Source organism: Camponotus floridanus, unplaced genomic scaffold (genome assembly GCF_003227725.1).
Source record: "Camponotus floridanus strain SB8 unplaced genomic scaffold, Cflo_v7.5 scaffold225, whole genome shotgun sequence".
Classification (NCBI taxonomy): Eukaryota; Metazoa; Arthropoda; class Insecta; order Hymenoptera; family Formicidae; genus Camponotus; species Camponotus floridanus.
The window spans coordinates 122,244-194,332 of NW_020229354.1; the positions used below are offsets into that span (position 1 = coordinate 122,244).

General features: G+C 38.1%; 1 protein-coding gene across 1 annotated transcript; it reads left to right on the top strand.

The window, feature by feature from the left end:
• The first annotated feature begins 28,600 nt into the window (after positions 1–28,600).
• LOC105252752 (dynein heavy chain 12, axonemal-like) lies at positions 28,601–31,287 on the top strand. Its single transcript, XM_011260303.1, has 3 exons — positions 28,601–28,927; positions 30,199–30,639; positions 31,213–31,287. The coding sequence occupies exons 1-3, from the start codon at positions 28,601–28,603 to the stop codon at positions 31,285–31,287; spliced, it is 843 nt and encodes a 280-aa protein (XP_011258605.1).
• Positions 31,288–72,089: the final 40,802 nt, after the last annotated feature.

A 72,089-nucleotide genomic window follows, 5' to 3' on the forward strand; every position in this document is an offset into this window, starting at 1 on the left:
GAAGGCACTTAATATTAACATAGCTCGAACAAAGTATGTCGGCCGACCGTCGCACTCTACTACGCAATTATTAAAAGTACGAATTAATCTCCAACAAAGAATTTTATAACGGCAGCAATTCGGCACGGACTCTGTTCGGGCTAATTCTACCTGATAACGTAAACGATGAAGCGGCCTGATAAGGTCGATGCTCGTCTCACCGATTTCGTGAGGTCCTTAGCGCTCTCGGCATCCGCACGATAAATCGATGCTTCTGGGCCGTCATATTCCTTGCCGGTCCGCCGAACAGTGACGAGCGGAAGGCCCGTCGGAATCATGCCGGCAAATTAACATAACTAGGCCACTTGTGGCGCTTCCGCAAGCCTCAGGATCGTCGCGGATCTTAATTATTCCTGCGGCCTTCAGGGCCGTATCTGCGCCTGCCGCAACCCTGTTTCTTCTCAAGATTTTCTCGGCTCTTCGATCAGCCGAGGTGTCTTTCCGGTAGCCACTCGCCGTGACTTTTATAGATTTTCTATAGCGTTTAATCTGGCCGAACTAGCTCCGTTTCGGGATCCCTGCGATTGTTCTTCGTACCTGTTCAGCATATTGAGGTTCACAGGAACGGCAGCGATACTCTTAAATTGATATTATAAATTGCAATTTATAAAAACAGAGAGGGATACTTAGCTCGGCATTCTCCTTCTAATCGGCGCCTCCGCTCGTCCCGTATCTTTTCCAGCCTGCGCCGAGTCGAGTCCGGATGAGATTCCGCTAGCGTCTTCCATCACGTTCACGCCTAACTCTAAGCTTATAATCGCAAATAAATAATTCTACGCAAGGGAGGCGAGTCTATCCTCGTCTCCAATATCCGCTCTCTCTCCCTAAATCAGAGAAGAACGAGGGCCCAAAAATACTATCGGTCAGATCTCGCGATCCTTGTGACAGATCGCCAAGCGTCACGTCACAAAATATAAAAAAGTTAATAATAAAATATAAAATTTAATAATATATATGGGCGGGAGGTGATGCGCCGGCTAAGGAGAAGGCCGCTTCTGGAACAGAAGAATACACATATTTCATTAGTTTTTAAAATTATTTAATAAATTTTATTTTATATAAAAATGATACTTACATAAGTCCTACCATTCTTCTTCTTCTTCGAAGATCTTATCCGTACAGCTGTCGCAAATAAAAGATGTCGGTGTATTTCCAACTATTCACCTCATCGTCTAATCGGTCCTCCGGGATGTCGCCCTACATTTCTGCAATGTCCTGCCGTGCCTCTCGCCTTTCCATGCGCACCGATTGTCTATGTCTAATGTTTATAAATTCTTTTATCCTCACTTCATCCCGGTACTACAAGGCAAAAAAAATTATTATGAACACACATTTTTTTCATAATTTTTTCATAAAAGCACCTACCTTCCACACAAACAATACTTTTAGCTGTGTCCAATATAATTTGTCGATAAAACTTTGTTTCCATAGGTAATTCTCAATAATATTAGGTTGATGCAAAAATGGTTCGTCCCGTTTTTGGCTCTAGATGGCATTGCGTCGCAAAACCGAAGTGTTATCAACTTCACACGTTTAAAATTTTGATGCAGTTTGACAGAAGGAATATCAGCGAGTACTTGAGAAAAAAAATTGTGATATTTGGTTGTGTTTTTTATATTTTATTACGCATTAAAAATGGCAGAAAATAAGGAGCATTTTCGACATATTATGCTTTTTTATTTCCGAAAAGGCAAGAATGCTTCGCAGACTCAAAAAAAGATATGTGCTGTGTACGGGGAGGGTGCCGTTGACGATTCCACTTGTCGTAAGTGGTTCAGAAAATTTCGTGAAAACAATTTTAATCTTAGCGATGCACCACGTTCTGGACGACCGGTTGAGGCTGACGGCAAGGAAATATTAGCGCTAATTGAAAGTGATCGACATAGAACAACTCGAGAGATCGGAGAAATTCTTGGAATTAACCAGTCAACAGTTTCAAGACGATTACGTCAACTTGGAATGGTTAGCAAAGCCGATGTATGGGTGCCGCATGAGTTAACGCAGAAAAATTTGATAGACAGAATTTCTGCTTGCGATTCTCTATTGAAACGCAACGAAATCGATCCATTTTTAAAGCAAATGGTTACAGGTGATGAAAAATGGGTTGTGTATAATAATGTTAAGCGTAAAAGATCATGGTCTAAGCGCGGAGATCTCCCTTCAACCAGCGCAAAAGCCAGTTTACATCCGAAAAAAGTTATGCTATGCATTTGGTGGGACTGGAAGGGAATCATTTACTATGAGCTGTTACCTGCAAATCAGACCATTACTTCGGAAAAATACTGTTTACAATTAAGTGAATTAAAGCAAGCAATCGACCAAAAGCGGCCTGAATTAGCCAATAGAAAGGGAGTTGCGTTCCACCAGGACAATGCTAGACCACACGTGTCTTTAGCCACCCGACAAAAACTTTTAGAACTTGACTGGGATGTTTTGGTCCATCCACCATACTCTCCCGACCTTGCACCCTCTGACTACCATTTATTTAGATCGCTTCAAAATAGCTTAGATGATAAAAACTTTACTTCCTTGGAAGACGTCAAAAATCACCTGGATCAGTTCTTTAGCGAGAAACCTCAGAACTTTTATGAGCAGGGGATTATGCAACTACCGAAAAGATGGAGAAAGGTCATCGAACAGAACGGCACATACTATATTGATTAAATGTAATTTGTAATAAATAAAATTTTCTTTTAATTTTTATTACAAAAACGGGACGAACTTTTGCATCAACCCAACTATCCATTTTTTTCTTGATTGTCAATAATACTCTCTTCACTTTCGACTCGCGCACTGTCCGCAACTTTGTGACGAGGCAACAAGGTCTCTGCACGAAATTTCATAGTAGAGATGTGGCATTATCACCATATCAAAAACGCATTCTAAGACAAAAGTATGCATGTTCCCATGCAACTTAGCATGATATAATATAACGTTATATTGTAATATAATGTGTCAACCCTGATCGAACATCCATCAAACGGCCATCGAACGATCGTCGAACAGAAATGAATGATCGTCGAACGGCTATCGAACGATCATCGAACGGAAACGAACGACCATCGAAAGGTTATTGAACAACCGTCGAATGGAAACGAACGATCGTCGGACGGCTATCGAACGGTCATCGAACGGAAATGAATGACCGTCGAACGGCTATCGAATGGCTGTCGAACGGAAATGAACGGAAATGAACGACTGTTGAACGGAAATCAACGGCTATTAAACGCAAAACTATATTCAATTATCCAATATTTAAATGTATTACAATATAACACCATGTATCGAAATACAATATCTGTGGCAGCTGTGTCACGTACGGAAATACGATATTGCACAAAATTGCAAATATATTGCATCAATTTAGTATAAATGGATTCGAAGAATCATTATCATGATGTTTTAACCACCAATTATAAATCTTAAATACATTTTGTAAATCGCAATTTTTTACATGATTTTCACAACGCACAGTATTCTTAACATCTTACTTATTTAAAGAAGCTACATCCTCATAGTCTGCATCCAGACTATGAGGATATAGCTTCTTTAAATAGGTTAGATGTTAAGAATACTGTGCGTTGTGTTTCGATAATAACATCGTTTCTCGCATCATCACCTAGTATATCGGCCAGCCATTGTCGTTTTTCATATCCTTTAATATATACGAGAGGTGATGCATCGTCCTCCGTTGCACTCATCACTGCCGTCGTAATTAAACGTTTCGATTTCCAATATGAAACGTATCCATCATCCCACGATAATCAATGGTGATTTTTAATCAACCATAAAACCTGGCATCTCTCAGATTTTGTGAGCATGTGCCATGGTACCGGATATGTAAAAATGTAATGAGAAAGTACGGATCCTTTTCTCAGAACTGCATTTTTCCTTCATGACAAAATTTTTTCCGATAATAAATCCTTGTAGATCTATAAACGTTGGTGCAGCCATGATGACAAGATCCGATCGCAGACTGATGTCGATTTTCATATCTCAATCTTTTATATTTTTCTTCGTGCGCATTGGAGGGAATATTTGCTGACTTATGTAATTTTGCGGACTACATTGGTCAATGGATTATATTCGGCAACTCGATTGTGCAAGATGAGACAATAGGTTGTACTATTCGCCGGTATATTTTTCCTGCATTCAAACTCTATTCTCATGTCCACGATAGCAGTTTTGATAGACTCGTTTTGTCGCGAGCAATCAATGACCGCGAGAGGACCACAATGTAGAAACTTTGAAATTGTTAATAGCGTGGTGCTATTATCGCATCCGTAATAAGATTTGCGAAAAACAGAGTACATGTCGAATAGGATGACGAATCTATTTTTTTCAAAATCTAAATTCAAATCATCGTAGGGATAAAATTCCGAGTTTAAATAGAGTTTAACGTTGGTCAATTTGCAGTCATCAAATAATGTAACATCTTGTGACACTGAATTTTTTTATCAGTTTGCAGTGCAAAGATCACGTATCATTCTCTAGCTAAGAGGCGGCTTTTACAGTCCACGTCCTGCTCGTGCTATGTAGCAAAGAAAATTTTTATAGATCGGAAACTCATGTTCAAGTGTCGTCCGCTTTCCAACATTCGTAACATTGACAATTTATTAATCTCGTTCAATATTACATGAGGCATACGCCACTGTATCTTGAGTAATTTAATCTCAGCTTCCGACGATGGATGTCCGAATAGACAATTATTATCGTTGCGCGAACGTATCAAAATCAATTCGTGACGAGCGTTAATTACAACGCGTTTATAATCTTCGCAAAATCCCAGCAACAGTTGAGCGGTATGCAATAGTTGAAATAATTTTTGTCACCGTTGTACGTCAAATCCCACGCAGCGTTCTTCAAGTTTATACTTTTCTAGTGCGTTAGAAACCCTACATAATTTTTGATCGTCGAAGTTATTCCAACATTTCTGTTGCGATCAATCTCTATTCCGTCAAGTTCGTATCGAAGTTCATCAAACATGAATGCGACGCAATTGTTTCTCAATACAACCTTCATTTCGTCATTCGCTTTACGCACATTCAACTTTCCTTCGATGTAAAGAAAGCTTTCGCACGATAACGTGTACAATCCTGTTGTATAGGTATTCGTATCTCGACGCTGTATTCAAGCGTTTGGCGTCGGATTGTACATATGAGTCTCAATCTTGACGATGCGATCGTCAAAGACTGGCTCACTTCCGATATTCAAAATACCAATCATTCTTTTCGTACGATGAATCCCAATGATTTTAAAAATTCACGATTCAACGCGCTCAGCTTCTTCTTAACGGCTATCTTATTATTGTCATTCGATACCGCTCGCCTTACTACCTATAATAGTATTGTCCCTCGTAAAAGTATTGTCTCTTGCTCCGTTTCGTTCAGCACAAGCATACTATGTTTGTCGCCGCCGTATATGCAACCTTATGGTAATTTCCTCTCCCCGAAAATCGAGCAATCGACCTCTTTGATCCACAATACATATCGTTAAATCCGTAATGCTCCGTACAATGATCAGATAAATGATCTGTGCTGGCGTTTCCGATATCTTATATCCTGGCGATACGTTCGGTGAAAATTCATGTATCGTGTGTATGCGCATGCCATTGCTGTACGCACCTGTAGTCACGCAATTCTATATGAATAATATTTACGTTTATAATATTAACCGGTTCGTCCGATTCGTACCACTTGTGAAGTTGCAATATACGATTCGACGAGAATCCAAGCAAGAATCCTACATTGTCGGGTTTGGTAAAGTTTATTCTGTAGGCGTATTTGATTTCACTCTTTAGCGTGCTATGATTGGCGCGGAGCGCTATTGGATATTCTTCATCATAATCAGTTTCAACATATCTAGAAAGGTGTACATCTCGCAAAATTGTGCGTTTGAAATAATCATTTATAGCGTGCAATTCGTACGATCCTTCGGGAATCGTAATTTCCTTGTCGTCGTTGCGAAAGTAAAATTTATTATTCGAAAAATTTACGTTCAGAATCGTATGATAATTTTCAAAATCCGTTAATTCGAGCTCGTAATCAGCATCGGTCAAATCTATAACGGGAAAATAGCTTACAGCGAGAACGCTGCTTCTGCCAGTCAACGTAAGTGTCAGTGACATGTCGGACGAATACTGAGTCGTGACGATGGATTGTCAGGCTTTAATTTGATCGTTTGAAAAAATTTTAAACACAACTGTCCACAGATACTCTGATTATAACTTTGATAAGATGTGTAATTGTGTTCAATTTTTACTCGTCCGAAATATCGCACAAATTCCTTGGGTAGTCGAAGATTTTTAAAATTGTCGAAATATACGACATGATCTCCCCTCTTTGCGTACGCTACCCAATGAATACCGGGACCATCAATGTCATCCAAATTGATGATACCGCTCTCGTTTCGTCGTACACCGCTTATCGGTAAATTATTCCGCATGAAAATACCTTTAAAGAAAGATATGCGCATACGTTTCGCAAAATTGTTCCAATTGCACATTAGTTGTCGCATCCGCAGACGTTTTTTCGACGTTTTTTTTTCTCTTAGACTTTGAGAATCCTTGTCCACGCTTGTACGGAGCGAGATAAAGTCCGCGACCTTCCATAGCGCGATTGTGACGCTGCATCTCTTCCAGCTGATGTTGCGCCACCTTGCTATCGTTTACCGTCTTTGCGATTCCCGCCGCACCGCCGTACAGTGGGAGAAATGGGGAAATTGCGGCCAAATATAGGTTTTTAACAACATTTTTATTTTACATAATAATTAACAAAATTTGTTATATAACATTTCAAAGTATTTGATAACTATTAAACATACAGGGTTTGTCCCAAAAGTAATGAGCCTCATTTTTTTGCCACGCGACTGTACAGCGCACACCTGCGCGACCGGTTGGAAGTGGTGGGGGGGATTCTAAGCTTGCCAGCAACGCCTGGTTCAGTTGCGTACGAGCTCTCGGAGCGGTGGGACGTCATTTTTAGTGAACCTCCGCGCAGAGCCTTGTCGTGGTTAGGATGGAGAGAACTTTGGAGCAACGCTATGCAATAAAATTTTGCGTCAAACTCCAAAAGACGGCGAAGGAAACGTTTGATTTGCTCACTCAGGTCTTCAAGAATGATTGCTTGTCGTACTCGCAGGTCAAAAAGTGGCACAAGTCGTTCAAGGAAGGCCGGGAAGGCCACTTTTTGACCTGCGAGTACGACAAGCAATCATTCTTGAAGGCCTGAGTGAGCAAATCAAACGTTTCCTTCGCCGTCTTTTGGAGTTTGACGCAAAATTTTATTGCATAGCGTTGCTCCAAAGTTCTCTCCATCCTAACCACGACAAGGCTCTGAGCGGAGGTTCACTAAAAATGACGTCCCACCGCTCCGAGAGCTCGTACGCAACTGAATCAGGCGTTGCTGGCAAGCTTAGAATCCCCCCCACCACTTCCAACCGGTCGCGCAGGTGTGCGCTGTACAGTCGCGTGGCAAAAAAATGAGGCTCATTACTTTTGGGACAAACCCTGTATTAAGTATTTGAAAATTTCAATGAAATTCTGTGTATACAAAAGTAGTACAATTTTTATTATTTTTTTACGTACATTTTTTATAAAGCTTGAAGTGCTCTTAAAAATTATCTAATTGGGATTTATTTTATGAGTAAATTGAATTCATTGCATATTTATGTGCATAGAATCTACAAAAAAAAATAGCGAATCAATAACTTCATGTTTGTTTTTTATACGGTCCCTGAATGCGAAACTGATTTGAAGGTTCATATATGAAAAAGGTCTTACTTTCAACACATTTTTTATACTGATAGACAAGAATAGACAAGTTCTGTTTTAGATAAAACTTTTCCTTAAGATCTCCCCTAAAAGTTAATAAAAATCCCGTTTGCAGATATTTGCAGATGTGAAAATTACTCATGATATAAGAAGTCATCTTTTCGTAACTTATGACGGCAATGACTCGACGAGCGCATCCGGACTAGCTGCCGTGCACAATCGTGGCCGACGCGCGCAGTTAAAGATAATCATCTTTTAAATTTTTTAAATGTATTTCAATAATTAACTTTGTCCGCTAGGTGGCGGAATTCTCGTAGGAAAAAACAAAACAGCGTTGAACGAGGTAACGAGATAGCGAGGCATTACTGCAGTTATATAGGTTAGTTCAGTGCTGGGATTTACTTGCAACTTACGGCCGAATTTCTTAGCTTATGCCTACTGTTTCCCTCTTACCGCTCGCGCCGCTCGTAACTAAGAAGCACTCAGGAACGTGTGCGTCACAAATGTAATGTGGCAATCTATCTATCTAAATTCTCTTATTGTAATTACGTTTCAACACACAAATATTTTAATTGTTACAGAACATATACGTAATTAATAATAGAATACTTATTTTTATTATTAATAAACAATAAAGAGAACATAGATAGATTGCCACATAACATTTGTGACGCGCACGTTCCTGAGCGCTTCTTAGTTACGAGCGTTCGGTGGCGCGGTCGCTAAGGAGCGAGCAAGAGGGGAACAGTAAACGTAAGCTAAGAAATCTGACCGAAAGTTGCAAGTAAATTCCAGCACTGGATTAGTTCATAAAGTTTGTGATATATATATATATATATATATATATATATATACAGGGTCTACCAAAAGTGTGGAAACCCCTAAATATCTCGGAAAATATACGTTTTACAGAAAAGTGTTTCCAACAAAAGTTGTAGGGTTTAAGAAGATCTATATACTGATTCTATCAGTTTGACCTTGGATGGCGTCGTCAAGGTCAGGTCAAGGTCACATTGACTTTTTTAAATGACACCCCCTACATTTGATTGCATATTCTTATAGCTTAATTCAAGAGCTTTCCAAAACACTATAATAATGTTCATTTTTATTAAGTACTTTGCGAGTTATGAGGGTTGAATGATAGAGTAGCGCCGGTATTAACATTATCCAAGGTGTACTACATGGAGGTTACTCGCTCGGATTTGCATCTGTTGTGTGTGTGATCCAGCTAACTAAGGCAAGATCGGTCGTGGATCCAGTCAGCAAAAGCAAAGACCCAACCAAATTACAATCGAGCATTTAAAGACCTGGAAAGCAATCGACATAGTAAACAGTAAATAAATTTGTGGATGCTCATTTATCATAATAATTGTTCGAAATGTGTGCGTGTGCGTGCGTGCGGTGCGTGTATACAGAGATCAGGTTAGGTTGCACCAAACGATTGCAAATGTGTTTCAATGTGTTAAAGTAAATGCTGAAAGTGGCTGCCATTTACTTCCTGACAATATGCTAATCTTTGGTAGAATGTAGAAATGACTTTACGATTCGTTTCAAAAGGTATCAAAGCCATTTCATCCCTTATTCGCTGTATCAATTCGTGAATGGTTTTAGGTTTTGTTCTGTAAACCTTACTCTTCAGATATCCCCATAGATAATAATCAAGAGGAGTTAGATCTGGTGACCGAGGTGGCCAATCCTCTCCTCCCTCATTTCCGTTCCTTCTTCCTATCCACCGTAGCGGAAAAGTCTCATTTAAAATACGACGTGGTCCTGCACCAAAATGAGCAGGAGCTCCATCATGCTGAAACCATATTTCTTGGAAATTATTTGGAAAAGTATTCTGTATGGCTGGAATTATTTGATCAACAAGTAATCTCTCATACCTTTGAGCGTTCAAATATTCTTCAAAAAAAAACGGCCCTATTAAATAGCCATCTATTATTCCGCACCATACATTTATTTTTTGTGGATGTTGTGTGTGAGTTTCCCGCACCCAATTCGGATTCTCATCTGACCAGAAACGAAAATTTTGATTATTAACTTCTCCCGTTAAGGTAAAAGTTGCCTCGTCTGTGAAAACAATTTGATAAGGGAAGATGGGCCGGACATCTATTAGTGCCATCATTCTTTCACAGAAATGTATACGACGCTCCTCATCTCCGTTTTGCAATTCTTGAACGTATTGCAATTTATATGGATGGAACTTGTTCTTCTTTAAAATTCTCCAAACCGACATGGGAGCAATATCGTGAGTTTGAGCGACTCTCTGAACACTAGAATTGGGATCTTCAATAAATGTCTGCAGAACATCAAGTTGTTTTTCTTCGTTGGTTGCAGACAATGGTCTTCCTGACTTAGAGCGATTTCTTACGCTACCAGTTTGTCTAAAACGTTCTATTGTTTTTAACACAGTGGACTTATTAATTCGACGGTTCGGATACGTGTCATTAAATAATCGAACGACATCAGAGAACGATCTTTCGTTATCACCCCATCCACGCATCATGAGGATAGTGATTCTTTCACGTTCCGACAAGTCGCCAGCCATTTTTAAAACGTTTAATTTTAATTAATCGTACGTTGTATTTGGACGATAACAATTAATTTCTGCTTGCTCAAAGCTGAAGTTAGAAGGTGCTCGTTCTTTGATAGCTTTATACATTCTTAGTTGAATTTTAAATGCGAGTTAGACTGCATGTAGTGCGTCACATAGCGGTAAATGAAGGAACTAACGAGACGTTTCATACACGTTTTATGGAGCAATTTTTTGGCAATTTGACTTCAGCGAAATATGAGGATATGTTGAGGAATCGATCTTGCCTTAGTTAGCTGGATCACACACACAACAGATGCAAATCCGAGCGAGTAACCTCCATGTAGTACACCTTGGATAATGTTAATACCGGCGCTACTCTATCATTCAACCCTCATAACTCGCAAAGTACTTAATAAAAATGAACATTATTATAGTGTTTTGGAAAGCTCTTGAATTAAGCTATAAGAATATGCAATCAAATGTAGGGGGTGTCATTTAAAAAAGTCAATGTGACCTTGACCTGACCTTGACGACGCCATCCAAGGTCAAACTGATAGAATCAGTATATAGATCTTCTTAAACCCTACAACTTTTGTTGGAAACACTTTTCTGTAAAACGTATATTTTCCGAGATATTTAGGGGTTTCCACACTTTTGGTAGACCCTGTATATATATATATATATATATATATATAGAAAGTGTGTATATAATTTGTAATAACCCTGTATATATGTATTGTGACCGTCAATTTTATTAATTAAGGCTAATAATGAGATCTGGCCAGTGTTATTAGCCTACGGCACACCTTCGGCGCGATTTCTACTCAAATTTATCTCTAAAAGTTTCTGGGCGCCAGGTGCGGCAATCCGCACCACTTCAAAAAAGTAATTCGATATCTCAATATAAGCACGGAAAACGCTACTTAATTAATCGCGACGGATGCTCGGCTAGCCCCGTTTCGAAAATGGCAGAGGGGGCGGTCCGTTTTTAATAATTAACAAGGAAGGATCGAGAATACAAGGTGATTGCAAATAAGACAAAATATTAGAATAACAAGAATGAATATATTTAACAAATAGATAAAGTTTAACACGAGACAGATTCACGTAGATATTGCAAGATGTTTTACAATCGATTATAGCGAATTTTTCCGGCAGCGACGGGCCGGCATTCGAGCGCGATCACCGCGGTATCACGTGTCGCGCGATAGAAAAAAAAACAGCGTAAGAAAGTCTTAGAATGTTGCGCTAAACGAGACGTACAGGGTCTCGGCAGCTACAAATTCCGCTTGAATTATTAATAATAAATACTGCGATGATGCTTCTAATAATGACATCCGTCTGTTGTAAGCCAAAAAAAATATTAAATAATGACGGTAGTTAAATTCGCAAAATGCGATATTAATAAAATCGATTATTAACGTCAGTTGATCAGACAAATACAGAATTACGATAATAACGGAAGAATTGAGCGAATAAGCTATTACACAAGATAAACGATCGAACATGAACATGAACAATTAACGGTAGTAAAATATCAAAAAACGCGAACAATAAACTATAATAACGAACCGAACAATTCACGTTGCAGAGATACGCGAGTCGCTGTCGCAACGCATCTGCCGGCTATCAGATATCGCGATCGTCTTTGTGTGTGAGTTCGTTGTATTACCATCTACTTTACAAATAATTTTACAGGCAACAAGAATCGCAATAAGAAAAGACAATAAATTTGACTGTCGGCGCTTAACCGGGAGAGAGGGCACTTAATATTATTGTAGCTCGAACAAAGTATGTCGGCCGGCCGTCGCATTCTACTACGCACTTGTCGTAACTCGAATTAATCTCGCGTTAAGAATTTTTCAACGGCAGCAATTCGGCACGAACTCTGTTTGGGCTAATTCTACCTGATACTCTAACGATAAAATGGCTTGAGAAGGTCGACGCTTGTCTCACCGATGACTCCTTGAGGTCCTTGGTTCTCTCGGCATCCACACGGAAAATCGATAATTCTGGGCCGTCGTACTCTTACACTGGTCCGCCGAACAGTGACGAGCGGAAGGCCCGTCGGAATCGTGCCGGCAATTAATACGTAAGTAGGCCACTTGTGATGCTTCCGCAACTCCCAGGATCGTCGCTGACTTTAACGACTCTTGCGGCCTTCAGGGCCGGATTACGCCTGTCGCCATCCTGTTGCTTCGTCCCATTTTCCTCGGCTCTTTAGTTTCAGCCTGGTGTGAGGATTTTTCCGGCAGCCACTCGCCATTACTTTATAGATGTCCTGTAGCGCTTAATTCGGCCGAGCTGGCTCCGTTTCGGGGTTCCGATGTTCGTTTCTAATTGTCTGCCGGCTTTCCCCGTAGTTATTCCTCGTACCTGCTGAGCATAAGGGAACGTACAGGAGCGGCAGCGATGTTTCAAATAGGTTTTTCCGATTTATAGAAGTAGAGAGGGGTACTTAGCTCGGCATTCTCCTCATAATCGGCGCCTCCGCTCGTCCCGCACGTCTTCTAATCTGGTCTTTTGCGCCGGGTCGAGTCACCGGATGAGATCTCGTCAACGTCCCTCTCTCCTCCCTCACGTCCGCTTAACTCTACTCTTAATTAACGCTACATAAGGGGAGGCGAGTCTACCTTCGCCTCCAATATTCGCTCTCTCTCTCCAAATCAGGGGAGAACGAGGGCCCAAAAATAATACCGGTCAGATCTCGCGATCCTTGTGACGGACCGCCAAGTGTCACGTCACAGTATATGTATATACATATTTAACGCGGCACGTTTTTCATTTATTATAATGTTCTACTAAGTCTTCCGAGTCTTAATCTCCACTGTTCTCTATCGTTCCATTGATTTTCTTTTAGTCTTCTCTCTTATTTATATTTAGAAGGAATTAATATTTTCTACTATGATATTTTGTACTCCCATAATTTCTCGAATTTTCCCATTGCTTACTTTCTCTATTCTAGATATTCCTGCTACTCCTCCTCTCTAAAGTCTATTTCCGCTATCTTGAGGATTTTTCAATTTTTGCTTTAATAGCCAAACTTCACTGCTTCAGTGTGTAATTATATTGAACAATAATTATAGTTCGTGTTTTTATTGAAAAGACATTAAAATATGGATGTCTTTGAAATAAGTCAAGAACAGTTATGTGTTTGGCTATGGAGCGATTCGCATAAACATAAATGCAAGATAAATATTCTTATGAATAAAATCGAACACAAATTTAATTTCACTAAAATCCAGTTGGCACAAATAAAACAAAAATTAAATACTTCCTTTTTACCAGTATTTACTAGATACTGGAATAATTCTAATAGATTGCAGCGTGCGTTTAAAAAAAGATAAACTTATTTTACGGAACAAATGTTCAAAGTTCAATTCAAAACTGTGACTCCTACTCGTTCTTCTATTCAATTACATCCTACCCGAAGTTCAACTTATGAAAATTGTTCTGTTAGAACAAAAAGAAGACACGTAGAGGAGCTTAGATGCAATTATGATCAAGAAGCATTAGCCAAGACGGTTTTGTTCAAAATCGACGAATACCAGAGAGAAACATACAATTGATGAAGAACGTAACGTTTTAAATACAGTCTTAGCGATGTACATGGATTTGGGAATGTCGAAGGCAAAATATGAAAATCTCCGTTCATACAATTTCATCCTATTCAAAGACAAAAACTATCTTCCGTATGAAAAATTGAGATGTCTAAAAAAAGATTGTTATCCTGACAATGTTACAATAACGGAACATGGTGCAAGTGTGCATTTACAATCCCTACTTAACCATACCATTCATAGAATTATATCTTCATTAGAACCTTCCCGATTAAATAATATTAATGGAAAAAAAATTATTTTAAATGGCAAGTGGGACATGGATGGAGCCTCTGGGCAACAAACGATTAAGCAAAGATGGATGTAAATAATCAATCTCGTAATGAAAATAATACTATAAATTCATTAGAAGAATTATCCAAAACAGAAGTCGAGCTCATGGAAGATGATGAAAAAGAGTCGGATAGAACAGTCTTCATAATTTCATTTATGCCACTGAAAATTATTTCGAAAGATAATGATATTTTATGGAAGAAATGAACGGCCTTCATCCATACGATATTGCCAACCAATAAAATTCGAATTTACTAAAGAAACGCCTTCAAAAACCTTACAGGAATATAATTTTTATACAGAGGAAATTCGCAAATTGGTTCCAACTATAATAACAAAAAATGAGATATCGTTCACAGTTACGCATGATATTAAATGTACAATGATTGATGGAAAAGTTTGCAATGTACTTACAGATCAAAACTCATCTGCATCTTGTAATATTTGTGGTGCTAAACCAAATCAAAGGAATGATTTGAATCTTGTAATGTCTCTAAAGGAAAATAAAGAAAATTATAAATTCGGTTTATCCACATTGCATTGCTGGATAAGATTTATGGAGTGCATTTTACACATTGCATATAATATGGATTTTAAAAAGAGTTATGCTTCGGGACAGAACAAAGTACTGAAACAAAACAAAAAGAAAATTCAACTTGAATTAAAATTACACTTATCTATTAGTGTAGATTTCGTAAGACAAGGGTATGGAACCACTAACGATGGTAACACAGCTAAATGATTCTTCGAAAAACCAGAAAAAGTAGCCAAAATACTCCAAATTGATGCTAATTTAATTCGAAAATTCGGTACTATACTGCAAATCCTTTCATGTGGCTTGGAAATTGATCTAGATAAATTTGAAAAATATGCCATCGAAACTGCAAAATTATTTATACAGCATTATAGCTGATACAAAATGCCTCCTGCAATACACAAAGTATTGATACATGGCAGAAAAATAATGGAAGAACTTTTAATTTATGTTTTCTCAAGTAAACCTGACGAGTCAATTTGATTGCTGTTTAGATTTATTATGAGTACAATCCGCTTATTTATACAGCAGCGTTCGAAAATACAACAGCACGTGTTAACAAAGGCAAAAAGGGAGGCGGCGGGAAAAAGCTCACGCAACGAACAAAAGAGCGCCAGCTATAATACGCAAATAACTAGAGTAACAAAACAGTAGTGCGCATACGCAATGGTGTAGTCAATGAAAATGAACATAAAATCAACAGAAATAAGACGTCCACCATAAATATAAATCAAACTAAAAGATCTAATATAATTTTCTCTTACAACAAGAACTTTCTGTTCCCATTGGCCACTTGTCCGAGAAAGCTCAAGAAGCTAGCAAAATTTTTAAAAATGCACGAGCACATAATAGCCGATTTTGTTCTCGTGTAGCTAATAATGAAGATACACTGCATTTTCTGCTGATTTCTTCGGATCCACTTATTAGCGCAATAAGATTAAAGAAGGATAAAAAAGTGAAAGAATTAACGCAAGAAGCAAAACAATTATTAAAGAATAGTATTTATGGTAAGGAAATTTTATTTCATTCAAATTTTTAAATTCATGGACAAATTGTAGAACAAAAAAACACATGTTTAAAATGATAAAGTATATCAGGAAAATAAAAAAAATATTAAAACATTAAGAAAAAATATTTAAAAAATAATTCAAAAATAATATAATACTTACATTTTTTTGTAGAGTTGATTTGTAATGTTATATTAACATAAAATTCAATATTTTCTGTTCACATTTACACATCTTTAATTTTTTTGTTACCATACATTTGACCCCCCTCCCCCAAATTGAATGCTCCTGAAATGATACATTATTTATTAATCCACAATTCAAATATTTTATTTTTACTTAGTATAATCTTCAAATTTTAAAGAGATCCGTTCATTTTTAAAGATTTGGCAGATTTTTGACCGCAATTTTCCGATTTCTCCCACTGTGCGTCGGCCAAAGAATCGATAACTCCCAACAACGGTAAAAATAGTAAAATACCACCGCGTTTCGCTACTGGAAGTATTCGTTTTTTTCCTCCTCTTTGTCGTCAACGGCTTTTTCATCCTCATACCGAATTTTGTCTTTGCCTTCATTGCCGCCCAAACAGTCGTAGCGGCTGCTCTTTCGCCAAGAGTCGAATCCCTCGCGGTAATGCGTTTTCGCGTTCTTTCAGCTAATATGCGATCCGCGACGTATTGTTGGCCGAGGTCGTTGCTTCGCGAGTAAGCAATGTCGTTCTCGCGACAAGCGGCGTCCAATGGATTGATACCTCGATCGCCTCTAACCAATTGTTTCTCTAATCGAATTCCCGAGCCGCAAGATTGATAACCGGGAATATGTAATTCAATGGGAAGCGCGTTTATCGCACAATTTAAGAGACCACTACTTCTTACGATTCTCGCTGACATTCGTCGCAATCTTTTATCAACGGTAGCGGACTGTCGATGTGTGTTCGTTGCCACGGCTCATTGTAGTGTTCGTAACAGCGACGATACGTCTGAACCTCCGGATCAACCTTTACATATTCTGGAATTCTTGTCCCACACGTAGTGAACGCGATCACCAAAATTTTGCAGTAAAACAATCTTTGATATACTGCAGTTATTTGGCGGTAAGCCGGAGAATGTCTCTCTCATCCGACAGAAGGAGAAACATTTTTGATACTGAGAGGTTTCAAGTCAAGACACCTCTATAAATAGGTTTTCCCCCTCGTGATCATTCGCAAAATTGATTCAAAAGAGAAAACGTGCGGTTCGTGCGACAAGCGCGGATAATCAAAATATCAAATTTTTTGACGATAGAAATATCGGAGAAAAAAGTACGCAAGCATGGAAACATGCTACCGACTACTATACGCGGTATCGTTTGTGGTCCTTCAAACTGCGGTAAAACAAACATGTTGATTAGTTTGATAGAAAGTCCGTACGGTGTACGTTTCGAGAACGTGTACATATATTCGAAATCGCTTCAACAATCGAAATATAGATACTTGGAAAATTTACTAGCACCTATAAACGAAATTGGTTATTTCACATTTCTAATAACAGCGATGTCATTCCACCGAGCGAAGCGCTTCCAAATTCCATCTTTATCTTTGATGACGTCGCATGTGACAAGCAAGATACGATAAGAGAGTACTTTGCAATGGGTCGACACTCGAGCGTCGACTGTTTTTATCTTTGTCAAACGTACGCCAAGATACCTAAGCATCTTATACGCGACAACGCGAATCTTTTGATTTTATTTAAACAAGACGGCACAAACTTGAAACACGTGTATAACGATCACGTGAATACCGACATGTCTTATGACGATTTCCGCGCATTGTGTCAGAAATGTTGGCAATATAGCTTCGTAGTCATTGATAAAGACAGTATGTTGATTAATGGACGATATAGAAAAGGATTTAGTGATTTCGCGATACCGTAAAGCGATCAGTCGTCATCGATACATCGATTGAACATCATGAACGGCGATCGTGAAAAGACTGCGAGAGAGATTGCAAAAACGCGAATCAATTCTAAAAAAATATCGCACTTTGAAAACTGGTGAAATGGAGGAAGACGTTGCATTGGAAAGACAATTTAAGCCAATTACCGAACTTTTAAAACAGTTTGTCGAAAATACTGTGGAATCTGATGCGCTGAAAATCGGAACATTAAGTTTGACGTTCGGAGAGAAGCACGAGGAAAAAATAAAAGAGTCAAAGCAAGAAATAAAGCGAACACGGATAAATATGCCGATAAACGATTTACCGATATATTCGACACTGAATCGATCAAACCGAAGGAAGCAATTTTCTAATATGGCTCTTTCTACACCGATAAAAATACAACCGCGTCAAACAATATCATCCCCGAAGAAATTTACGAAACCATGCCCGATTCGTTTGTATATCGGTCTGATACGAATTAGAAACATCCGAAGGTCAGAAAACGTTCCGAGATCATTTTGATCCAGCGAAAATATGTAAGAGCAAAAATATGTTGGAGCTATCATGAGTGTTGATAAAAATAAGAGTATGGATTACGTCTACGGTGTTAAATTTACCAGCGAAGGAATGATACTCGTTTGATAAAGTTCGATGTAGACAAGGAAGATAATATAATTATCGATGGAATTAAATATACGGGAACCGAAGATATCTACGATTTGATTTTTAAAAAATTTCCCAATCATAAAAAATATACTCAAGACGATTTGTATAAATATCAAAGTATATTAAAAACAATAAATACGCATAAACGTGACAACAAAATTAATAATCCTATTAAAAGTAATAAAGTATACAAGTATAAATATATAATTGCGCCATTATTTCCCGATAGAAAGGTTGGAAAAGGTATAGACGCGTCGCGCACCATGACGCTAAGTAACAACATGATCGATTACGTGCATTGGAACGATCCCAACAAATTGGTAGACCGTTTGCGATTGCTGCTGAACACCCCGCGTCGAGCCGGCAACAATGCTCACGACAATGAAATCTTGTCAATTATTGAAGAACTTCGCGAGACCGGCATTATTATAAATTAAACTATACGTTGACGATACGTGTCATTCGATCAATGTTCTCGGTATTGAAATGTCGATTAATAAATTTGGATTGTCGCTTGGAACGTCGAATAATTTGTATTATGAATGGAATGGATTAATGAGAAATTACGTTTACGATAGCGTTCTCTGCCAGACTGCTACCAACTTTGATGCAAGGTCGCGCAAAATTCAACGCATAGCACAATCGGAAGCTGATACTGGCGCTGTCAACAAACGATACATGGATAAACTTTTAAGAGATCGACGAGGGAGAAATTGAGCAAAAAATTATCGCGCACGAAATAAACGTGCAGGCGCTACGAATAATGATGGACGAGATAAAGAATGTGTTGAGATATGCAACATCTGACTCGACACTAAGCGAGACATACTAATATCGCAATATTAATTATGCCTCGATCAAACGTGCGAGAGAAGAAAGACACCTCCGAAAAGCGACAACTAGTCGAGGAATTACATGCTCCGGCGAGAAGAAATTTTCCACCAAGACGCGTCATCGTACGCTGATCGACGATCTATGGCAGGCGGACATGATCGACATGCGTTCGTACTCTCGACTCAACAAGGGTCATAAATACATACAGTTATCGATGTGTTAAGCAAGTATGGGCCGTATGGCTCAAAAGTAAGAGCGGAAACGAAGTGTCCGAAACAATCGCAAAAATTATTGGAGACGATAAAAGGTGTCCAAAAAATTTTCAAACCGACAGAGGAAAAGAATTTTACAACGCGAGTGTGCAGAAACTCATGAAGAAATACAACATTAATCATTACTCAACATATTACGTTATGAAAGCCTCGGTCACGGAACGATTCAATCGTACTTTAAAAAACAATATGTGGAAAATGTTTATGTTTCATGAAAATTACAAATAGATCGACGAGCTACCTCGACTCGTTGCAGAGTACAATACGCAAAAACATCGGTATGAGACCTGTCGACGTCATTCCGGCGATCGAAAAACTTTTAAATACAGTGTATAGCAACGTAAAAATTGCGCCTCTGGCAAAATTTAAAGTAGGCAATTCGTTACGCGTGAGCAAGACCATCTTTGAAAAAGGTTTCACACCTAATTGGTCGACCGAAGTTTTGAAGATTATGGAGGTGCAGAAAACTAATTCCGCGACATTCATACTCGAAGATTCTCGTGAAAATCCCGTCGCTGGAGGATTCTACGAATATGAGTTGCAACACGTCGCAAATCCCGACTTATATCTCGTGGAAAAAATTTTGCAGAAAAAGGATGATGACGTATATGTGAAATGGTTGGGAATGGATAAGTCACACAACTCTTGGATACATAAAAATAATGTATTGTAAACATTTATTAAAATATATAAAATATATATAAAATATGTGTATGAAATATATAAAATGTATAAAATTTATTAAAATGTATAAAATATAAAAAACATGAAATGTATAAAATATAAAAAATATATACATGGTTATGTACAAAATATATACAATTAATAATAAACAAAATATACATTTATTTACAAAGGTATCCTATAATGTCCCCACGGTAGCGGTGATTTCGGATACGATATATCGCTTATCGTACGGACTCAGAGCAATTTTCGTCTCACAGATCGTGTATACTTGGTGCAGTTTAGATCGTATACACGACTGCTGACGCGTCATTTCAATTTCTTCTTTTAAACACCGCGTGTAATCGTCAAACGTTATCGTTCTCGCGACAATGTTGCTCTTGACGCCTTTAACTTTCTTTGTGTCTTTCTTTTCGTCCGTAACGCATACATCTTTGCTTTGAGCCCGATAAATTTAATCATTATAGAATCATTGTTTTCATCCTTCATCAGACCTGATACTTTTTTATTTACAAGCGGTATACCGTACACATTGACCACCGCATAATCGCTCGTGTCGAATCAGCTGACATCGCGCTTCATGTTCTCATATATGTCTTCATACTCAATGTGATATATGAGACTATCGGTGTCGGTGTACATGACTTTACTTTTGTCGCGATACATTGGCGCCATATATTCGTGATGAAACTCGTACAAACATATCTTGGATATATCGAATATGCACATACCCACGTAGATTGGTTTGTAGAATTTCACTTCGAGATTTCGCAATTCCAGCTATTAAATTTTCCGAAAAGACGCTCCTGCTGTGGAAATTTGGTTTTGCGATTATTGCCCATCCCAATGTGTTAGTAACATCTTAGTTACATCTACACGATTCCGCACATTTTCCATTGTTTTGCCAAATACCGCATTGTTCATCAATTTGTATAAATTTTTTTCGAAATCGTTTTTAGCCAATGTTCTGAAATGTGTATTTAGTTCTATATAATTTCGAAGCCAGGGAAATTGTGAAAATTGTAATATTCGGTGTATTTTTGTTATATGAAAACCGTGCCGCGTACTGCTGCAGGTTGCGGTAGTGTATCATGTAACGCTTCTTATCATGTAACGTGAGCAGCTTGAGCTCTCGCTTGCTAGGTGACACGATTTGTTGCGTGTCGGGCGAAACGGCAGGTGTGTTCCCAGCGTAGCGTGTGCAATTTAACCTTGATAATTTCGCGTTTTGTCATGTACATTTGAAAAATCTAACGTGATTGCATCAGCAGCAGCCGTACATCGGCGCTCGATTTTAGCGCATTCAGCTAAATCTTTGTTCTGGGGATGATGATGTCATCGGCGCGACGAAATTTTAGAAGAAATTAAAATGTTGTGCCAACAATAATCTCCTCTACACCGCAATTTGCGATACTATTTGAATTAATAATAATTCTAATACGATCAGTATTACATCAATCGCGCATGTGAGAGATTCACTGAAGAAATCAACATGAATTTTTACGTTCCGATTCGAAACGGCGAAATTCCATTGTGTAAGAAGCAAAAATGTGACACATAAGATTCGATTATTTAAAAAAATTTTGATATTTATTAATTTTTTAATATTTTGGTCTAATTTATATATACAGGATGTCCTAGACCATCCGTACACTCTTTTTCTTTCAAAAACTAAGCATTTTAGAGAAAAACGTTTTCAACAAAAATTGTATGATTTTGAGGGGAACATAAGATAGTGTCATTGATTTGACCTTGGATGGCATCGTTAAGGTCAGGTGAAGGACATCTTTAATTTCTTAAATGGAACCACCTATTTTTTATTGCACATTCTTATAGCTTATGTCGAGAGCTTTCCAAAACACTATAATAAAGTATTTTTTCATTGAGTACTTTTCGAGTTATAAGGCTTGAAAGTTACAGTATTGTGACATAATATTTTGTTAAATATTTATTTTTCAAATTCCTTACTTTTTATTTTTGCAAACAATACGAATCAATTAATGTAAAGAAAACACATAATTTTCTTAAAGAAACACTTGTTGTGTAACTGCTTATTGCATATTCATTATTTGCTTAGCTTCTCACTATTCGTGGTGCTTGATTTGCGTGATCTCCTTGCCTCTCACGATTGGAGGATGAATGCAGTATGTACATGCTATGTGTTTGTGTTTTGCTCAAGCGATGTGTTCAAATTGAACACCATTTTCTGCAATGCAAGCATCTACTCTATTTTGAAAGCTATTGGCTGCTCGAAGAATTTCATCAGCATCTAAAGATTGAATTGCTTCATTTAGTCTACAAATCATATTGTCCCTCGTAGTCGTGCGTTCATGATAAACCAAGTCTTTTATTCTTCCCCACAAATAATAATCAAGGACAGTTAGGTCTTATGATCGGGGTGGATAATTGATAGGACCGTATTTGCCTATCCACCTGTTAAGAAACATAACATTTAATGCTGCACGAGCAACTCTGGATGTATGTATGTGATGGACATGCATCTTGCTGGAACCACATGTCCAGGCCCAATTGCAGATGAAGATTTTCTAGTAAGATAGGAAGATCTGTCTCTAATAAAAATATCTATCACCGTTTAGATTTTCGTCGAAGAAAATAGGACCTACGATTTGACTTCCAATAATGCCGCATCAAACATTGACTTTCCAAACGTTAAAGATGATCCATTTCTCTCAATCAGTGAGGATTAACTTGTGCCCAATAACGGTAGTTCCAAATATTGACAGACCCATCACTTTTAAATGTACGTTCGTCAGAAAATAAAATTTTTAAATGAAAATCAGGTGGCTGCTGTCTTATCCAATTGCAAAATGCAAGTCTTTGTCGGAAAACGTTATAATTCAACGCTTGGTGAACAGGCGTCCTATAAGGGTGAAACTTGTTTTCCCTGAAAATGAGCGAAATAGTATTACAAGTAATATTAGAATCTCGTTCTCGGCGTCTTAAAGAATCATTCAGTTCTGCCGATGCAAGAACTTCTGTTGCTCTTTCATCCCTAACTGGACGGCGAATCTGTCTACCTTTGTTATGTCGAGGCTAAACGACACCTTTAGTTTTGATTCGATTAGCTAAACGTGAAAAAACGTTTCGCGAATGAGAAATCCGATTAGGATAACGCTCTCGCCACAATCTTTCAGCTGCAGCGAATGTACCTTGACACTCACCCAAAATTAGCAACATATTATATGCCTCTTCATTCGAACAGGACATGGCTAGATAAACCCAAAATAATGAATATGAATTAGACCGAATCGAATCTTTTACGACTTTTTTGGAAAAAATTTTTTTGGAATGTTCTGTTAGAAGTACATAAATAGGAGACTTTGCTTCTGTCAAAGCGTGCTACAAAAGTAAGGGAGGAAGTTCTAATAGCGTTCTAATGCCTGTCGCAAGTTACAGGATGATAATGAGATACACGAAGTGACACACGAATGGCGCCACGCAAATGACAACAATGTTTTTTCAATAACTATCAATCACGCAATAAAAAATCGGTACTTTTCTTTCATGGTATACGCTAAATTTAAGTCTTTGTCGAAAATAATTCAATATGTACTTAGTGAATAGACATTCTGTAAGAATGAAACTTAATGCATAAATGTGAATGCCTACGGAGATTACACACCGCGCATTAGTTTATTCCAAGTATTTTAGACATTGTTCTTAACAACACAAGAATTGCACTCATTGTAAATGGCATTAAAATTGTTCTTCAGTTTTGTAGATTAGTGCGCTATGTACTGTGCCACGCTACGCCCTTACATAAGTGTTTCTTTAAGAAAATTATGTGTTTTCTTTACGTTAATTGATTCGTATTGTTTGCAAAAATAAAAAGTAAGGAATTTGAAGAATAAATATTTAACAAAATATTATGTCACAATACTGTAACTTTCAAGCCTTATAACTCGAAAAGTACTCGATGAAAAAATACTTTATTATAGTGTTTTGGAAAGCTCTCGACATAAGCTATAAGAATATGTAATAAAAAATAGGTGGTTCTATTTAAGAAATTAAAGGTGTTCTTGACCTGACCTTAACGATGCCATCCAAGATCAAACCAATGACACCATCTTATATTACCTTCAAAACCATACAATTTTTGTTGAAAACGTTTTTCTCTAAAATGCTTAGTTTTTGAAAGAAAAAGAGTGTATGGGTGGTCTAGGACAACCTGTATATATTTTTATAGCATTCAGCTACGTCGTGCGACTCGCATACTTGGAAGAAGATACGCTCTAACCCCCGACGTTGTATAAATATTTAGATATTGGAATAAGTTGGAGCTGTATCATACGTGGAACTGATTCTCTGCGATAATCGAAGCAATCAAATAGTGTTGCCCTTTTTGCGTTAAATTTGTTGATGCAGAAGCAAGCAGACATTGATTGTTTTCTACAATCGATTGCTGCCCCATTAAGGATTGGAGATTTAACGATCGAAATGCATCAATCGAAAATTATAAAACTCACATTATGCGAAAATTCTTTGTATGTGAAATCACAAATATTATTACATTTATTTAATTTTGAAAATTGTATCGATTATCGCCAAAGATGAGTAGAGAAATGCTGAGATAGATGAGACGTGATGCTTTAGTTAGAATGAGACAAAAGATTAAAAGATATATAATGAAGAGGAGGCAGTCTGCGGCATCAGAATATCATTCTTGAGCAACAACTTGTGACCATAATTCTATAGGGAGTGTGGAAATCGCTCCTAATCAAATTGATATGTGATTCGTATGAACAAATTTGTTTTATATTTGACAGTGAGAAAAAAACTTGGACTTGTGTGTGATTATAATATATGAACAGTTAGAAGTATTGGACAAAGATAATATTTAAATTTAGATTAATTAATTAAAAGACAATTTTTATTAATATATATATGTGTGGACTATAACATAAATTATATTAAATAATATTACAACAATGGATCTGCAAACACGTATAGAAGAATGGAGACGCATAATCACTATTGTTCAAGATGACAATATTAGTGCGATCGAAAAATACTAAACAGATGTCGATAACACAATATGTGCGCGATCGAGAATTAGGCATACGAGATATGAGTAAGCAACGTTTCGTCAAACAAGCTGAGATTACTATATATGAAGATGGTTATACAGAATGGCCCGATCATGTACAACTGAAGATTTTTCGAGAAATTCGGGACTGATACAGGAGCCGGAGTTACTCGGCGGGAGTCGAGAGACACTTCGATCAGGATCGGCTTCAGGAAGCCGGAGACACCCGGCAAATCGAAAAACACCTTGATCGGGACTGGTACGGGAGCCGGAGCCACTCGACGGGAGTCGAGAGACACCTCGACCTGGAGCGGTTTCGGGAAGCCGGAGACACCCGGCGGATCGAGGAATGCCTCGACCCGGAATGGTTTTAGGAAGCCGGAGACACCCGGCGGATCAAGGAACCCCTCGACCGGGATGGGATGACCGACACCGGAGACACCCGGTCGAGCCGAGGAACACCTCGGCCCGGGCGAGATCTGGTCAGGATCTGGCCTCGATGCACTGGTCGTGCCGGCTCTTATACTAGCTCTTATACTACTCGGCCGGAGATCCCCTACCTGGTGACGCATTAAGGTGAGGCACGACTGCGAAAATTTGCGAATATTCGGACAGAGCGAGAGAGAGCGAGACAGCAAGCGCAAAGCGGTGAGAGCAAGCGAGAAAGCGAGCGTGCGAGCGAGAGAGCGTGCATGGTTGCGAGCTAGATAACAGGTGTATAGCGGGAAATTAGCGGGTGCGATTAGACAAGCGAGTAAAGAAAAATAGATTTTATTAATACTGATAGTTATGATGCGCGAGCGCATCATTACAATTTAAGTAATTATTTTGGATGATTTTTTTTGTAGGGGATTGTTTCAGAAGAGATGAGAAATCTGAATGAAGATCAGAATGGAGATCAAAATGGAGATAAATCAAGAGGTAAATTTTGATGAGCTATTCGCATCCTTACAATAGATTAAATTTTATATTTTTTATATTTTATTATTCTCATTATTATTATATCATTATTATTATTAGACACACACACACACACACACACAAATGTATGAGACACACTCCCAGGTAGCAAGCACACGTCATTTTGACATTCCAAACTGGTCATTTTTGGTCATATGTCGTCAAAATGATTAATTTGTTACATGACTTTATATTGACGACTTGATATGACATTATTTTGATGTCATTTTTCAGTCATGAAGTGACGATTATTTTATTATTAATATAATTAGTTAGTATATCGATCCCATAAAAAAATCTTTTAAAATTTTTCATATAACATGACTTTCGCGATCAGACTTTAACAATTGTTAAAGTAAAATTTACTGTAAAACCAGTAAATTTCACTGTAAAATCAATAATCGCTAGTTCGTTCGTTTACTGCTATGATCACTATCTCTCTCGTATTTAGTTTTAGTCATGAACATTATATAAAGTTTGCAAAGAGTGACAGATAAAATTAAAAATATTACTTCAATTTAATTTCTTATACAATCTCAATAGAGAGGCTTCAGATATTAAATCGATTTTATAAGTCGGACAAATAAATGTCTGGCTACTTAATGAAAATTATTCGTTCATTATCTATTTAAAATAACAAGTTCAATATACATGTAATATAAATAAAATAAAATTTTTAATATAATAAATATAAATAAATTTAATAAATATAAATAAAATTTTTAATTTTATATATATTTATTTATATCTATATTTATTTATTTTTATATTTATTACATTTATATTATATTTATGAAATAGATAGAAAGATGAATTGTAGTTTAATATTACCGGCAATAACGAAAGAAATATTACTGAGATATTACTGATTGAAATAATCAAAATAATTAACTGATTCTTTCAATAAAATATCACTGATTTGCAGTGCTGTATTTATAACTGCTGTAATCAGTGACTATTTACTGTTTTTCAGTGATAATACACTGATTTACTTTTAGACAGTGCTTTATTCGACAACACTATTAAATATATTATTATGCTAAGAAGAAGACGTCAAAATATGGTACATTTTATAACATCAAAATGCGGTACATGTTATGATGTCAAGAATCTGTGACATTAGACCGTCACTTTTACGTCATAAAAACGTCAATTCGTGACGTCAAGAATAGTCAGTGAATGACCAATTTGAAACTTTAAAATGACGTGTGCTTGCTGCTACCTGGGCTATAATAAATTTTATATATTTTAATTGAAAAAATTGTAGTTATTTATACGCCTTTTCTTTGCGTTCCCATCCCTTGCGTTATCTCTCTCGTGCGCTAGTTGTAAGTATCGCGATATCTTCGTTGTATCCTCTCGCGCGTTAATCTTAAGTTATCTCTATCTTCGTCATTGCTCTTCTCTTCGTCATTGCGCTATCTCTCTCGTGCTTAGATAGAATATGTAATCTCTCTCGCACTATGACACAAAAAATGTACACAGTTAAATAAATGTATATTTTAATTGAAAAAATTGCAATTATTTACACGCCTTTCCTTTGCGTTCCCATCCCGGAGGCAATTTCTTCCGCGCGCTAGTTGTAAGTCTTTATCGTTGTCTCTATCACATTCGTCGTCTTCGCAATATCGTTCTCTCTTTCTTACGCGCTATCGTTCTCTCTCGCACGCGTTGTTTTCACGATATTATCGTTCTCTCTTGTGCGCTAATTGCAAGTTTCGCGATATTATTGTTGTCTCTCTCACACGCGTTGTTCGTGATATTATCGTTCTCTCTCGCACGTGTTGTTCTCGCGATATTATCGTTCTCTCTTTCGTACGAGTTCTCATTCTCTTTCTTTCATATGCTCGTCATTTATTTACCTTTGTGTCCTTCTCCCATCTATACGCCATCTTACAATGCGTCCTCCTTGTCCCATTAACGCCATCCTTGTCGCACGTTGACGCTATCCTTGTCGCACTGTCTTCTTCACACACGTAGCGCTATCCTTTTTCCACACGTAGCGCTATCCTTCTCACACCTTCGCACCGTCTTCTTTCCGCGGATCCCCCTTCTCCTCGTGGACCCCGTCGTCCATCGGTCGCGCCGCGGATCCCCTTTTCCCGCGCGAACCCCCTCGTCCATCGGTCGCGCCGCGGATCCCCCTTCCCCGCGCGTGACGTCATTCTCCCGCGCCGCAGTTCCCCTCGCGCCTCACCCCCCCTGAGAGGACTTGAGTTAGAAACCGCCTTGTTACTCTACTAAAGTATTATTTTCCACTTTTAATTTTTTTCTTATATACAATAGATTCATTATTTTCTCTAATATCATAATAATAAAGTAATAAATCCTATATAAATGACAATTCATTTTGAAACGTAAAAATAATTGAAAAAATGTCTTTAAATAATTATGAAATAGAAATATAAAAAGAGAAACACAAATATAAGAAAGTACAAAACATGGAAATTGATACTAATTCAAATTGTTGTCGAATGTGGATTAAAAGATGCTATCGCACATTGATCGGTGCATATTCTTTGCATCTGAGTGGTTCACCTGAGGGTCCGGCAGGAACCGGCAAAACTGAAACAACTAAAGACTTGAGTCGAGTTATCGCCGTGCAATGTATAGTATTCAATTGTTCAGAAGGTCTTGATTACAAGAATATGGGTAAATTCTTCAAGGGTTTGGTGAGCTGTGGCGCATGGTCTTGTTTTGATGAGTTTAATCGTATTGAATTGGAAGTGCTGTCAGTTGTGGCTCAACAAATGTTATGCATAATGCAGGTAATAAATAAAATATTATTATATATTATTTAAAATTTATAAAGTATTGAATAAATTTAATTAATACTTAAATTCCCCTTAACCTTTGAATAAATGAAAATGTCTATTACACACACGTTCATATTTACGTACGCACACGTGTACGCACTCATGCATACAAATGTGTTTCTAAATTTAAATTAGCCTTTTGTTGTCAAGCAATTTTCCATTTAAAACATTTTTTTTAAATATAAGTCCAAAAACAAAAATTATTGAAGTATAAAATATAGATGAAATATTCTGCATATTTTTTATATTTTTTAATGTTATAAAAATGTGCATGTATGCACGCACATAAATAAGATTAAAACATTTAACAGATATTTCTAAGCATTGCGTTATTCAATATTGCAATATATTGAGCATCTAATTACAAATTTATTTCTTTGTTATTAATTTTGACTATATTTCGGAAAATACCTTTTTATATCTTCCATTAACATTCAATGATTTTCGATAAGAATGATATAAATGTACGAGTAATCTCTTTCTTTAGACTCTTCTAGCAATGAGTGTGTAAGCGCACGGCGAAGGCTCCTCCCCTCCCCAATCATCGCTTCGCCGCGCGCTGCCATTATGTTACAGTCAGACCGTCTTCGCCGTCGTGTGCTTCTAGCCACGCGCATTGGCCGATCTTTATTTAATTTTTCGTTAATTATTGCGACAATCACAAAACAATAGAGGTCCTTCCTTCTTAATTTGAGTCAATCTCCTTAATTTGTGAAGGTCAAAAATTCCTTGACACCCTGTATAAGTTCTCCAGGAGAACTAACTAAAAAAACGCAACGATTGTCACTGCCAATACTATATGTACTATGACCACATACATTAATAGAAAATGTGATGCGCTCTCTAAAACAGATAACGCTGATTCATTTACTGTCCTCACTTTTTATTCAAATAAGAGCGTATCTATATGCAATATCAATTGTTGCAATATCATTAATTAATTTTTTTAATTATGTGATACTTAATGTAATACTATCAGTTTTTATTTACAATTTTAACATTATTTTTGTGTATTTATGATATATTTTTTGACGAAAAAAAGAGTTCGATGGAAACTTTCGATAAATTTTGTACTTAGTGTAATTTTGAATTGCATATAACATGCAATTTTTTTCTATAGCATCAGGCATTTTAACTTTTATAATTCAAACTATTATTCTTTATTAATAGAATTATACATTTTAAAAGTAATTTAATAAAAGACAGTAATTATATCTGTATAGGCTGTACGTGCTGGTTTGGAAATGTTTGTCTTTGAAGATACCAAACTTAAATTGAACCCAGCTGTTTTCGTGTGCATCACAATGAATCCTGGTTATGCCGGTCGCACGGAGCTGCCAGATAATTTAAAAGTCTTGTTTCGCACAGTTGCTATGATGGTACCAGATTACGCCATGATTGCTGAAATCTTTTTATATTCGTCGGGTTTTAGTTTCGCCCGCGAACTTTCTACAAAAATCGTTACTACATATAAGCTCTGTTCTGAGCAATTATCTACACAGTCACACTATGACTATGGTATGCGCGCCGTCAAAACTGTCCTTTCTGCAGCGCAGAATCTAAAGTTGAAGCATCCCAATGAAAATGAAGCTATTCTTCTTCTACGCTCGTTAATTGATGTGAACTTACCTAAGTTTCTAACACGAGACGTGCCACTCTTTCAGGTATGTCGAAAGATAGCATTAGTTTTTAAGATATTTTTCTGATGTTGTATAATAGTTGATTTTGTATAATTGAAACCGATAAATCAAAAAATAAAAAAAAAAACAACAAATGTTTATATAAAAATATAATATTGTACATTCATGTATGCGAATCTTAATAGAATTTAAGAAAACTGTTTTCGTACTTAGAAAATAGAGCAGTTTTAAATATCTTATAAAAGAAACATTATTGGAGAGTATAAGATAAGATAAGTGATTAGACAAATATAATAGAAAAAAAGTGCGACTATGACAAAAAAGATAAGGATGCATGTGAAGGAGGAGGTCAAACGTGTCTATACGCTCATTTGGTCAACAAGCAGAATCCATTCGTGGCAACGGCATAAACGTATATCCTGTAAAGAGAATATTCACACATTTTTCAGCCCAACAAATAATTGCTAGAAAATAGTATTCGTGGACTAGAAAAATATGATAGGTTCAAGTGGCTGGATGAGGAATCGAACCCGAGTCGCTTTACGGGCAACTATTCTAGACTGAGCTATCCAGATCTCTAATGCCGTTTTTTACCAGTCATATGCGACTCCAGAACGATGTTGGGATCTCATTCAATGGATGCCAATTGTACCAATTGTCAAGGACACTTAAAAGCTCGCTGAACTAATAAAAAACTCCAAAATCACATTTATATTGCAAGGAATTTTATTTCAATATTATGTGATTAGTAGGAGCGTTTTTCTACAGCAATGAATGTTTTTCTGTTGCTGGAGACTCAATATTGTAATGATTGTCACTATCTGCGAAACCATTTTTATTAAATATCGATATTAATCGAAATTATATTATTCGTATGATTACAGACCGAAATGCGGCATAAAATATATAGAGTGATTCAATTTAATCTTAACAGGCAAATATTTTGAAAAATATGCGAGATACGAAAAAATGTTTCAGACAAAAGTTACATGGTTGTAACGATACACCCGCGCACCTACCTATTTATACCCAGCAGTTGACCGCTGGAAGCTGCCGCCCGGCAGAACATCCGCCGGGCAAGGGCAGGGCGCTGAGCGCCATATTTTTAAACTTAACAATATTAACGGCAAAAGCCGCACGAAATACTGTGAGACGGCGAAGCGCGCCGAAGACAGCCGAGTGATCGGGTTGAGTCTTCCCGCGCCCGGCTTCGCCCATCCGTGTTCCCACGAGCGTCTGCCACACCGTTACGATTATCGCCCGCTCGGTGGAGGCAACCATGTTTTACGCCGGCGCGGGCTAATTAGCCCAATATAAAAAGAGTCCGTCGACCAAATTAGACTCACTCTTTTCCCAGCTTCTCGAGCGCACAGTCGCAACAGATAGCAAACCTAGAGCGCCGAAAACGGCGAAACCTAGCGATAGGGAGTACCCTGCCACATCTGGGAGTTCCCAGGATTCGTCAGAAGTAGACGCATCCTTCTGAGTGCGATATCAAATTGGGACATTCCCCGATCTCTCCGGGAGTTCCCGGAATACGCACAACTACATCACCGCCCGTCCAACCGGTGCATACGGAGGTAGAATGGAGAGCTACCCCCAGCGGGCCGTTCTCGCTAAGCACGGTTTTTCAGAGCATTCTTTTTCTTTAGAAATATTCAGAGAAAACTGCAAGAACCCGCCCGACAGAAAAAGCGTGCGAAAAACGCCAGACACGTGCCGTAACGTCACGCGGTCATTGACAGGGCCGACAACCGGGCCCGGTGATCGGCATTAAAATCCGCTATTACAAGCTGATCGGCATTAAAATCCGCTATTACAAGCGAACCCAACATTATAATCGGGTGTTCGCCACGCGATCTTGTGATGCATCCGACCATGAAACGTCAATCTCACGCATCGATTTTAACGCCGTAAAAACACGCCTCATTTATTAACGCGTTTTCACGCAAACCACGAGCCACTGAGTAAGCGCACGAGACTTATTGCGAGCTACGCCGAGTTTTTGCGACTCACGAATTTAATACACACACGCAGCTCCGTTCAAGCATTTAGACACACACCCACGAATGCATACCCAGGCTTATCGCGCATCGCGCCGACATACACTCACACACATACACATACACTACTGTATTTTCACTAATCATTTTTTTAAAACATATTTATTTTTGTATCAACTTCGCGCCTTTTAATTTATGCCTACCTAATCAACCTTTGTAATCACGATTGCAGTTCGCGGAAATTTCCGCGGAAATCAGCGAAAATAAGACCATTACATGGTTTTAAAGAAAACATAAGATGGTGTCATTATTTGACCTTAAATAATTACTTGAAGATCACGTGAAGGTCACCCTCAATTTTTTAAATGGAACCGCCTAGTTTTTATTACATATTCTTATAGCTCATCTCGAGAGCTTTTCAAAATACTATAATTAAGTTAATTTTCATTAAATACCTTCCGAGTTATGAGGCTTGAAATCGTTTCTTAATTTTACATAAACCGTAAAATATTTTGTAAAATATTCATTTTTTAATTACCTCACCTTAATACTTTTATGTACAAAATAATGAGAGGAATCAATTGGTGTAAATAAACCACATAGTTATTTTTAAGAAAAAATATGTAATTGTTAATTGCAAATTACATTTTTATTTTCGAAACAACTATGTGTTTTTTTTACACCAATTAATTCTTTTCATTATTTTGTATATAAAAGTATTAAGGTAAAATAATTGAAAAATGAATATTTTACAAGATATTTTATGTAAAGATAAGGTTTATGTAAAGATAAGGAACAACTTCAAGCCTCATAACTCTTAAAAATACTTAATGAAAACTAACTTAATTATAGTGTTTTGGAAAGCTCTCCAGATAAGCTACAGGAATATGTAATAAAAAAATAGGCAGTTCCATTTAAAAATTTGAAGGTGACTTTCACGTGACCTTCAAGTAACTATTTAAGGTCATATTAATGACAACATCTTATGTCTTCTTTGAAACCATATAACTTTTGTCTAAAATATTTTTTCGTATCTCGCATATTTTGCCTGTTAAGTTTAAAATGAATTACCTTGTATAAATATAAAATATACATTAATATAATATAATTATTAATATAAAATATTAATTTATTAATAGAAATAATAATTTCACTTTAACTTCATATTGCCTAATTATTCACATTAATGTACATTCCATAAAAATTTGCATTAAAAATAAAATTGGAAAAAAGTAGTATTCGAATCTGTAACATGCTATGTTCTTATTCGCTATCTCATTTGCTACGCTACGCTCACTACCTGCAAGCATCTCAAATATGTTCTACATAAAAAGTACAAGGAAAACTTTCAATGTAAATTTCTCGTGAATATTCGAATGTTGCATCATGCCACTTGACTATTAAGTAATGGAGGAAGTAATGTATCTCTAAAACATATTTAAAATTCAAGATCGGTGATCTCACTACCTGATATTTCCCTTGTAAAGAATACGCGTAATTCGTTTTTGATCTTACGTTTGATTTCTAATTGCGTCGGAATTTTGCCATACATGAACAGTTTGCAGATTAGAAAGCACTAAACATTTCTATGAATGTGCTATGAATATTTTTTAAGAATGTTTCGAATATTCTATAAGACATTCTTATATATTTATAGTATGTTTATAATATATTCGAATGGTACTATTTTAAATGTTTTTTGAATGTGACTAGAATAATCTATCGAATATTCTATGTAACATTTTATGTATATTCATAGAATATTCCATGTATGTCCTAATAGAATGTTCTGTAAATGTGCGAAATATATTACACAGAATATTCTATACTCATTCTATAGCCCAGATTCTGAGTTCTCTTTTATTGATAAAAGTGCTTTTAAAAGTGGCTAAGTCAATGAAAAATCTTATAAGCCACTTTTAGAAGCACTTTTATTGTTAAAAGAGGATTCAGAATGGACTTATATATTTACATTAGAATAAAATAAATAGTCTCTTCATAAACATAAATTATTATTTTCAAAAACAACTAAATTTCACTTTTTTACAAAAAAAAAAAAACAAAAAATTAAGTAGAAAATAATATAAGTTGAGAATGTTAAAGTATTAATTTTTTCTATTAACTGATATTATCTGTTTCTTAATTTTAACACTTCCACATTATCAATTTCTTTTGTATTTTAAGTAATTTTTGTTCTTAAAAAGAATTTAACTGCCCTTTTGAAAATAAACAATTTCATGTTTTTTAAAACTGATTATTTGGTTATATATGTTACAGAAGTAATTTTAAGTTCATTTTTATATTTTAAAAAATAATTTTTAAAAGTTTTTACACATATTTTCATGAAAATACATATACACGTATTTATTAATATTTCATAATATTTATATAAATATCATATAAATATAAAATATATTGTTACGTTCGCGGCGAGGACTTCGATAAATATCGAAGCCGCGCACGAAAAGGTCGGCCGCTCGCGAGTCGCGCGAAATAAATAGACACTTTTAAAAGTAACTAAGAGCTTTAATATCAACACAGGGCAACACAAACGATAACACAGAACGATTCAACACAAAATTAGCGGCTCGATGCAAATTCGCGTCCGCGCAGCCAGACAGCTGGAACCGAACTCAGCTGACAGTCGTTGTTTGTAAATAATCTTCTTGCCGACGGGATCCAGACAACGGCAGGGCCGTGACGACTCGGGCGCGCGCGTAACACTGCCCCTCCTCTTCAAGATTGTCGTCCCGACAATCAGCAAGGGGCTCAATGACCATCGTGGACTTCCAGGAACCCCGAACGATCCTGCTCTCCCTGAGTTGCTGCTCCCGGTTACCGAGCATCGTTCTGATCAGGCCCCAATCCACCGGGCAGGCTCCCAACCGATCCCTTCCAGAGAGCTGGCCAGGCTCTCAAGAACCGACTCCAGGGCAGCCTCCCATTCCAGCCATCTTCCTGTTCCCGGCGCGAGTCCTTTTTGGTCCTTCTCCTCCCATGACTTTCTTCGGACAAGAGGGGGGTATCTTCCGTGGACCCGTCGTCCCAAAAGGACTCCCCAAGTCCCTGCCTCGGCATTCGCCCTCCGGTCCACGGGAAAACCACGGCTCAAAAACCGTGGGCGAGGCAGTCTTCTCTTTGGGAGTTCACGTTGTTAAATCTTCATCTTACGACTCGTGTCAGCTTCCTTTTCCGTTTAGAAAACTCTCTCTCCTATAGCATAAAATAACAAGAAAACGCAAGAAACTGAGAACAACAATAACTTAACAACAAACTTAAAAACAATATCTCAATTCCTATCACGGGTTTTCCTCTTTTTCAGGACAATCTGCACGGTAATGTCCAGCCCTCCCGCAAAGCCAACACTCTTTCATGCCCTTTTTCCTTCCGTTTTCCTCCTCCTTACTCTTTCTTTCATGAGTTAGCGCGTCCCCCTTTCCTTTTTCAAATTGCCTTTCGTAATCCTTTTTCCTCTCAAAATTTTCCCCCTGGATTATCTTTACGGCCTTCCCCCTTTCTACAGCTAGTTTCAGGGAAGATATTCCTTCTAGCTGAAGGGTCCTCCTCACAAAACCGTCGAGAAGCGACGAAAGAAATTGTGCGCAAGCAATCTTATCCCGCACCGCGTAAGAACATTCGGGGTAGACCAAACGGGCAAGCCTCTCTAACTCTGAACCGAAAATTGCAAAATCCTCCCCGAATTTCTGTTTTCGGTTCGTGAATTGCGTATAGCAATTCTGAGATTGCCCCTCGCCGAAACGCAATTCGAGCTTGGATTTTAGTTCCTCGAACGTACAGGTCTCTAAATCCTCGATTGACTCCAAAACAGAGCGGGCCTTCCCCCTCAAACACGACGCTAACACTACAGTCCTCGTTGCGTCGTCCCAACGGTTCGCGCGCGCTATGAGAGAGAACTGCGAGAAAAATTCCCGCAACGAAACCGTCCCATCGAACGTATCCGGCTTCAACTTATATCCGGTCTCGTTACGTGTCTCCGCGTCGCGACTTTCCCGAGACCCCGATCTAAACTCGGAAGGACTTAGCTGAGGAGGCTGTAGCCGGCTCCCGCGTAGAAGCTGGATCTCCTCGTCGTGACGGCGCAGCATCGCGGCGATCTCCTCTTCGCGTCGCGCTTGTTCCTCGCGCATCCGCCGCATCTCCTGCAGGACGGTGAGCAGAGCGGAAGATTCCGTCGCCGCCGTCTCCGTCGCCGCTGCCTCCGTTGCCGCTGCCTCCGGCGCCCGCGGTTCCGTCGCCCGCCCCTCCGAGGGCGGCTCCGACTGCTCCCTCCTTCTCCTCTTCGCGGCTATTGTCGCCATCACTCTTTCACGGTCACTTCTCGCGGTCACTTTCTCACAATTTTCCGTTTCGTCCGTCCGATCCCGGACGAGCCCCCAAAATATTACGCCCGCGGCGAGGACTTCGATAAATATCGAAGCCGCGCACGAAAAGATCGGCCGCTCGCGAGTCGCGCGAAATAAATAGACACTTTTAAAAGTAACTAAGAGCTTTAATATCAACACAGGGCAACACAAACGATAACACAGAACGATTCAACACAAAATTAGCGGCTCGATGCAAATTCGCGTCCGCGCAGCCAGACAGCTGGAACCGAACTCAGCTGACAGTCGTTGTTTGTAAATAATCTTCTTGCCGACGGGATCCAGACAACGGCAGGGCCGTGACGACTCGGGCGCGCGCGTAACACTGTTATATTTATAATGGAAATAATACTTTTGAATTTAATACTAGAATTCATAAAATCTAAATTTTTTAATAAAACAGAATTACCGAAGATTATGTCTAAGTGTCTAATATTTAAGTATACATATGAATCTTAAACTTGACTTAAAAAAAAACAACAATTTATAAAAATAATTATACATTCCAATAAAAGAGAAAACTAGAAAAATGATTATTGTTTATTTCTAAAAACTTGTAGTGTTTTAGAAATAAACAATAATTATTTTAAAAAATGTCAAATAAATCATTTTTTATCTTTGGTACTTAACATTGCACTTAAGTTGCACTTAAAATAAAATTATTTTTTACTTGCGAATATGCATTCAAAATAAAACTTCAAAATAAAATTGCACTTAAGTTGCACTTAAAATAAAATTATTTTTTACTTAGGAATATGCATTCAAAAGAAAATTTTTTTGTACTTGTAAATCTTACGAATTTTTTTCTTTTGTTGACTGTTTCTGTCGTTCGATTAGATTTTGCAAGCCAATATTTTATTACAGCCTCTATCATCGCTTCGGAGCAGGCATGCGTTTTTTGTACAGCAGATAATATTGCTGAGCAAATTCGAAGATTAGAAAAGTTACGTTTTCCTTTAAAACCTGTCCAACTATAAGTCTTAGATAAATCATTAAATATTATTCTTGTTAACACGCGTTTCACCATCTGTTTGTAGGATGTTTCTTCAATTTTAATAATTTCCGTTACCTAAAATACAAATTTATAGATTTCTAAATTTATATAAATTCTAAGTACAATAAAAATGCATTAGTAAATAAATTTACTTAAACTTTTTGAAATTATTGTCTTCGATTAGAAATTCTTCTATAGCTTCTAATTCTTCTATTTCTTTTAAAGTAAAATTATAATTTTTAAATATAGACTCTTCATTTGATATAATTGGTTCATCTTTTTCAGAATTTGCTTTCATCAATAAAACGCTCAGATCCTCTGAAATTTGTTGTTGTCTTAGATTAATTATTTGCAATTGTCGTAATACTTGTCTTTTGAAATTATTATCACAAAGTATTTCTATAAACATACATTTTTTACAATTAGGAATGTCCATTTTCAGATATAACAAACATTAGTGTAAACTATCATTATAATTTACATTAAAGAAAAAATACATAACATCTAGCAAATACTTTTTAATAAAAATAAAAATAGAATGTAATATATAATATTACCATATACATTAGATGGTTTATTACCATATACATTAGATGGTTTTACAGATTCAAACGAAGATTTATTATAAGCAGATATAGAAGGTAATTCACGATGTAGAGTGTTTTCTTGTTCATGATGATTTCTTACTATAATTGATTGCAAAAAAGACTTTTTTTTGCATTTAGGCATTATTAAATTTTAAAAATAATACTATTATAATATAATATAAGGCTGTACTAAAATCTGAAATTGAAACAAAAAATTTAAGCAATTTAAATTTAAAGTAGAACAAATTTTCTTTTAAACGTATAAGAATAATTGTATAAGAATTCTTTTAAATGTATAAGAATTATAGAATTTTTCTGGCAATGGCTGCGTTCAGCAGGAAAAGCTGCTTTGCAACTGTTGTAAAATTCGTGAATCTGATGCATGCTTTTAGATTCAGTCAAAATTAAGAACATACACCAATCAGGCTCACGAATTTTATAACAGTTGCAAAACAACTTTCTCTACTGAACGCAGCCAATGACAAGTGAAAAAAAGAAGAAATAAACTAATAAAGTAGTTTTTTATTTGTACTTACTTTTATGCTTAGTGTCCTAATGACCCAGTGTGTAATCATTCAATAACGCAACGTAATATTATTAGAATATGAATGCTTGAACACTGTAATAAAGAGAATTTTACATGAAGAATAAGAAAATAAATAGATACAATGTACCCAGCAAACATCAAGTAAATTATATAATTTTTATTCGGTGTTTGCTGAGTATGCATTTTGTGTGATTTTCTTCAAGCATAACCTTAAATGTACTGAAATACATTTATCCTGATTCGAACTAAAAGAATGTAAAAAATATTACTAAAAATATATAGAAAAATATTCTTAAGTTTTATTTAATTTTTGATAAAATGAAATTAATAAAAGAAAACAGATAATTACCTCTAATTAAAACGCTATCATTTCATGTAAAGCATATGGCAAACATGGCCAAACACTTAACGACGCACATGACGACAAAAGACGAAACCGCTCACGAATATGACCGCTTAAAGGCTTGTTCGTAGTGCGTATGGTCTTTTACACTTAATTTAATTTAAGGGTTCTTTTACACTTAATTTAATTCGAATTTCTTCTACTGCACATGTGCAATAAAATGTGCAATGAATAAATTCAACCAATATTCTAATAATATTTTTCTCTATTAGAAATATATTATTTACGATTAACATTCTACGTATATTCATATAATATTCAATTCGAATATTCTAAAATTAAAAATTCGTACTTTATAAGAATATTCATGGAATATTGTGTGCTATCTGGGAATGCAATTCGAGAAAACAGACAATTAATTGTACTATATATGTCGAATTCGATAATGTCATAAAAATCGATTGTCTCGTTAATTCATCAATGATTTTATTAGATTTTTTATTGTGCACACGCTCACATCGTAATGTAATATTCGGTTAAAAAATTTGCTCTTCCACTTCATATAAATGTTGATATGCAGTCCTTCTCGCCCACCCACTTGGCCGTTCGTGTCTCTCTCACATTCATTCGTCTTATCAGAGCGGCTTAGCCGGAAAGGGGAACTTCGGCCGAGTATATAAGCCGATCTGGCCGGCACCAGTGATGCCAGAATGGATACGCTGGCAACCGGCAACCGGCAACCGTGGAGAAGGTAACGAATATGTGAGCGTAAGCGTACGTATGAGCACGGAGTTTCGGCTAGCTTCGGACAATAGAAAAAGACAGAATTCTGCTTTCTGTCTTCTTCTTATCAAGCTAGCTACGAAGAAGCAGTGCGGCACGCAGCTCACTTTTCAATGCGTGCGAGAGCGTTGAATGGTTTTCGCTTACAGCTTTGTATACTATATATTTTTTATAACTGATAAATATATATTATACATTTACCAATTGTAAGAAAATATTGATATATTTTTTCATGTAAAATATCAAATCGTATAATTTTTATAAACAAATGTATATATTGTGACCGTAGATTTTATTAATTAGGGCTGATAATGAGATCTGACCGGTGTTGTTGGTCCACGGCACACCTTCGGCGCGATTACTATTCAATTTTATCTCCAAAAGTTTTTGGGCGCCAAGTGCGGTCCACTTCCGCACCACTTCAGAAAAAGTAATTCAATATCTCGATATAATAAGCATGGAAAACGCTACTCAATTAATCGCGACGGACGCTCGGCTAGCCCCGTCTCGGAAATGGCAGAGGGGGCGGTCCGTTTTAATGATTAAAAAGGAAGAATATCGAGAATACAAGGTGACTGCAAATAAGACAAAATATTAAAATAACAAGAATGAATAATTTAACAAATAGATAAAGTTTAACACGAGACAGATTCACGTAGATATTGCAAGATGTTTTATAATCGATTATAACGAATTTTTCCGGCAGCAACGGGCCGGCATTCGAGTGCGCGGTATCACTTGTCGCGCGATAGAAAAAACAGCGTAAGAAGATCGTGGAATCTTGCGCTAAACGAGACGTCACAGGGTCTCGACGGCTACAAATTCCGCTTGAATTATTAATAATAAATACCGCGATGATGCTTCTAATAATGATATCTGTCTGTTGTAAGACAAAAATATTAAATAATGGCAGTAGTTAAATTCGCCGAACGCGATATTAATAGAATCGATTACACAGTTCCACAAAAAAAAATCGAAAAAATTCTTCCTGTGACCAGACCATGTTCATCTTATGTTTTTGGGGTCGCTGAATCCGAATCCGAGGTCCGTTTAACCCTATCACGTCAGGGTTTTTCATAACCTCAAAAAATAGGCTCAAAAACCCAGTAATTCCTTACAACTTTAATCCCTTGATTCTTCAACACAAAAAAAACCCATAACCACTTAATCCTTAAACCCCTTGACCCAATAACACCTAAACCCCATAACGCGTTCACCCCTTAACCCCATAACTCCTTAACTTCTTAACCCCTCCCCCGGAAAAATCAATAAAATGCTTTTTTAACTAGACCATGTTTGTCTTATGTTTTTGGAGTCGCCGAATCCGAATCCGAGGGCCGTTTAACCCCATCGCATCCGTCGTACCTGAACTTTGTAAGTTATTTGGGTACTAACTTGTCGTGTGTTTGCAATCCAGGGCACCTCCACGTGGTTGCCGGTGGGCAACGGAGTTATTCCGGCAGAGACTCTGGATAACGGCGTTCATGCCGTCATGGCAAACACACGAAAAAAATTTACGTTGCAGGGAGTCGGATCCCCAGTAGCGGCGGCTAATCGGAGTGAGAAAGCGGGCCCGCAGGCGTCGTCATCATGTGACCGCAGCTTCGTAGAAGTGGGTTCCTTGGCTTCTACGGAGTATAAAGCAAGACATGTTCATGATGATAAAAATAAACCGGACAGCTTCTGTTATGTCTGCGATTTGTTTACTTCTCCTAATATCCGAAAAAAAATCAACGATAGAGTTAAAGATGCATACGAATATTGTTTTGGATTCAAAATTACAAATCAAAATGAAAACTGGATCCCTCACACCGTCTGTGCCAACTGCTACAGAATTTTAACGACATGTCACAGTTCGAAGAATCTTTCTGATTTAAAAATCTCATCACCAGTCACATGGGGCATGCCAGAGAAAAGAGAAGATTGTTTCTTCTGTATGACGGTTACAACAGGATATAATTCCAAAAACAGATCTCAAATCAAATATATGTACACAAGCAAAGTGAATCCAGCCATAGCTATTCAAAAGAATCGTGGTCGTCAAAAGAAACTTGTGGAAGGCTCAGATATTGATACAACTGAAGGTGGGTTTGACGAAGACAGTGAGATGGAGCTGAGTGCAAGTGATCTGGAGTCAAGTTCAAGTGATGAGGAATTAAAACAAAAAAATAAAGCACCACAGAAATTTAGCCAAGCCGAATTAAGTGATTTAGGCAGAGAGCTGAGTCTATCAAAGGAAGCACATGAATCTTTGACGTCTAGGTTGAAAGAGAAAAATCTCTTGGATGAAGGCGCTAAAATAACTATGTATAGAAATCGTGAGCAGGATATGAGACCGTTCTACAAACAGGATAAGGAATTAGATTTAGTATACTGTGAAAATATCACCGGACTAATTAACAGTTTGAATGCTGGAGAATATAAGCCGACAGAGTGGCGTCTTTTTATAGACTCCTCAATTCGTAGTCTAAAAGCTATACTACTTCACAACACGAACATTCTAGCACCAATACCTTTAGCTCATTCTACAGTTCTAAAGGAATCTTATGACAACGTGAAAATAGTTCTTGATCAAATAAAATATTCTGATCAACTGGCTTCTATGTGGTGATTTGAAAATTATAGGGATCGTTCTCGGGATGCAGAGCGGAAACATCAAATATTCCTGCTTTTTATGTCTCTTTGATAGCAGAGATCGATCAAATCACTATAAAAAGAAAGAATGGCCAAAACGCGAGTCTTTAGAACCTGGATCACCAAATATTCTGAAAACGCCTCTTGTGGATGTATCAAAAGTTTTAATTCCACCTTTACATCTCAAACTTGGCCTAATGACTCAATTCGTCAAAGCTTTGGATAATGGGGATGTTATAAATATACGGGCGAATGTTATAAATATATTGCGCAGGAAATGCATACACTTAGCGATGCCAAATTAGAGGCAGGTATTTTTGACGGTCCGAAAATTCGACAACTCTTTAATGATGTTACTTTTACAGATCATATAACGAAAACGGAGCGAGCTGCATGGACAAGTTTTCAAGATGTATGTCAGAATTTCCTAGGAAATAAGAAAAGTCCGATTTACAAGAAGCTGGTGAGCAACATGATAAAAAAATTTCAAGTTCTAAGTTGCAATATGACTACTAAAATGCATTTTTTAGATTCACATATTGATTTTTTTCCAGAAAAACTAGAAGACTTCAGCGAGGAATATGGAGAAAGATGCCATCAAGACATGAAAGACATGGAAAAACGATATCAAGCATCGTGGGGTGTTAATATGATGGCAGACTATTGCTGGAGTCTGAAACGGGATGTAAAAGATAAGAAAAGTCATAAGCGACGTTCACTCCGTCGATCGTTTGAAGACAAGCAAGTCAGATATCACAAACGAAGCAAGGACCAATGAAATTTTCTGTTATTCTTCTTCTTTTTTGTATCAATTCAATTTTATGTGAGAAGCAAGGGGAACTCACGTTAAAAAAAGCACCTCGAATCATGAGAGGCAAGGGGAACTCACGTTAAAAAAGCACCCTGAATTGTGAGAGGCAAGGGGAACTCACGTTAAAAAAGCACCCCGAATCGTGAGAGGCAAGGGGAACTTACGTTAAAAAAGCACCCCGAATCGTGAGAGGCAAGAAGAACTCACGTAAAAAAAGCACCCCAAAGGGAACAGAAGCCTACTACGTCCACGTCGTTGTTTCTGGGATAGGCTAAGATTAGGTTAAGCATAAAATACCAAGATTTCACGCGACCATAGTGTCAATAATATGATTTACTAGGTAATGCGATCACGTGGTTGAAAGGTCATGCTGCTATGAAATTTATCATTTGAATGGTTAATATACACATCTGACTCGTACATACTGAGTTTCGGGATTCGAAGACGCCTAAGTTACCATTGTACAGCGTTACGGGGTGAAAGGGTTATTGGGTAAAGGGGTTTTTGGGCCTATTTTTTTGAGGTTATGAAAAACCCCTGACGTGATGGGGTTAAACGGATCTCGGATTCGGATTCGGCGACCCCAAAAACATAAGACAAACATGGTCTAGTTAAAAAAGTATTTTATTGATTTTTTCGGGGGAGGGGTTATGGGGTTAAGAAGATAAGGGGTTATGGGGTTAAGGGGTGAAGGCGTTATGGGGTTTAGATGTTATTGGGTCAAGGGGTTTAAGAATTAAGTGGTTATGGGTTTTTTTGTGTTGAAGAATCAAGGGATTAAGTTGTAAGGAATTACTGGATTTTTGGGTCTATTTTTTGAGGTTATGAAAAACCCTGACGTGATGGGCTTAAACGGACCTCGGATTCGGATTCAGCGACCCCAAAAACATAAGATGAACATGGTCTGGTCACAGGAAGAATTTTTTCGATTTTTTTTATGGAGCTGTGTTATTAACGTGAGTCGATCAGACAAATACAGAATTACGATAATAACGGAAGAATAGAGCGACTAGGCAAATACACAAGATAAACGATCGAACGAGAGCGTGAACAATTAACGGTAATAAAATCTCAAAAGCGCAAACAATAAACTATAATAAAGATCGAACGATTCACGTCGCAGAGATACGCGAGTCGATGCCGCGACGCATCTGTTGGCTATCGAATATCGCGATCGTCTTTGTGTGTGAGTTCGTCATATCGCAAACTACTTTACACAAAATTTACAAACAACAATAATCGCCAAAAGAAAAGACAATAAATTTGACTGTCGGCGCTTAACCGGGAGAGAGGGCACTTAATATTATCGTAGCTCGAATAAAGTATGTCGGCCGGCCGTCTCATTCTACTGCGCACTTCTCATAACTCGAATTAATCTCGCGTAAAGAATTTTCAACGGCAGCAATTCGGCACGGACTCTATTCGAGCTAATTCTACCTGATTCTTTAACGATAAAACGGCCTGAGGAGGTCGACGCTCGTCTCACCGATGACTCGTTGAGGTCCTTGGCTCTCTCGGCATCTACACGAAAAATCTATCTCTTTGGGCCGTCGTGCTCTTACAATGGTCCGCCGAACAGTGACGAGCGGAAGGCCTATCAGAATCGTGCCGGCAATTAATTCGAAACTAGGTCACTTGTAGCGCTTCCGCAACCCTCAGAATCGTCGCGGGTCTCAATTACTCCTGTGGCCTTCAAGGCCGTGTTTGCGCCTATCGCAACCCTGTTTCCTCTCAGGATTTCCTCAGTTCTTCAATTGCAGCTCGGTGTGAGGTATCTTTCCGGTAGCCGCTTGCCGTTACTTTTATGATTTTTCGGTAGCGTTTAATCCGGCCGAACTGGCTCCGTTTCGCGACATATCGAAACTTTCTCGCTTCGAAACACTCTTACACTCGATTGACACAAATTACGCGATAACGAGTTTACTGTTTATTCAATCACTCGATTCACATCGTTTTATCGATACCAAAAATTACTTTAAAAGAAACGCGAATGCAAAGAGCACATGACTCGAAGCGAAGCGACGGAGATGCGCGATCACGAGGATTATGTTGCCAGAAACGCGACACGCGACATCTAACAATAAACGACTTGCGCGTGATTGACGCGAGATAAGACGAACGATCGGCTAAAACCTTCACATTGCGAATGCAATAGAAAACAGGAAACATATAATGACATACTTAAAAAAATTAATTATTTATTATAAATAATAACTATTTCTAATCATAATAAATAATTATTATTTTAAGAAGATGTGTTAAATGTTATTACATTTTCAAAACTATGTATTCGCAATGCGAAGGTTTTAGCCGATCGTTCGTCTTATCTCGCATCAATCCACCACGCGCAAGTAGTTTATTGTTAGATGTCGCGTGTCGCGTTTCTGGCAACATAATCCTTGTGGTCGTGCAGTCTCCGCGGTCCGTCGTTTCGCGTCGAATCATGTGCTCTTTGCATTCGCGTTTCTTTTAAAGTAATTTTTGGTATCGATAAAACGATGTGAATCGAGTGAGTGAATAAACAGTAAACTCGTTATCTGTGTCAATCGAGTAAGAGTGTTTCGAAGCGAGAAAGTTTCGATATGTCGCGCATCTCTAACAATCATAACCGTGCAGCAGTTAACAACAATACGTAGCATGAAGATTCGCTGCTACAAGGTGAGTGAGCAAGTGAGTAAGTAGGTGAGTGAGTGAGTGAGTGAGAGAATGAGTGACTGAATGACAGAGTGTATGAGTGTTGTAAAAGGAACAAAGAGAGAGAGAGAGAGAAAAAAGTGTATGCGTACGTGCGTGCGTGTGTGTGAATGTCCGTCCCTCTTACCCTCCCACTCTCTCTCTCTCTCTCTCTCTCTTACGCATACACTCCGCCACACACACATCGCGTGTAGCAATCAGGTAATTACAGCGTTCGACGGGCGGCGATCCGGAATAACTTTTAACAATTAACGTTATTTTAAGGAACGTATTCCTAATTATAAGACATTTTCTTCTTTACCAAAATTTTATTTAAAGCATAATTTTATGTTATAAAATAAAATAGTTAGTGACTCATGCAGTGGTAATCACCCATCGGACGATCAGCTGCGCCCGCGCTCGCGGTGCGCCGAGCCGCTCCTGCCTGCCTTCTGTACCCGACGCGTGATTTACTAACTATTTTTGCTTATAAAACTACGCTTCAAATCAAATTTTGATAAAGAAAAAATTGTCTTAGAATGATGTCAGGAATACGTCATTTTACAGACGGAAGGTTTTTCGGGATCACCCTGTATATATATATATATATATGTATATATATATATATATATATATATATATATATATATATTGTGACCGTTGATTTTACTAATTAGGGCTGACGATGAGATCTGGCCGGTGTTATTGGCCCACAGCACACCTTCGGCGCGATTCTTTACTCAATTTTATTTCCAAAAGTTTTTGGGCGCCAGGTGCGATAATTCACACCACTTCAAAAAATGTAACTCAATACCTCGTTATAATTAGCACGGAAAACGCTACTCAATTAGTCGCGACGGACGCTCGGCTAGCCCCGTCTCGAAAATGGCAAAGGGGGCGGTCCGTTTAATAATTAACAAGGAAGGATCGAGAATACAAGGTGGCTGTAAATAAGACAAAAGGTTAGAATAACAATGATGAATATATTTAACAAATAGATAAATTTTTAACGAGACAGATTCGCGTAAATATTACTAGATGATTTACAATCGATTATAGCAAAATTTTCCGGTAGCGACGGGCCGGCGTTCGAGCGCGATCACCGCGGTATCACGTGTTACGCGAGAGAAAAAAAAACGGCGTAAGGAAGTCTTGGAATGTTGCGCCGAGCGAGACGTCACAGGACCTCGCCAGCTGCAAATTCCGCTGGAATTATTAATAATAAGTACCACGATGATGCTTCTAAATAATATATCCGTCTGTTATAAACCAAAAGTATTAAATAAGGAAGGTAGTTAAATTCGTTCAAACGCGATGTTAATACAATCGGTTATTCACGTGAGTCGATCAGGCAAATATACAGAATTACGGTAATAACGGAAGAATAAAACGACTAGATAATTATACAAGATAGACGACCGAACATAAGCGCGAAAAATTAACGGTGATATAATCTCGAAAACGTAAACAGTAAATTATAATAAAGGTCGAACGATTCACGTCGCGGGGATACGCGAGTCAATGCCGCAACGCATTTGCCGGCTATTAAATGTCGCGATTGCCTTCGTGTGTGAGTTCGTTATATTACTAACTAATTTATACAAAATTTTACAAGCACAATAATCGCAAAAGAACAGACAATAAATTTGACTGTCGGCGCTTTAACCGGGAGAGAGGGCACTTAATATTATCGTAGCTCGAACAAAGTTTATCGGCCGGCCGTCGTATTCTACTACGCCATTATCGAAATTCGGAGTAATCCCGAATAATGAAATTCCGACGGCAACAATTCGGCGCGGACTCTGTTCGGGCTAACTCTACCTGCTATACGATAAACGGCCTGCGGAGGTCGACGCTCATCTCACCGATGACTCCTTGATGTCCTTGCTTCTCTCGGCATCCGCACGGAAAATAATCGATGATCGATGGATCTCGGCCGTCGTTCTCGTACAGCGATCCGCCGAACAGTGACGAGCGAAAGGCCCGTCGGAATTGTGCCGGCAATTAATTCTTATCTAGGCCACCCGTGGCGCTTCCGCAACCCACAGGATCGGCGCGAATTCTTATCACTCTTGCGGCCTTCAAGGCCGCATTTACGCCTGTCGCCTCCTTGTTGCTTGTCTCGATTTTCTCGGCTCTTTTTAGTCTCAGCCTGGTGAGGATTTTTCCGGCAGCCGCTCGCCTTTACTTTATCGATGTCCTGTAGCACTTAATTCGGCCGAGCTGGCTCCGTTTCGGGATTCCGATGTTCGCTTTTAATTGTCGGTTGGCCTTCCCCGTGATCCTTCCTCGTACCTGCTGAGCATAATAATGTACAGGAGCGGCAGCGATAGGCTTAAATGGATGCTTTAATTTATGCAGCGGATACAAATACTTAGCTCGGCATTCTCCTTATAGTCGGCCCTCCACTCGTCCCGCGCGTCTTCTAATCTGGTCTTCTTCGCCGGGTCGAGTCACCGGATGAGATCTCGTCATGTCCTCCTTCACGCATGCTTAAATCTACTCTAATAATTAACGCAAAAAAGAAAGGGGAGGCGAGCCTACCTTCGCCTCCAATATTCGCTCTCTCTCTCTCTAAATCAGGGGAGAACGAGGGCCCAAACGTAATACCGGTCAGATCTCGCGATCCTTGTGACGGACCGCCAATTGTCACGTCACAATATATATATATATATATATATATATATATATATATATATATACAGGGTCTACCAAAAGTGTGGAAACCCCTAAATATCTCGGAAAATATACGTTTTACAGAAAAGTGTTTCCAACAAAAGTTGTAGGGTTTAAGAAGATCTATATACTGATTCTATCAGTTTGACCTTGGATGGCGTCGTCAAGGTCAGGTCAAGGTCACATTGACTTTTTTAAATGACACCCCCTACATTTGATTGCATATTCTTATAGCTTAATTCAAGAGCTTTCCAAAACACTATAATAATGTTCATTTTTATTAAGTACTTTGCGAGTTATGAGGGTTGAATGATAGAGTAGCGCCGGTATTAACATTATCCAAGGTGTACTACATGGAGGTTACTCGCTCGGATTTGCATCTGTTGTGTGTGTGATCCAGCTAACTAAGGCAAGATCGGTCGTGGATCCAGTCAGCAAAAGCAAAGACCCAACCAAATTACATCGAGCATTTAAAGACCTGGAAAGCAATCGACATAGTAAACAGTAAATAAATTTGTGGATGCTCATTTATCATAATAATTGTTCGAAATGTGTGCGTGTGCGTGCGTGCGGTGCGTGTATACAGAGATCAGGTTAGGTTGCACCAAACGATTGCAAATGTGTTTCAATGTGTTAAAGTAAATGCTGAAAGTGGCTGCCATTTACTTCCTGACAATATGCTAATCTTTGGTAGAATGTAGAAATGACTTTACGATTCGTTTCAAAAGGTATCAAAGCCATTTCATCCCTTATTCGCTGTATCAATTCGTGAATGGTTTTAGGTTTTGTTCTGTAAACCTTACTCTTCAGATATCCCCATAGATAATAATCAAGAGGAGTTAGATCTGGTGACCGAGGTGGCCAATCCTCTCCTCCCTCATTTCCGTTCCTTCTTCCTATCCACCGTAGCGGAAAAGTCTCATTTAAAATACGACGTGGTCCTGCACCAAAATGAGCAGGAGCTCCATCATGCTGAAACCATATTTCTTGGAAATTATTTGGAAAAGTATTCTGTATGGCTGGAATTATTTGATCAACAAGTAATCTCTCATACCTTTGAGCGTTCAAATATTCTTCAAAAAAAAACGGCCCTATTAAATAGCCATCTATTATTCCGCACCATACATTTATTTTTTGTGGATGTTGTGTGTGAGTTTCCCGCACCCAATTCGGATTCTCATCTGACCAGAAACGAAAATTTTGATTATTAACTTCTCCCGTTAAGGTAAAAGTTGCCTCGTCTGTGAAAACAATTTGATAAGGGAAGATGGGCCGGACATCTATTAGTGCCATCATTCTTTCACAGAAATGTATACGACGCTCCTCATCTCCGTTTTGCAATTCTTGAACGTATTGCAATTTATATGGATGGAACTTGTTCTTCTTTAAAATTCTCCAAACCGACATGGGAGCAATATCGTGAGTTTGAGCGACTCTCTGAACACTAGAATTGGGATCTTCAATAAATGTCTGCAGAACATCAAGTTGTTTTTCTTCGTTGGTTGCAGACAATGGTCTTCCTGACTTAGAGCGATTTCTTACGCTACCAGTTTGTCTAAAACGTTCTATTGTTTTTAACACAGTGGACTTATTAATTCGACGGTTCGGATACGTGTCATTAAATAATCGAACGACATCAGAGAACGATCTTTCGTTATCACCCCATCCACGCATCATGAGGATAGTGATTCTTTCACGTTCCGACAAGTCGCCAGCCATTTTTAAAAGTTTAATTTTAATTAATCGTACGTTGTATTTGGACGATAACAATTAATTTCTGCTTGCTCAAAGCTGAAGTTAGAAGGTGCTCGTTCTTTGATAGCTTTATACATTCTTAGTTGAATTTTAAATGCGAGTTAGACTGCATGTAGTGCGTCACATAGCGGTAAATGAAGGAACTAACGAGACGTTTCATANTTAATTTTGGAGAGTCGATTTTCTTTAGTTTCCTCAGAAAGTACCAGGCAATTTATGCGACTCGGGGGTTATAATGTCAACTTCGTGTTTAGACTTATGTTTTTCGCGTAAATTTATCTATTATTTCTTGAGATTTATTACATAAGGACGTAGAAAGTTTCGAAGATGGCTTATTCTTGCGGTTAATTTTTCGAGAATTTTGATTTTTCTAATGTTCGAATTATGTTCTTGAGCCTCTTGGACGAGGTCTTTTATTTAATATGGCAGGTTTCTATTCATTATTGTCGTTTTTCCTGTAAATAATCCATCCTTTAGAGATGTAAGTCCAGAGCGGACGAAGAACTTCTTTCCCTTTTTGGATAAGGTATCGATTTTCGTAGTGAAGTTTGGTAACTTCCTTCCTTGCAATCGACGGAGCTGGAATTCTCTGACAAGGTTTGGAAACTTCCTCCGAAATTCCAGAATTATTTTTTTCTAAAGAGGTTTGGTAATTTCCCTCCTTGTAATTGACGGAGCTGGAATTTTCTGACGAGGTTGGAAACTTCCCTCCGAAATTCCAGAATTATTTTTTTCTAAAGAGGTTTGGTAATTTCCCTCCTTGTAATTGACGGAGCTGGAATTTTCTGACGAGGTTTGGAAACTTCCCTCCGAAATTCTAGAATTATTTTTTTCTAAAGAGGTTTGGTAATTTCCCTCCTTGCAGTTGACGGAGTTGGAATTTTCTGACGAGGTTTGAAAACTTCCCTCCGAAATTCCAGAATTATTTTTTTCTAAAGAGGTTTGGTAATTTCCCTCCTTGTAATTGACGGAGCTGGAATTTTCTGACGATTACAAATGGTATGAGTCAATTGCAAGGTGCCTTCTATCTTATAGGTAGCATATTGCATTGTTTAGTAATGATCTCTGATTGTATGGCTTCTGTAATGTCCCTTTTGCTATGTTTACTGATACTTCTTACCTTCATGTCCATTATAGGGATTTTATTTGAAAACCCTCCACTGTGATCCACACACACCAAATGCCATCACTCTCATCAGGTTGATCTACCAGAAGATATCCCTTTTGTAGATGATCAACAATTATATTATTTGATCATCGTTGATATAAGCAGGGCCTTCGTACTTTGTCATCCAGGCATCCAACTCATGCATGTCAGTCTCGTTCCAAGTAACCACTGCGCCTGTTATGATTTCCGCTCTGCCCGGCTGGTGGAAGGAACTAGAGCCTCCTCATCTGAGGTTATGGGCTGTCCTACTATTTGCCTCACTGTGGTTGCTCTCACTATGCAATAAAGCGTTTTTGTGGAGGTTTCTGAGGGCCATGTATACAGTTATCAGCTATATGGTGCAAAAGAGGGGTGGGGTGCGCCTCACTGGGGCTCATTCCTCTCACCAAGTCGTTACTTTGTTGGCGAGTAAGTTCAATTGGTTCGTGCCAGGCTTTTGAAGTGTAAGAACCCCAAAAAAAATAGTGAGTAATACAGGTCTGCTGATACAACCCACTCCAATGACCTCCTGCTTTTTGTTGTTGATAATTAGATACCCTCAAAGTTATAGTCATGCGCTTGGGTGTCTTGCTAATATTACAATTTAACATGTAGTCTCGCTTGAAAGTTCTTAAACCCCTTTGTTTTTGACAGAGCATAGGGCTTAGGGCTAGTGCACACACCTCAGCCAGGCCTAGTATTAGTAAGAGTTTCATCTCGTTGTCTCGTTTGCGTTGATCTATTTTTAAAGAAGTTTGCTTGAAGAAATCATTTCCAAGTATTCCGGATTGCGGAATCGGAAAGTCGTCGGATACAATGTGAAAAGATACAGATTTTCCAAAAAGTGTTAACATAATTTCTCCGTGTGTAAACAGGATAGTTATTTATACCATTTAATTTCAAAATATTATCAAAATTTATTTTAACATTTTTAGGTGTGAATTTTTCTTTAATTATATTCGGTCCGGATTCTGTATCTAGCATGAGAGTTATATGAGCGGATATTTTGATGAGCTGGACCTGAACAGTAGGCACGCGACTGTCTTTAGCGAGGGTCACTGTCACAGGTCGTACATCTGGGTTTCGTTGATTTATTTGGCATCCTGGAGATCCTCGCCCCCGTGGAGATTCTGCGACTCGTGTCTAGGCACCTCTCGCGCAGAGTCGCGAGACTGCTCGCACCGTCGCGTCCACGCGCGATAGTCGTCCGTCGTGGCGACGTCGCGCGCGCTCTCGAGCGATCGTCCTTTCTCTCTCCTCCCGCGGGGCCTTATCCACAGCGTCTCGCCTCGCGAATCCACCGGCAGCGAAAACCCGCGACGCGTCCCGGTCACCCGCGTATCTCCGGCGTCGAATCTCGCCGCTCTTCCGCTACACCAGGACCGTCTCGATCTACAGCTCCTCGCGCGCATCTCGAAGACCGATCGCCCGCCTCGTCGAATAAGTCGCGATGCTCCACGCGATCTTCTCCTTCAACACTCGGACGTAGCGATCGATCGGCGGATCGATGCGCTCCTCGCTCATGACAACTCGCGCCTCAAGTGTATCAAATGGACGCCGCAGAACATATTTCGGCGGAACGGGTACTCGCGACCGCTGTCCTCGCGATTGTACGTGTATCGCAGAGTTCTACCCGCGTTATCCTCGAGCGGGAAAATCTCGCAGCGCGTGAGCGGCGAGAAATATCGAACTTCCGGTTGGGGATAATCGAACGAGTGGAATTTCCAACCCTCCGGATACGGATAATCCTTCGGGTACTTCGACTTCGGATACTTCGCATCAAATCACCTGTCTAGTTTAACGTTATAAACGAAGGCTCTGCGACTCTCGGCCAGAGCCGTCTCGACCCACAATTGCTCGCGCCGACTGTGCGTTTGAACGGCTCTTCTCAGATGATACGTCGCGACGTTCCATCGCGCGCTCTCCTTGAACTCGACGTCGTCGTCGCCTATCGGGCGCGCCAACTCTTCTTCCTTATCCGCCGCCCTATCGTCGACGGTAGAGACGACTCTGGTGGAACTCGCGCCGCTCATACGCGCGCCTCGTCGTTCGCGAACTTATCTTCCCGAGAAACGATCGGATAGACCGATCGCGACCATCCGCGAGGCGTGTGCGCGCCTCGAAACGACCGTCGCGTCTTTATACTCGCTCGTTCGAGCGACGACGACGACGTCGCGCGAGCGGGAAAAAATTTCTCCGCGGTCGCGCGGTTTTCGCCTTCGGAAACGATGAATTCGTCGAAATACCGCGTTCGACCGGATTCGGCGCGCGTCTTTCGCCGCTGCGCGTCCGAGAGAAAGAAACGACGACGGAAGCGTCGCCGCGAATATCTCTTTCGTCTTAGCGCGACGCGCTCGAGAGGAAGGAACGGCGACGGAAGCGTTGCCGCGAATATCCCTCGCGCGCGCGCGAGTGAATCCTAACGGAATCCCGCTCCTCTCTCGTTATCGCGCTTAAAAGGAGAGATAAGCGATGAGTCCAAGAACGCGCGCGCGCGCGACGACCGCGATATCGCGCGAAGACGCGATATCGCGCGCGCGCGACGAGGCCCTCGTCCGATCGACGCGCTCTCCATCGATCCTCGAGAACGAAGGATCGACGACCTCCGTCGACGACTTCCGTCGACGAGAGAGAGACGCCTCTACCCGCGACGTGTTCTCCCGATACATCGTATGCTCGTTTACGAAACGCGCGCACATTTAGGTTAAAATTCGAGCGGCGCGCTCGCGCGCGGCAAACTCGCGTCCGACGTCTACGACGAGACGAAACGAGACGAGAAACACCGCCGCGCTCCGCGTGCTCTCCCGATACATCGCGCGCCTTTTTACAAACACAAAGAAAAAAATATTCGAATTTACATTCGAGTGACGCGTAAAACGCGACGGAAACGCCCGAGGCCGCTTGTCGCTCCCTCCTCGGCGCGTCGAAACGACGTGAGCCTGCGGAGGCGCATATATATTATATAAATATTACATTAATATTACATTAATATTATTTAAATATTATATAAATCGTGCGTCGCGTAAATCGCGCGTCGCACAAATCGCATATTTTTAATTACATCTCTTCCAGGCCTACGTCGAACGCGTTTGCTCTGCCGTCAACGGCGACTCTATCTTCGTCTCGCGCGCAACGCGCCCGACGGGGCGATCGCCGCTTATCGCGCGCGCCTAGCGCGCCGCGTCCAGAGACGCTCGCGACGCACCGTATCCAGGGACGCGCGCGCGCCGTAACCAAGGACGCGCGCGCTCTCTCTCCCTCTCCCTCGCTCTCGCGCCGAACCCCTCTCACGCCCGCTCCCCTCGCCCACCCCCTCCGCGTGACATCACGACCCTCCGTTTACCCACCCGACGGCGAGCGGCTCCCCTTGCCCTACCTACTCCCCTGCTCACCCCCGCCGCCGTCACCCTGCCCCTCAGATATCTTTCTATCTCTCTCGCTCTACGAGACCTCTCTCTCGCACCAATGGAAAAAGTGAGTTAGAAACGGCTTATTCTCCGTACTTATTATGTTAATAAATTTGCACTTAATTCATACGTTATTTCTACTATATTGTTCATCCTTGCCAAAGTAACGTATAAGTGCTATCTTTTAGTTTGTCGCCACATGATACGCGATTCCGGCTCATTGACCCGTAATATTATTTTTGAATTTTATTTATTATACATTGGGCCTAAACTACAATTTTATTAATTTGTTAATTCAAAGAAAAGTTAACCGCTGATTTGTAAGCTAATAGAAGATGCAGTCGAGAAGACGCTCTGCATGCTCTGAAGCGTTTGATTGACCAATTAGATTAAAGGAAGAAAGATTTCTTTAATCTGAATGGTCAATTAAACACTTCAAAGCATCCAGAGCGTCTTCTCGACTACAGCCAGAGACTGAGAATAATGTGACCAATCACAGATTTTCATGCTACGAATGAATATGAAAAGACTGCATCAATATGAAAAGATGCCTTAATTCAGCTCGAGAATCTTTTGCTTCCCGGACTTTTTATTGCGAGTGCTCGGATACTATCTTGAAATTCAGAAAAATTATAAAGAAAATAAGTGACAAGAAGATAAGTGACAAGAAGATAAGAGAATATAATCGATATTATAATTATTTTCCAGGAGAATATTGTAAAAATATCGAAACATCAGGTTTGTAAATTTTTTTATTATTAGGTTATGTATTTGTGAAATACATAGTTCATATTAAGATATAATAATAATATATTCAATTTTTTATATGTTGATACGACTTCGTGTTTTACATCAGGTGACAATACGTTTATATAATAAATCAACGCATTTTTGCCATAAGGACATCTTTATACTGGAGTATAAATATTTTTGGTATCATTTTTTTCAATATAAATCTATTATATGTTCTATTTCGGTATACAAGTATTTATTACTGAAAATAGTCTATTATATTAATATAGTCTACTTATTATATAATAGTCTATCTATTATATCTATCTTTTATGTTATTAATATATTTCAATATTCAGTTTCGGTTTCTTCTTCGATATACAGATTTCTTATCTTTCTTATCTTTCTAAGTGTTTATTTTTCGACATTACTGAAATGGGTCCCTTTAAAAATGCAAACATGAAAACCTCATATGGTCGGAAACCGATTTTTAAGTTATTACCATGTCAACGTTTACGGAGATTAAATCTGTTACGGCAAAACAATCACAATATACGATTGAATAATCCAGTGATAAATGCGAATGCATTTCATATAATTAATGTAGCCTCAGCATTTGAACATTGTCCTCTTGATCAAATATCTCATGCTAACAAACATAGTGAAAATGTTTCTGCCAATGTATGTCGAAAATTGTAGTTCCCTCTATCTTGAAAAGAATATTTTATCTACAACATTTCAATCTAATGAAAATGATTACAATGTAAATGTAGAAGTGAATACTTTTCAAGAATCTCTCGCGACAGCATTTGTATAAGGAAATCTTACGCATACTCAAGGAAATCTAATTTTAAAGACATTGCGATCCCTGAACCGTGTCTTTCATATCTTCCAAAAGATTTACGAACATTATTAAATACTGCACATAAAGGTTGTTTCTGAAGTTAATCCTGGAGAATATCTACACATAGGATTTGTTGAAGCTCTTATCACAATTTTACATAAAACACCACCGGCTTTGATTCCAAATATAATCGAAGTAGATTGGAGTACCAATGGTAGAAGAACTAGATTGAATAAATCGGGTAATATGCAAATTTGGCCAATTCAGTGTTCTATTGTTAACATCACTAATTCAAAACCTGAAATTGTAGGCATTTATAAAGGACCAAAAAAACCATTAAACATTAATGTTTTTCTTAATCAATTTATTGATGATGTTCTTAAAGTTATCGATAGTGGTGGTATATAATTTCTTCAAAAAAAAATACCTGTGAAATTACGAGCCTTCATTGCAGATGCACCTGCACGTTCTTGGATATTGAATCATTTTGGACATACTTCCAGTAATCCATGTTCCAAATGTCGAATTGTTGGTATTCGATGCGAGGATCAAATAGTTTTCATGGGCATAAATCATTGCTTACGAACAAATGATGAATATAGTAAACTAGTCGATGAAGATCATCATAAGGGACCCACTCCACTAAGTCGTTTACCAATGGGTTCGGTTTCGCAAGTGCCCTTTGAATACATGCACTTGATTTGTTTAGGTGTCGTCAAAAAGTTATTGAATGCATGGATTACTGGAAATTATGGAAAAAAAATGAAATTATCTGGTCGAAATCAAAACATTATTTCGAGAAGATTAGAACATATATATATATATACAGGGTCTACCAAAAGTGTGGAAACCCCTAAATATCTCGGAAAATATACGTTTTACAGAAAAGTGTTTCCAACAAAAGTTGTAGGGTTTAAGAAGATCTATATACTGATTCTATCAGTTTGACCTTGGATGGCGTCGTCAAGGTTAGGTCAAGGTCACATTGACTTTTTTAAATGACACCCCCTACATTTGATTGCATATTCTTATAGCTTAATTCAAGAGCTTTCCAAAACACTATAATAATGTTCATTTTTATTAAGTACTTTGCGAGTTATGAGGGTTGAATGATAGAGTAGCGCCGGTATTAACATTATCCAAGGTGTACTACATGGAGGTTACTCGCTCGGATTTGCATCTGTTGTGTGTGTGATCCAGCTAACTAAGGCAAGATCGATTCCTCAACATATCCTCATATTTCGCTGAAGTCAAATTGCCAAAAAATTGCTCCATAAAACGTGTATGAAACGTCTCGTTAGTTCCTTCATTTACCGCTATGTGACGCACTACATGCAGTCTAACTCGCATTTAAAATTCAACTAAGAATGTATAAAGCTATCAAAGAACGAGCACCTTCTAACTTCAGCTTTGAGCAAGCAGAAATTAATTGTTATCGTCCAAATACAACGTACGATTAATTAAAATTAAACGTTTTAAAAATGGCTGGCGACTTGTCGGAACGTGAAAGAATCACTATCCTCATGATGCGTGGATGGGGTGATAACGAAAGATCGTTCTCTGATGTCGTTCGATTATTTAATGACACGTATCCGAACCGTCGAATTAATAAGTCCACTGTGTTAAAAACAATAGAACGTTTTAGACAAACTGGTAGCGTAAGAAATCGCTCTAAGTCAGGAAGACCATTGTCTGCAACCAACGAAGAAAAACAACTTGATGTTCTGCAGACATTTATTGAAGATCCCAATTCTAGTGTTCAGAGAGTCGCTCAAACTCACGATATTGCTCCCATGTCGGTTTGGAGAATTTTAAAGAAGAACAAGTTCCATCCATATAAATTGCAATACGTTCAAGAATTGCAAAACGGAGATGAGGAGCGTCGTATACATTTCTGTGAAAGAATGATGGCACTAATAGATGTCCGGCCCATCTTCCCTTATCAAATTGTTTTCACAGACGAGGCAACTTTTACCTTAACGGGAGAAGTTAATAATCAAAATTTTCGTTTCTGGTCAGATGAGAATCCGAATTGGGTGCGGGAAACTCACACACAACATCCACAAAAAATAAATGTATGGTGCGGAATAATAGATGGCTATTTAATAGGGCCGTTTTTTTTTGAAGAATATTTGAACGCTCAAAGGTATGAGAGATTACTTGTTGATCAAATAATTCCAGCCATACAGAATACTTTTCCAAATAATTTCCAAGAAATATGGTTTCAGCATGATGGAGCTCCTGCTCATTTTGGTGCAGGACCACGTCGTATTTTAAATGAGACTTTTCCGCTACGGTGGATAGGAAGAAGGAACGGAAATGAGGGAGGAGAGGATTGGCCACCTCGGTCACCAGATCTAACTCCTCTTGATTATTATCTATGGGGATATCTGAAGAGTAAGGTTTACAGAACAAAACCTAAAACCATTCACGAATTGATACAGCGAATAAGGGATGAAATGGCTTTGATACCTTTTGAAACGAATCGTAAAGTCATTTCTACATTCTACCAAAGATTAGCATATTGTCAGGAAGTAAATGGCAGCCACTTTCAGCATTTACTTTAACACATTGAAACACATTTGCAATCGTTTGGTGCAACCTAACCTGATCTCTGTATACACGCACCGCACGCACGCACACGCACACATTTCGAACAATTATTATGATAAATGAGCATCCACAAATTTATTTACTGTTTACTATGTCGATTGCTTTCCAGGTCTTTAAATGCTCGATTGTAATTTGGTTGGGTCTTTGCTTTTGCTGACTGGATCCACGACCGATCTTGCCTTAGTTAGCTGGATCACACACACAACAGATGCAAATCCGAGCGAGTAACCTCCATGTAGTACACCTTGGATAATGTTAATACCGGCGCTACTCTATCATTCAACCCTCATAACTCGCAAAGTACTTAATAAAAATGAACATTATTATAGTGTTTTGGAAAGCTCTTGAATTAAGCTATAAGAATATGCAATCAAATGTAGGGGGTGTCATTTAAAAAAGTCAATGTGACCTTGACCTGACCTTGACGACGCCATCCAAGGTCAAACTGATAGAATCAGTATATAGATCTTCTTAAACCCTACAACTTTTGTTGGAAACACTTTTCTGTAAAACGTATATTTTCCGAGATATTTAGGGGTTTCCACACTTTTGGTAGACCCTGTATATATATATATATATATATATATATATATATATATATATACCGGGTGTTTCAGACCACCCGTACACCCCATTTTAAAGCAAAGGAAGTGGTTATTTTGAAAAATGTTTCAGACAAAAGTTGTTGAAGATAAAGTAATGCATTACATGGGTAAATTTGATTGACCTTGGGTGGCGTCGTGAAGGTCATGTCAAGGTCGACTTGAATTTTTTAAATGGGAACCCCTATTTTTCATTGCATATTCTTGTAGCTTATCTCGAGAGCTTTCCAAAACACTATAATTAAGTACCTTTTTATTAAGTACTTTTTGAGTTATAAGGCTTGAAATAATTTCTTAATTTTACATAAACCATAAAATATCTAGTAAACCATTCATTTTTCGATTATCTTACCTTCATACTTTTATGTACAAAATAATGAGAGGAATCAATTGGTGTAAAGAAAACACATAGTTGTTTCTAAGAAAAAATATGTAATTTGCAATTAACAATTCCATATTTTTTCTTAGAAACAACTATGTGTTTTCTTTACACCAATTGATTCCTCTCATTATTTTGTACATAAAAGTATGAAGGTAAGATAATCGAAAAATGAATGGTTTACTAGATATTTTATGGTTTATATAAAATTAAGAAATTATTTCAAGCCTTATAACTCAAAAAGTACTTAATAAAAAGGTACTTAATTATAGTGTTTTGGAAAGCTCTCGAGATAAGCTACAAGAATATGCAATGAAAAATAGGGGTTCCCATTTAAAAAATTCAAGTCGACCTTGACATGACCTTCACGACGCCACCCAAGGTCAATCAAATTTACCCATGTAATGCATTACTTTATCTTCAACAACTTTTGTCTGAAACATTTTTCAAAATAACCACTTCCTTTGCTTTAAAATGGGGTGTACGGGTGGTCTGAAACACCCGGTATATATATATATACAGGGTGATTCAAAATAACCCCTGTTTCCGTGAAATGACACATTGTTGAGTCAATTCTAAAACGATTTTTCCTTTTGCAAAATTTCGTCCGAAGCTTAGTTTTCGAATTATTAAAGAAAGTAATTAACGCATGACGGGTCGGATACAAGAGGCAGGCAAGAGTGACGCGAGGCCTGTCAGACGCGGGCGCTTACGCGGGGTGCCTGCTGCGATCAGCTAGTCGCTATACACATACAGACACACATGCGAACACATAAATTCTCTCTCTGTCTGCTGTCTGTCTGTCTGTCTGTCTGTCTCTCTCTCTCTCTTTCATTCGCTCACTCACCTGTATTTTTTTTTTTACGAGAGAGGGGAAAATGCATTTTATGCATATCCACCGGTCGATCCAGTGAGTTATGTGGGACTCGAGTACCAAGTCGAATTACCAACTCGGTATTCCCTACCCACTAAAAACTCCTCTCTTTTCACGAATTTTCTTGGACACACTGTCCCTCTGTCCTTCCTGAGATCCGTTTTTACATAATGTCAAAAAATAGTTATTATTATCTTGTTCAATGACTTCTGATGTATTGCTGTAATTGCTTGAAGAAGAAATGAATTTTCCGATAGATCATACGTTCTCAGATTTAACGTAGATATCACGTTGCACAAGAAATCCACACTAAATTATTAACTGAAAGTTTTTCTTTTTTCATGAACTGCATTCTTTCATAAACTTTAACATAATCACATTTATATTTACTCACTCGACGAGACGAGAAATTTAATAATGACTCTATCATTAATCACTATTAATCACTGTCGAATAATAACTGTTGACAATTAAAAATCACTCGATAAAAGAAACACGCACGGACACGACGCGACGACGCGACAATAATTAAGGTAGGTTAAGGTACTACTGGCGCTATCGAACGCAATCATGTGTTCGATTGAAGAATGCGGTAAACATAAACATTTAACATATTAATATTATTACTACCGCAATCTACTATGACAAAAAACTGCTTGCAGTCGCCGAGTAATTATCGTCGTATTGTCGCGTCGTCGCGTCGTGTAGTAACGTGTCTGTGCGTGTTTCTTTTATCGAGTGATTTTTAATCGCCAACAGTTATTATTCGACAATGATTAATAGTGATTAGTGATAGAGTCATTATTAAATTTCTCGTCTCGTCGAATGAGTAAATAAATATGATTATGTTAAAGTTTATAAAAGAATGCAGTTCATGAAAGAAGAAAAACTTTCAGTTAATAATTTAGTGTGGATTTCTTGTGCAACGTGATATCTACGTTAAATCTGAGAACGTATGATCTATCGGAAAATTCATTTCTTCTTCAAGCAATTACAGCAATACATCAGAAGTCATTGAACAAGGTAATAATAACTATTTTTTAACTATTTTTAAATAATAATTATTTTTTGACATTATGTGAACGGATCTCGGGAAGGACAGAGGGACAGTGTGTCAAAGAAAATTCGTGAAAAGAGAAGGGTTTTTAGTGGGTAGGGAATACCGAGTTGGTAATTCGACTTGGTACTCGAGTCCCACATAACTCACTGGATCGACCGGTGGGTATGCATAAAATACATTTTCCCCTCTCTCGTAAAAAAAAAAAAAAAAAAAAAAATACAGGTGAGTGAGCGAATGAAAGAGAGAGAGAGAGAGACAGACAGATAGACAGACAGCAGACAGAGAGAGAATTTATGTGTTCGCATGTGTGTCTGTATATGTATAGCGACCAACTGATCGCAGCAGGCGCCCCGCGTAAGCGCCCGCGTCTGACGGGCCTCGCGTCACCCTTGCCTGCCTCTTGTATCCGACCCGTCATGCGTTAACTACTTTCTTTAATAATTCGAAAACTAAGCTTCGGACGAAATTTTGCAAAAGGAAAAATCGTCTTAGAATTGACTCAACAATGTGTCATTTCACGGACACAGGGGTTATTTTGAATCACCCTGTATATATTGTGACGTGACGCTTTTGAGCTCCGTCACGGCACCTCCGCCAAGGGAGAAAGCGAGCGCGGGGTCGTCTCTCGCGCCTGAGGGGGGCCGATAATATTCCGATTAACTGTATTTTTCCAGCCGAGTTTTAAGGTTTTTTAAGTAGAGTGCGGCAGCCCGTGCGAGCGTGCGTTATCTCTATATGTACCTGAAGATCCCGTAAGATACCGAGTGAAGAGGAAGATACCGAATACACCGCAGAGGAGGGACTCAGAATGGACCAAAGGTTACCGCAGGAAAAGAGGTCAAGTACCGAGATCCCGCGCCGCCGCCAATCATATATCGGAACCATATTAATCCCGGCAATTTTCAGATAAAAGGACGGCGGAGAATCCGGAGGGCGAAGCCGCGAGCAACCTCTCAGGCGGCCGACTGGGAAGCGGAGACGAAGCAGACGAGGATACGGCCTGGCCAGCCGGTCCTGTCTAAGAGAACAAGAACTACTGTTTGAGACGTCGTCAGCGGATTCTGGGCCCCTGTGGAAGGGCAACCGATCGTCAGCAGCCAAAATTTTGAAGGGGCGGAGAGTCGACCTCTTCTCGCTAATCTTGGGGAATTGCGCCGAAAATCGGCGCGGGAATCGAGGGCCTCGCGGACCCATTCCATCCTCGGCATTGTTCGATGAGTCGTGAACCAGTGAAGACGACCCTGGAGAGCGACCTCGAGGAGACGATCGACTCGGAAGCCGCCGCCGAATATTGTAAGCCGGGTAGCTATAAGATTTCTTTGTTTCCCGGGGGCAGTTGGTATCACGATTCTGTATACCGTCGCGGGGTGACGGCTATACCGTACTAGCGTGTAAAAAGCCGATGAGCTTGATTCGCGTATAATTGCCGGACGCCAGCTGACGCCGGGATCGCGGATTTGTCCCTCTCAGGGGGGTTCGTGCCGACAGTCATACCGTACCGTACCGTACCGTACCGTTTCGTAACGTATCGTTTTGTCGTGCGTGCCGTGCCGAATTGCAAGTCCCGGCGGGGCGTGAAATTCTGGCCGTTCCGTACCGCGTAAGGAAAAGCGGGAGTTGCGCGGGGATTTTCTTGGCGAGGCTGGGTTCGTAAAGTCGAAAAGCTGCTCTGCAAGAGAATTATCTACCGCGAACTCTCCGCCGAGAGATCTGTAACCGTGCAAGAAAATTATCTACCGCGAACTCTCCGCCGAGAGATCTGTAACCGTTACTATTTGTTTGAAATTATATTGCTTTGAGTCAGTTGTTGTTACCGAGGATAAAAGGTCGCGATAAGACCGTTGAATAGAACACAATAAAATCAGCATTAATATCCTCGAGATTACCGTTGCAAATAGCCTCTAATAAATATTGAATGTATTGTCGCTTGCCATTACGGATATTGTAAAGAAAACGTCGATGCGATTTATATTGAAATTTTTGGACAGACGTGTGCCGTTGAACCGATACGAAAAGTATATTCAATTATTATATTCTGCTCGTTATCAGTTACTTTCGAGTATCTGTATCATAAGTTACCATCAAATATTATTAGGAGTACAAATAAGTCTCCGCCGTTTTTTTATCAAAAATTGAGTATTTATTGTGAAAGAACGGTACCTTATGTTTTATTCAAAGTATTGTCCATCGCTAGCCACTACTTTTTCCCATCTTTCTGGCAGCATACGGATACCGCGTCGGAAGAACTCTTCATCTTTTGAGTCTATCCACGAATCGACCCAATTTTTGGTATCTTCATATGATGTGAAGTGCTGCTCAAACAGGTCATGTGCCATCGATCGGAACAAGTGACAATCCGAAGGGGGCAATGTCTGGTGAATACGGCGGGTGGGGTAGGACTTCTCAATTGAGTGTTTCCAAGTAGGTTTTGACCGGCGCCGCAATATGTGGACGAGCATTATCATGCAGGAGAATAATTTTATCGTATCTGGAGTAGTAGTGGTCGCGTTTTTCCTTGAGTGCTCGGCTCAATCTCATCAATTGTGTTCGGTAGAGAGCCTCAGTAATGATTTCGTTCGGTTTGAGCAACTTATAATACACAACACCAAGCCTGATCCCACCAAATACACAACATGAGTTTTTGGTAGTTTTGGCAGCATGGCCACGTGGTCCCCATGATTTCCTCTTCTTTGGGTTATCGTAGTGGATCCATTTTTCATCACCAGTGACTATACGATGCAAAAAACCCTTTCGTTTATGCCTGGCAAGCAGCGTTTCATATGTGCAAAATCGGCATTCAACATTTCTCGGCTTCAGTTCATATGGAACCCAATTTCCTTGCTTTTGCATCATTCCCAACGATTTTAAACGATGTGAAATTGCTTGTTGAGTCACTCCTAATGTAAGTGCAAGTTCTTCTTGCGTTTGGCACAAATCTTCCTCCAATAATGCTTCCAATTCTGCGTCTTCGTACACTTTCGGCCTTCCGCTACATTCTTTGTCTTCGACGTCAAACTCACCGTTCTTAAACTTATGAAACCACTCACGACAACTTCTCTCACTTAAAGCAGCCTCACCATATGCTTCTACAAGCAATTGATGCGCCTCAGCTGCAGATTTCTTCAAATTTAAGAAGTAAATCAAAAGTTCCCGCAAATGACGCTTATTCGGCTCAAAACTCGACATGTTCGCACGAAAAAAATTATGTGATGCTAATACAAAATCGCTAATATTTCAATGTTATGGTGTTGCCAGATGTCCAACCTTACGATATGACGTTTTACATCTGACAATTTCAACCATAACTTACTGGTGAATCCATCTTTTGTCAAACGGCGGAGACTTATTTGTATTCCTAAACTACTATATAAAGTTTAGTTCGATTAATATCGAGATTCGCATGAGGCTCGTGCCTCTGAATGTGTTCCGAAATCATACGCATCTGCTGTACGCCGATGTGAGTCTTATCTTGTAAGTGATTACCGCTAATTACCGCTGATTATTGTAGAAAACACAGTTCAATTTATATCGAAATCCTGTGGCGAGTCTCACGACTCCGAACGTGTTCTGAAATCTGACTTATTCTTGTATCTCGCGTATTAAAGATTACTTCGCTGTTAATTATTATTTGAGCTTTCTCATCACGATTTGTGAGATATTAGAATCATTTTCATATCTCTCTCTCCGTTGTATTATAGTCGCACATTATGAATAGATTATATTATTTCCGTTATGATTACCTGTGACATTCGCGTTATCCGTTACAAGTCTTAAGTCATTTGTCTTTCAAATTCGTATTATCAGCTGTTTATATTCCGAGATTTATCTGTTTTTTCTTATTTTGTTTTTTTTATCTACCGAATTTTATATATCATATTATTCTTGTCTCTGTGACATCGTTTACTCTGTATTTTAACTGTTTAATATATTTTAAATAATTGTAAGTAAGATTAACTCAGTGTCGATTATTTCTCTCTTCCACACATTATCTAGCGCTCTCTCTCTATATATATAATTCACAAAGAACTCTGCCCCTCTGTTATATACTGAGCCCTGGGTTACCGAATATTATCTTTACCGTATCGTTATCGTGGCGCGGAAATACCCGTGCCTGGCGCCCAATTTCACTCTCCTTCTTGGGAAGTTATAAGATACCGCACGCTACCGTAATTTTGAGATACCGCTTGAAAACCTTATACCGTTAAAAACCGTATCGACCAAAGCTTGCACGCTACCTGCTCGGGATCGGCGTTCTCGAGGTGGGCAACGGCGTCGCAATATATTGCACGATATTGCCCGCGAAAATTCGCAAGAAAGCCAAGATCATTGGCTGAATATAAAGATTACAAGGCAACTGAAGGTCGTCAATTTATTTTGTATACTGAACCAATCGTTTTAGAAGGTATTATAGAAAAACAAGTTTATATGCTATCTTAAAGATCTCTGGCGTTTTTAACATTGCTATTATTTTGTCTGATTTTATTTGTCGGTTTACTGCATTGTGTCTTGCTTGTGCGTGTGTTGCTCCGCTTGCTTTATTTTTCAGATTTGGACTATTGCTTTTTTTGGAATCTAATTTAAAACTTTGAAGACTCTTTGGAATTTTACTACATTTTGAAGACTCTTTGGAATTTTTGCTACATATTGACGATGCATGCTTGCACTCCTGCTTCTACGTATCTTTGCGTTTGCTTCGCACCGCGTTTTTATTTCATTATTCTGGTGAGTAGCATATGTGCGGGCGAGCATGATTGCGGTTATTTTGTTAATCCGAGCGTTTTTGAATTTTAACTGCTTTTTATATATTAATTTAAAAATATGCGACGTCTTTATCCGTTATTTCGAAATATGCTGACCTAATGTACATCGACGACCTCGTAGCTCTTTTTGCTTTTTCGCTTATTTAGATGTCTTTCTTCTGCGAATCTTGGCATTGATAATGATCTGGAGTAGATCGAAACGTTTGCCCTTCCTTTGTATTTTAAAATTAAAATTCTTTCTGTAAATTGTTTGTGATCTAAATTTATATTGCCATATTATTAATTTGCGTTATAGATCTGCGCCTAGTGGTTTTATAGCCTACAATGTTTTAAATATTTTGGAAGTTTATATGCATTTTTTACTTCTTCATGCGACAATACGTGCATTGTGTCACTCACCGATTTCGCAGACATTGTCGCTTTTTGCAAAGCTTGCTTAACAATTTCGTTGATAAGTGTTCTCAATTTTACAAACGTACTTTCCTCTCGTATAACGTTCACGCGTTATTACATTTACCATCAGATGTTGAATGCCTAAGTCCTCTGAACTCCTTCTCAGCTTTTCCTTACGAAAATAATATATCATTCTTTAGGAAATATTATAGAAAATCTCATCAACAATTTTTCTATAGGAAATGTGAAAAATAAAAACGAGAGAAACTGAAACCTTTATTTGATACTGATATTAAACTTTTCGGAAGACACAACGAAGGTTCTTTATCTTTAGAATTTTCAATACATGATTGTCAATATAAGAAATTAAAGATTAGGAACATCTTTATAAATATTGATTTCTTAAACGATAGATGTTGTATTCTTCGCGACTTGTCAAAATATGCATTGTATATAATATTCTTGAAATTAATAATTTACATTATTTAATGGTTAAAAAATTTGAAATACTCGAATATTTTTATGATGTCGGTATCCCCTCTTCATTCATCGATGTTTTTAAATGTTCCGCTCTGTGTAACAATGTCAATATTGTATCTATTAGTGAAGTGAAAACCAAATCTTACTTGATGCCATGCTGGACAATTAATAATGATGAAGGTTAAAATTCTAGCATTATTGAAACTGATGAATTTACTGCAGAAAAATACATTGTTTCTATTCTTCTATAATTACAATGTATATTATGTTCTTCTAATTTCTATAACTCATCTTTTAAAATATTTTTTCATGTTGCATTTTTGGTGGTTTTGTTGTTTGTGAATTGTAAATCAATTATAAGTATTATTAAATGTTTATGTTTATAGGAAAATATATTTGAATGTACTTATTTTGATGACAAATTTTATATTAACAATAACATTTTACAATAACGTTTTATATATTCCAGAATTGTTCAGATTTTTTTCAAGATATGAAAAATAAAAAGAAAAAAATTATTCAGAAGTCACGTCGGCGGCTTGGTGGAAACCAAGTTGTACTGAATAAACTTCGACAACAGTCAAAACGGTATATAAATATACTTGTTTTTTTTCTAAAATTTCATTTTTCTAAAATATAATTTTTCATAAAATATACACTACAACCGCTGATGGTGTCTAGAACTGCCAAAGGTGCAAATTTCATAATTTTCTATCTTTCTTTTCAATTATTAAAGAATTATTTTATATTCACATATTTTCAATATTTTGTACTGTAAAATACAATTGTAACTTGTTGGCTCATGAATCATTGGAATGGTCTTGTGTGTTTGGCGCGAAATATCATCGTATCTCTTGAAAAACAAAAAAAAATTGAAATGATTAAAAATGGACTAAAAATGGCACCAAATCGACAGTTCTAGAATGTTAAAGTTTTATGGTGTGTAAATTATATAATTCATTTACAGACTGATTGCATCATACCAAAGACATGCAATTTTTAATAATTGCGGAGGTTAGTTTTTTTTTATTACTTCATTGTTTTATAAATGCATCAGTTTGTTATTTTGTACTTTTATGCCATGTATATGTGTGCTTTTACTTTATAAGTATTAACTATTTTCAGACCGTGTATGCTGTATTTTTGACACGATAACCTAATAACAATGTACTTTAAATTTGTCGCACTATCTTCCTAATATAAGCTTTGTTTTTTTAATTGACCTTTTTGTATCATTAATTTAATTTTTTTTTCAACGTGAGAAAAAGAGAGGAAGGATGAAAGATGCAAGAAGTTCAATTAAAAAGGACAAAGCTGAACACGTATTAATAATGAATGAATAGGCCTGTTTTTTGTAGCTGAAGTAGCATGATACACTCATACTTAAAATGAGAGAAATAGAGAGAAATAGATATATATTGAATGATATATATTGATATATATTGATAGATATATATTGAAAGATAGAGAAAAATAGATATATATTGAATGACATCCAATTGCCGACGTTGCCACACACATACACACATACACACACACACACACACACACAATTGATAAGTTTAGTAAAATTGAGAAAGAAAATTTTAATGTATTCCAATGCAGCACAACAAAAAACAGATCTGTTTGCATCCTTATGTCAGACTTATATAGAGGAACAAATGAATTTATAAAATGGAGGACCAAAAGTAATATACATATATATAAATTAGATAAAGGATATAGAAGAAAAAAATTATGAAAGTATAAAATTAATTTTATTGTAATTTAAATTGAAATTAATTAAGTAACATCATTTTCAATCGTATTTGTAACTTATGTATAAATATACTGTTGAAATATGATAAAACATAAATAGTTCTTCCATATATTGTATTGCAACATAAAGATAACGATTTTGTATTTAAAAGGTTTTAAATACAAAATGCATCATTTACAATTAAAATCGATAGTTTTAAATCATGAAAATTAAATACAAAGTTTATTATTTATTTAAAGAGTTCCATGATCATGTATTATGTTTTTTTTCTCTTTAAATGCAAAATTTGCTGTTTTTGGTTATTCACTTATTTTCATGCTGTGACTTCCAGCATTGTTGCATGTTCCAATCAATTTGCATCTTGTTCAAGTATTTATTTTTTGCACTTCTTCACCATTGTGCTGTGCAATCTCATTGTTTGCAATTTATCTAAAGTTAAAGTATGATTATGAAAAAAATAAATATATAATTTCTTAATCTTATTTTTATCCGACTAAACACATATTACGTTAAATGCTTGCTATTAAAAATAAGTAATCGTTCATATAATTAATTTAAAATAATAACAAAATTTCAGCTTGGGTCATCCATCTCGTCTGATCAAACGATCAAAAAAATACATGACTTCATCATCAGATGAAGTTAATACAAATCGAAATAATTGTACTCTTGATCAGACTATCGAAATTTCATTAATATCATTTATATCTTTTAGGAACATTCTTTTCCAAATACTTCATGGACTTTTCCAAATACTACACTGTATGGATCTTCTATTCCACAAAATGAAACATGTCATCATGAATCACACAATGACTACTACATCTACAATAACATCTTCCCAAGCGAGTCAAGCAACATATGAACAAAATTCTTGCGTTACAACAACTATAAATCAACAGGATCCTACTTAATTAAGACCTGCAACACGTATTCATTCAAGCAATTTTGGTCACAGCAGCAATGAATCACAAGAAATAAGATTATACTTATCGCACACATGCGAAATATGCAATTATATGTATTTACGTTTTTGAATGTAAATAATATATATATTTTAAAAATTTTATATTAGGCGTTTGCACGAAAAGTTAAGTGATGTTGTCTCAAAGAAAGAGTTCCAGTAAGTTGATTAATTTGCAGAAATTTTTCAGCTTTCGCCAGATAATATTGATAAATGTTATTATTTTTTTCGCTATAATGTTTTCAGTAATAGTTATTTAATAAAATAACAAAATGTAAAAAATGTAATTAATATAAAACTGAATAATGAAATATAAAACTAAATAATACAAAATTAATAAGCAAAGCAAATATCATAAAATTAAGATACTAATTTTTATATTATATACGTTTTTTACAGTATCATCTATCGAAAGCTGTTTTGAAAATACAATTTGTAATACATAATCATTTCATATTTATCTTAAGAAGCAGTTATCTCCTTGTATTCATGTAAATATAACATATACTTTTAAATTGTCATTTCAGATGCCTACGCAATGAATTGAATATCAGCAGTGAATAAATACTTTATTTAAGAACTATATAACGCAGTGCTAATTGTAATTTTCGTTGTGGGTTTTTAATGTGTTTTTTTATTTATCAAGTAGCATATAGAATCACGAATTAACGATTTTATAAAATTTTTTTAGTTTTTAATCCTGCTATGAATGTAAACTTCACATATCTCTTTAAACTCCTCCATATTTCCTGCATCAAATATGTGTGAGTAGGTATACTATGTCAGTTCTAACCCAGGTCCTCTCAGGGGGGGGTGAGGCGCGAGGGGGACGCGGTGCGGGGGGAGTGACGTCACTCGCGGGGAAGGGGGATCCGCGGCGCGAGCGATGGGCGAGGTGGTCCGCGCAGTGAAGGGGGATCCGCGGCGCGAGAGATGGGCGAGGGGGTCCGCGCGGTGAAGGGGGATCCGCGGCGCGACCGATGGACGAGGGGGTCCGCGCAGTGAAGGGGGATCCGCGGCGCGAGCGATGGACGTGGTGGTCCGCGCGGTGAAGGGGATCAGCGGAAAGAAGATGGTGGTGTGAGAAGGACAGCGCTACGTATGGGAAAAGGACAGTGCAAAGTGTGTGTGAAGAGGACAGTGCTACGAGTGTGACAAGGATGGCATTAACGTGGGACAAGGACGACGCATAGGTGGGAGATGGACGATGCAAAGGTAAGTGAACAACGAGTATATTCTAAGCGAAAGAGAGAAAATGATAATATCGAGAAT

Excerpts from the sequence above, each read along its gene's own strand:
- LOC105252752 (XM_011260303.1), top strand. The coding sequence starts at position 28,601 with ATGGAAATTGATACTAATTCAAATTGTTGTCGAATGTGGATTAAAAGA. Across the intron at positions 28,928-30,198 it reads AAATGTTATGCATAATGCAG|GCTGTACGTGCTGGTTTGGA; the intron begins GTAATAAATAAA and ends ATATCTGTATAG. Across the intron at positions 30,640-31,212 it reads GAGACGTGCCACTCTTTCAG|TCATATGCGACTCCAGAACG; the intron begins GTATGTCGAAAG and ends GTTTTTTACCAG.